The following is a 72089-nucleotide window of genomic DNA, read 5'->3' as shown; positions in this document are numbered from 1 at the left end:
TATAAACATCCATCATAAGATACAAAGATAGTATGAAAGGAAATGTAGATAAGGAAACTCCAGCCATGGTAGCAATGGATAGATCTCGATGGTAAGAGTAAAAAGCACTACCACCCAATCACATGGAATATAAATGGCCCACTCCCACCACACTGAGGAGATAGTCTCAAATCCCAAATAGGATAACAAACCAAAAATCAAAAGTACTCACTAAGTCTAGGAAATCCTAAAAGTAATCTAACTCAAAGGTTCCAAGATAAGTCGTCATCTAATCCCAGAGGCACACAAAGACACATAGGAAACCTACTATGTAAGCGAGTAGGTGTCATTGCATGAATCACACTAGAGTTACCTTGGCAATCTCTTAAGACCCCAACCCCCTAATGATCCCTATGCAGCCACTAGTATCCTCTCGTACTGACAAGGCATACTACGGATGTAAGGTCGCAACCAAGCATTCTCTCTACTCCCATCCTAGTTTGTACTAGCACTCAAGGCATGGGCGAGAACATGAAACGATTCTTATTAGGTTCATTTTATTCTCATTTAGTGTAGTCTTTTCACTTATTAAACAACTTACAATGGATTACCCTTGGAACCTCTTAGGATTTCGACCCCCATTGCAAGCCACTTCCCAACATTACATATATATAACCTACCCTAGGCTCATGAAATCACAAATCAAAGAATCATATAAAATCACCTTAGTCCTATACAAGTGACTGGAAAGCATCTCAAAAATACTGATAAAAAACTCAAAATGGTTAAGTTAGGTTTATCATAAACATACACCTTAGCTTTACACAAGAAGATTGGAAAGCAATAACAAATAGTAAATACATCCCATCATAGAGCATACTAATCACATTACCATGGTTGGGTTTAGAAAGATCCAAAAAAAATCATCATATCATCACAATCACAGAACCCCCAAGCCTCTAGTAACATCCTAAAATTAGTCAAAGCTAGATCAAACCCAAAAACCCCAAAACATAGACGTCAAATAGAAAACATAATAGTCTCATAGTTTGGTTTGATTTGGAAAACTTTTTGTTGAGTTAAATATAAGATTTTGTTTTCGTTTCAATATATATTCCAAGTAAATAAGTCTCAAAGTTCAGCCTTACAGTTAACCCATTCTTATTTTTAAATAATTTGTGCAATTACCCCTATTCGATACAAGTACATTTTTCCAAAATAATCAAAGGTAATTATTTATTTAAATTATTAAAACAATACATATCGATTTTCAAATAAAATAATTTACAATTTTATTAAAATTAATATTCTTAATAATAGTTTTTTAATAAAATTTAAATCTTCATGGAATAACTTCATTATTGATTAAACTTAATTAAAATTAAAATTAATTAGATTAATTAATGAGTTTATAAAATAACTATATTAATATTTTATTAATTACTTATTAAATTAATAAATAGTAATAAAATTAATTAATTAATTATAAATAATAATTAAAATTTAATATTATTAATTTTTAATTAAAAAATAATATTTAAAAAAAATAACAATAAAATAATATATAAAAAATGACGGCATATATTTTAAAGGCCCGTCGGCCTTAAACCCTATGGTGACATGTATAATGTTGTCGCAAACTGCTAGCAATACTACTACTACTGTGAGTAGCAGTGTACCTATTGTCATAGATTTTAATGTTTGCGCCAATAGTACGAGGGAGGTAAGAAGGGAAAAAGGGGAGGTGGTAGGTGAAACAACACCACCCCCCCCCCCCCCCCCCCCCCCCCCCAATATATTATTAATTAATTAATTTTAAATTGTGTTTTGTTTAAATAATATAGAATTTAATTCAAGCAAAACCCCTCTCCAATTAAACTTTTTAATATATATTTTTTTTGTAAACAATTTTCATTTTAATATGATAAGAGAAATATAGACAACCATTTGAATTTTCAATCTAGAGTTTTCATTTTCAATTCAAACCCTTCCCAAATTAGATTCTAATTTCTTTAATTTATTGAAAGAGGGTTATATAGATCTTTTGATTTTCCCAATAAACAGAAGATTTAATATTCATACTAGGAATGCATATTACTAAAAACATTCATCACAAGAATTCTTTAGAAAAACATTCAACAAACACGATAAAGACGAGAAAGAAAGAGCATAATAAGTTTAGCGAATAATCATGAGCATCTACCTAGACACTTATGCTAATTGCTATGCCCAAGAAGATTGTAGAGAAATTCCTCCCCCTAGAACCTTCTTCTTTCCAAAAATTCCTTCCTCCTCCAAAATTCGCGGTCCCTTCCCAAAACTTCCCAAAATTTCGGTCCCTTGAAAATGAACCCTCAATTGGTAATAAGGAGTTCTCTCCTAAAATCAGGGCACTAACTATGTGTTCACCTGAGAAGACTCCTTGCTCACCAGAATTTTACTCTTATTAACTTTTCTTTATCTTTTCTTTATCTTTTCCATGCATGTTAATTGAATTATAAAATAACTTTATTTAATTTCACTTGACTTCTATTTTCAATTAATTTTTTAAATTTTAATCTCATGCGATCATAAAACTTTTAATAAATTAATTTCTTTTTCACTTATTAATTTATTTTCAAACCTTAAATTGATAAAATATTTATTAACTTAAACAATAATACTATTTAGCATTTATTTAAAAGTGAGCTCTAAATATATTATTATTAAATTAAATAAATATTATCACGTTCTAAATTTATTCTTATAACTTCCATCTTCAAATTTAATTCTTTTTTTATTTAATTAATTTCCAAATTAATTATATATAATTAAATATTAAAATATCATAATAATTTTCCATTAAATTTAATCTTTTAATTAGACTTAATTAATAGAAAATTTCACCAAAGACTCATAAAACAACATACAAAATCAAACTAAAGGGTTATAATCATGAATTAACGTCATTCGACGCATTCAAAAGGTAATTGACTCAGATACTTGTCCTAATTTTCTAGGAAAAATGGCTTAAAGGTTTAGAATTTGGACTTAAGAATTTATCTCCCCTCTCTTACCATTGAGATAATGTGATAGGGTATGCTCATCCGAAAAATTCAAGGAAGTCGATACTCGATACCTACAACCTGCATAAAATCCATGCATGTACAAACATAATATTCTAAGCTAAACAGGCAATGGCATGCAGTATGGGGAGTATCCATAAGAAGACACATAATCCATCTAACTAATCATCATCAATAACTATAAATCATTGAATAATCATCATGCATACATGAAGTATAGAGTACCAAGTAATCTCATAATATATCAACTGAATCTAAAATAATATATGATAATCTAAAATAATACTACTAGTAATCAAGCATAAAACTAGCCTAAAAGAGTTCGACAAAAATAACAAAATGCAAATTGGGGGCAAGCACTACATGACACCACCATTCATCAAAACAAATTTCCTAAGAATAACAATTGTTGACACACTTCTATGATTCATTATATCCAATATTGCTCAAGAATGAGGTCTTGAATGGTGGCTCATAGCTCTCTTTTCATGAAGTTCAAAGGTTTGTAATGGAGGCCTTCAATTTGACCTAGTTTGTGCCCGTGCAAGTACACTATAAAACAAGAGATTCAAAGATCAAAATATACATGCAAATGAAGATGCAAGCTAATCTAATTGATAACAATGCAAAGCAATGCAAGAAAGGAAATCTAATCTATGAAAGGAAATAACAATGCAAGATTAATCTCTAAAAGCAAATATGGGTCTAAGCTAATATGAAAATGCAAGGATAGATCATGATGATGGAAGTCGTGGATGCATGAGAGAAGAAGACAAGAAGATAGAAGTTCTTCACAAAAAATTTTAATGCTCAAACTCCTCCAATAAATCACTCTCGAAACCTGTAGCATAACAATAACATAATCGTGGATGTCAAAAATGAGGAGAGGGATCTTCCTTATAAAGAATAATGGACGATTAAGATTAAGAGGCAATAAGATTTAATCAAGGGTGGAGAAAGAATGATCCGTGTGAGAAAAAATTCCACCAATGAGAAAAGAGGAGGAAATTAAATGGATTCCCACTTAGAAATATGTGCATTTAAGTGTAGAGGAAAAAAGAATTTATTTAATTTCCTTTTTCAAGTGGGATTTTATTTAATTAAAAGGGGGCAAGCTCTTTTAATTGAATATGAAATATTTAATTAAATTAAAAAATGAAATATTTAATTAAATTAAAAGAGGGGTTTTCTCTTAATTAATTAAATGTGGATTAATTATTGAATTAAAATAGAGGTTTTCTTTTAATTAAATAAGAGTTATGATAAAATTATCAAACCCTACAAAATGTTGAAATAATTGAATTAATTACAATTTGATCAATGAAATTGATTTGAATTGATTTAATAAAATATTGCAATGCATTGATTTATGAAATCTAATAAATTGAATGATAGGGGCCCATAGTCTACGCGACCATGGGTTGATATTCAAGTGGCTACTACATCTAAATGTACAAGTACATTTTTCTTTGTGTTTCATCCTAGTCGTAAATACATTACTTTATTTGAGCCTTTGTATGTGGTGATGACAAAGTTGATTAATGCTAACATTCTAAAAATCCCTCATATCAAACCAATGTCTAAGTCATTTCATCAAAATGCTTTTTGTCAATACCATTGTCAACTTGGTCATAATACTCAAAAGTGTTATGATTTGAAGAATGCTTCAAGCACCCCTCCATATGAGTGTCCATGATAATATAGTAGCTAACATATCAAGTTTTATAAAGATAACATGCCACTCACAATAGTCTCAATGATATCCACATTTTAATTATTTCGAATGAATGACACTTCATTGTAAATTATGTGGAGTATGCAGTCACAAACTATATTGCTTTTCTAGCTCTCTTAATTCACAATATAATACTTTGTCATTATTTTGTGTTGTTCTTACATTTGCTAGATTATAAGATACTAATTTAAGCTAATAACCTTATCCTTCTTCCTTGGTTGAAAAGACATGCATTTAATCTTAGTTTTATTAAAGAATGAGAATATATCCTCCATGATAGAATTAGTTTAATAAGGATCTAAAAATAGTTTATGTAGAAATGTGTGTCCTTTGTTTAAATGGTAGCTTAAAGAGGAAGAATAGAAATTAGTTTAAAATATTATATATATATATATATATATATATATATATATATATATATATATATATATATATATATTTATATATTTATAAATTATTTTATTTTCTATTAAAAAAATTACACGTGTAGTGGAATAGTTTTGAACTTGTAAAGAGGGTATTAATTCCTTGAATTTAAAATTGTAAGTTTATGTTTTTTTCTTAATCAGTTTTTTAATTCTTTGTAAGGAAGTTAATATTTGGAGATTTAATTTATTAACAATGTATTTATCCTTTTTTAATTATGTTTAATATTATGATATTTCGTAGTGATAAATGTGAATTGTAACTACTAGAATATTTTAACTAAAATTAAAATGAATAATTAATATAATTTTACTATCTTGGTGAATATGGACAAATTTTAGAGAAAAAGATTTGAATTTGGTTAATATTGTTATTATTTAATGTTTATAGTTTCTTTTATTATCAAATAATTAATTAAATAATGTCACTTCTTACACGTTAATGCAATTGCATGTTTGATGAGAGTGTCTCTCTTCTTAGCATTCCTTTATGTGAAGTCCTTGATGTTTGAGTTTCAGGAAAGGTTGCTTTTTATCTAGAGGCGAGGAGGTTATTTGTTTACATACATGATACTCAAATCTTTTGTTGATACTAAAAATTTTATATTTTACCAAAGGTCATCTTCCATGATAAATTATTTAATTCTCATTGTCTACTTCAGTTGGATGATGGAAAGGTGTTCCCATTTTCAATACAATGGAATGCATAAATATAGAGGCAAGCTCAATAAAACAAAGGTCTTTGTAGAAAATGACACATACCCTACACTTTGTTTGGTAGTAGAAACACATTTTTCACAAATAGTATAGATAGTCCATATACCTTTTTTTTGTTTCCACATTCTACATAAAGTTTGATCATGCTACACGTTTACAATAATTGCACTTTATTTTTGAAACATGGTTTCTTTTTCTTTAGAATTATCCTACTAAATGGAGATGCTATTTTGAATTCCTTGGCCTATTAATCCTCCCAGACTACTAAAATCCAAAGTGCTTGATAAAACAATGTATACTTCCATTACTCACTTATCATCACTCGAATCCTATGTTTCTCTTTGCTCTCTAAAAACTTTTTTGTAGGATGTCTAAACAATATCTCAATCAACCTAGTGCCCAACATAGTTTGGATTTGAAAGCTTTGAAAAATCTTGAAATCCTTCTAGATAGATGCACCTTCTCTCAATAGAAGGCTTGTTGGGCACATAGCTAGAGTATGCGTACCCCCCAAAATTGGTTGTTGAATGAAGAAACAAAGCGACCCACATGATGATTGTTAATGCTTTCTCAAGATCTGCCTCTAGTCACCTCTAAAAAGTGCATCATTCTAGTAGATGGACACATATTTCCCAACCCATTTATGTGTTCTAGACCATAGATCTAATCCATCCTACATCTACAACTTAAGGGTAAGGGTAGTCTTAGATCAAAAGCCTTATCTTGTGGGGCATTGATTTATCTTCCACTCTTATTCCCTTGTTTTATCCCAGATTTTGTGGATTCTTTTGTGCTTACACTTGTAGAATCTAGTCTAGTTGATAAGAGCATTAGCATTTTATTCATGTATGAGGTAGAAAAGTGATTCTCTATTTCCATTGAAGTCATAGCCAAGAAGTCAACCATTGCAATTATGTGAGATCAATAAGGGATGCTCTACAAGCCTAAACCATCCTAGTTAGTGTAATATAGTCTTCATATTAATGCATCATACACCCAGGATCAACCTAGTCCATAATGTCCATCATGGGGTTACCATGCACCACTCACTTGTGGACTCAAAAAGATTATCAATCTCTCTCTATATAGTAATTATATAGAAGCCATGGTTTGGTATTAACATTTACCTGATACACATTGTTATATAAATCTTGTTTTTAGTGTTTATAATTAGAACACAACATAAGAATCTGTAGTACTTGATTCAAGTTTGTGAAATTATATATATCACCATCAACTTCTAGCTCTGTTACTGGTGTTATTGGTGCTACTATGTGTACTAATGCCACCGTTATGCTACACCTAGCTCTGTTATTGGATATTCTTGTACTGGGTGTTGATCTAGATAATAAAACTAGGCTTTCTTTGTAGCCTATTACTTTTTGTGTTCCTCCACAAGTTATGCTACATATGGTGTTAGTGGTAATGGTTAGTAAGCTACTGTTAGTGCTAGATATCTACTTATTGTGCTATGGGTATGGATATATGTAAACCCCAAAATTACTATTCTCAAGGTTGGTGTCTAGAGTTTCACTATATTTTATGTGCTTTTAACTGCACGACTCCTTGAAAGTGAGAGAAATATAATTCAAGGATAACTCAATACAATGCTCAAGTAGAATTTGTTTTCAATAATTATTTGGCTTGACTCTTTCTGACAAATTTTGTTTTTATAAATGATCTGGCTTTGTTCTTCTTGATAGGAATATTGTAATTTACATTTCTCTAATTGAATATAGCAATATACCATGTCACCGAGTTTAACAAAATATATCACCATGTAATTCACCTTTTATGGTGGCTTGTTGATACATTTCCAAAATTGTTTCTAGATGAAAAGGGACATCAATGACCTCATACAACTATTGGTTATACCCTTGCACCTATTCTCAATACTAATGCTAGTTTTAAATTTAAGAATGCCTAGATACAATAAGACTTATGAATTTAAAAAAAGACTATTTTTTAACTTTCCCAATATTTTAGTTGATGTTATCATAAAAACCTTCTCTATTTCACAAATTCTAAATCATAAACTAAAACCTAAATCTTATTCTTTTTTAAAATCCAAATTGACAACAAAATTTGCCTATCCTTCAAATCCCAAAAGCCCCAAAAAAGAAGAAGCAAAAATTGAAAATAAAGAGAAAAGCGAAAACCAAAAAGTTATTTTTCCTTACTAGATTGCAATTGGTTCCATTATAAAACAAGGGGCACAAGCGCCAAAGTTCCTGCCTTCATGATTTTATGGTTGATTGAAGTAGGTTTTGGTTAAAATATAATGTATTTAGTTTAATAAAATAACAAATAAATAGTAATGACAAATAGAATATTATAGTGGTAAGCTAAATTAAATTACAGAGTATAGTCAGTATATTATTAAATTATATAACTGCAATGATATATATTAATTAAAATAGTAAAAGAATATATAAATAAATATTATAGTATCATGGTAAATTAAAATTAGATGACATCGTAAAGAACATTTATGAGACCAAAGATATTTATGAACTAATTATATATAAGATATAGATAAAATTATATAATTTTTTAAAAAAAGAGTTAAATTGATTAATTTTAATGATGAAATTATTTGATATATCTTGTTTAAGTGATAAATTCATCTAATTGAAGAAGGTGGACAATATTCTTAAGCTTAAATCTAATGCATAAAAATAAATAAACATAAATTAATTTAAAAATAACATTTATGCTTTTAAAAAACCAAACACACTTATCATACATAAAGTTGATAATATACAAAGTTAAACAATTTGAACTTTATTAAAATTGATACAAAATTAGTATTATGTATTTTAAAGTATAAATTAAAAATATAAATATAATAAAAATTATATATAAAAATAAAAAATAAACAATAAATCTATTAAAAGCATTGGTTTAGATATGTCAAAATAAAAGAAACTAAATTCTAATTTAAACTTATATATAAATTAAAATTAAAATTAAAATGAAATTAAGTTATATAAAAAATAATTTTTGGAAATTGACAATTTAAAAGAGTTAAAATGTCTATATTTGATTGAAATACCTATACTTGATTAAAATATCTATATTTAATAGCATTTTGCAAATTAAAAAAATAAACATCAATTAAAAGTGATTGTGTTTTTTAAAAAAAGTTTGTCCACTAGTCACAAATGTGGAAAAGGTAAAATTGAAATTAATGCATTCATGAGGTGTTAGGAAAATGATTATTTTTTAATAAAATTTATCCACTTGTCACAAGAAAAGAAAAGATAAAGTTGCAATTAATGCTTGCATTAATAAAGGTGTTGGAAAAAATAGTTGTATTTTTGTTGAAGAAAATTAAATTTTTCATTGCCTTTTCCTCATGAGCCAATAAGGTTTTCAAAAAATTGTATTTTTCAATTCCAAAAAATCATGCAAATTACAAAACCTTTTGCAAACATTGCTATATGAATGAAATCTAAAATACGATTGATGCAGCTATTAATACAATGGACTAAGAGAAAGCATAAGTTACCTGCCGTAGGCAAGAACTAATACAACAATGGGCGTACAAATCAGAAGGAAAATGGGCTCAAAAATCCATTCTCAATGATGAAGAAGATTAGAGTTTTTTTGTTCGTATTCTCCGGATGAATTCCACATCGACAGATGTAAACGAGGGAAAATATTTGTTGACCACGTATTTGCTAGATCCACACTTACAGAGCCATGTGGATTCTGATAAGCTCATGAATCATTCAATCAAGTCAATTTTCAATATGCTTTTCCATAAAATTTCAGTTCGTCTGTACTGAAAATCTCTGAAAGGTGGCATCTTCATTTGCAGAGCATGACATTCGATGGAACTAGGGTTTTGGATCTTATCGATTATTTCTGATTCCAAATTTTAAGTGGAAAGTTTTCAATATATGGAATAATTTAAATTTGTAGCCGTTTAGCTACTTGTGATATTGCTATTAGATTTCAACGAGTCAAGCTCATGATCTATGTTTCAATGAATAGTTGGTTTACATGAAATCTCTCATGAGAATGAATGGAACACTTAGCATATGCTGGATCTAAGTAATGCTCATATGAATAAATGAAGCTAGATTTTTCCACTACCAACAGTGAGTGCGGTAAAAGAAATAAGGTGAGAACTTTGGTTCATTTGGCACGATTAGAGTCACAACTACAGTTATGAGATATCAAGATAGAATTTAAATGTTCTACTCGAAGATATATATAACTTAGTTTTTAAAAAAGATTTTGTGTGGATGATTATTTCATGTGAATAGTTTATTAGGTTCCTAAAAGTGTAAATGAATGTATGTATGTTTTTAATAATGTGTACCAGGTTAAAATACATAGAGCTTGGCTAAAAGAAATAAGATGGTCTATTTGAGTGGTTAATTTTTTTTTGAGAGAGATTGGTTCTCTTAGGATCACTCTTTTATTGTTAAGGTTTTGAGAATTTAGGCTTCTATTCATACTAATCTATTTAAAAGAGGTTTTTAGCCTTTAAAAGAAGATTTTTTGTAAGTGTTGACCTTACATGTATCTAGTAGGAAGCGTTGAAAATGTAAATGGATTAAGAATGATTGAAGTTAGGATGTAGGGGAAGATGACAACCATTTGGAATGGTAGGTTAAATGTACCTCCTTCAGGGTTGTCCATACTATTGACTACTTTTATATTTTACACCTTTCTTGTAATGTCATACCTCGAGATCCTATATTATCTTTCAATTGTAGTATGAGTTATCAATGTAAACCTAGGTTTTTCTCCATCATGACCTCTATATATTTCATTTTTTTTGCGATGTTACACTTTGAGATCCTAGTCTCATTAATTGAGAATGAATATCAATATACCTTCCTTACGTTTGTTTGGACTATAACCTCCCTAGTATTCTACAATCTTTCTTGTGATATCATACCTTAAGACCCCCCACATGTTCTGCTTCAAATAGGCTTCAAGTTATCCCATTCAAATGACAATTTTTATCTTTTCAAAGAAAATTTTGTGTGGATGATCATCTCATTTGTATCAAGTACAAAGACTCAAAAGATAAATATATTTGAGATTGTTGATGTTAGAATGTAGATGAAGAGGGCAACTATTTGGAATGGTAGGTTAATGTACCTTCTCTAGCTTTGTTTACATTATGATATTTCATACATTTATCTTTATTATGATGTCACACCTTGAGATATTATTATCTCTTTCAATTGTAGGATGAATTACAAATGTGTTAGCAATATGGCTAGGTAAGATGAGTTAGGGTTTCCATTTATGGCAACATATATCTTAGGATGAGATGAAAGAACATACTGTTGAAGATTCTATAGTCATAGATAGAAAATTCTCTAAGTGTTAGATAGTTTCATTAGCAGTGCAAAGATTATTTTTCATATAGCGAAGGCTACAGAAATATTTGGCATGTGCAAAGTTAAGGGAAGGTATATCAGAGTGTTGTGATGATGTACCTAAGTGCGCAAATCAGTCTAGAAAATATGGACAAAATTACAGACCAAATACTAGTAAAGGCAGTATGCACAACAAAACAGATTACAACAAAACAAAGTAATAAAGTTTTAAGGAATAATTTCAATTACGAAATAATTACTTATTTATGTAGGGATGAAATCCTAGATGTTTACCCTAAGTTAGCATAACATGTGATTGCATCAAGCCGACTACACAAGAATTTTGTGAAAGAAAAGAGTATAAGTAAAGATTTATTTCATACGAAGTAAAATGATGTGTGATATATGTGATATATGTGAATGAAAAGTATATGATGAGTATGCGAACTATGTATATGGCATGAAAACTTATATGAGAGATTTGTGATGCGAATTTTGATGTCAGATTAGGCTATGTGAAGTACAACAATCAACTATAAAGAGGTTTTTGTATCTATCTCTTTTGTATAAAGGCACTATATTGTATAATTTCATATTAGGGTAGTGTGCTCTTCTTGCATATAGTTGTAATTATAATACAAACTAGTAAAAGGTTGAAACAACTTCCAACAAGGTTGAGGCTTTTAATAGGGCCTAGTCCTCTAATAAGGACCAAAACACTATATGTAATTCATAGACTCCTAACAGGGTCAATATCCTTAACACAGTTTCTTTTGTTTAGTGGATCATTCTATGGGTGCCATCCCCACCAGGGTTTTCCCTTGGCTAGGGTTTCCCTAGCTAACAAATAATGTTGTTATGAGTTCTCTTTGTGTATGGTTTTATTTGCTATTCAACATTGTTGGTTTACTTTCATATGCATGTTGTAAAGTAATTAATAATATCCATTTGTGGGAAAAAGTTTGTAGAATACTAATCCCCCCCCTCTCAGTATTATCTATTTCTAATAGAATGTACCTCCTTTAGGATTATCTACACTTTGACCTCTATATTTTTCATCTTCTATGAGATGTCATATCTTGAGACCTTAAATTTTATTTCAATTGTAGTGTGGATTATTAATCTACCTCCCTTACATTTGTCTACACTATGAACTTAATATTTTCATCTCTATTGTGATGTCATACTTTGAGACCTCATATTCCCTTTCAATTGTAGCATGGATTATGAATCCACCCCCCTAAGGTTTTTTTTAACATACCTTGACATGCCATATTCATTTTAAATTTTATTAAATGGATTATAAATATACCTCCTTTACATTTTCCTACACTATGACCTCCTTGGTATTCTTTACTCTTTCTTTTTATGTAATATCTTGAGATCCTATATTCTCTTTCAAGCCTTGTGTGGAACTATATGGTTGTACCTTGTCTAGGTTTTTTTGTACCATAAACTCCATATTCTTCTTCTTTTGTGTGATGTTCTATATTGATATTCCTACACCATCTTTCAATTGTAATATGGAGTTATACAGACTCAATATTTTTCTTAAGAAGATTTTTAAAGTATACAATTCTTCATTGTGAAATTCATCAATGAAAAATCATTTCCTACATTTTAAAGATATTCTTGGGAATCAATGTATTCATCTACACACCATATTTTGGTCCAAGAATTATAGTGGAATTGCATTATTATATAAACCATTTCACCAACTTTGTTCAAATACAATCTCATGGGTTGTTGAAGAGAATCTTACATTGACTATTCTTTGGTGCTTTAAATTACTTTCCTTCATACTCATCCTCAAATGAAATTTCAAATATCCAAGCCTTCATTTATAGGTCTGGAGTACAAATGTTTTACTCTCTTGATGGCATCTTGTTTAATGGTTATATCAATGCTTGCATTGGTTAAATGTCATGATGACTATGTGCACCAAGATAGTGCACAAAAAGGAGGTAAAACTGACTAGTTTTTTTTTCCTTAAATAAAATAAACATGAACTTAGTGAGTAATTTTGGATTCATAGAGAATGTTAAACATTTCTTGCACAAAAAAGTATTTCATAACATAGTTTTAGTGTCCATGCCTCAATTTTTTATATTTGTGTTTCATATTTTGAGTATTATATATTCTTTTTAATTTTTAAAAAGTATTTCATCAACGACTTTTCAATTTGGATTCATCTTGAAAATCACATCACTAAGCATGTGTCACATAGCTTACACCAAAAAAATTTAAAATACCATTTTTTCCAATAAGTAATGAATGACGTGTCGGACAATATTATATACTTGCTTCACATTCATAAGTAGGTCTAAATCTATAAAGAAAAATGAGACCATATGTGTAATAAACTATAAAGACATTATCCTCCCCCCACCAACAATAATGTTCTCATGGGTAAAAGCATAGATCTGTGTCACCGTTTGTGATACAAAAACCTGTTTTGGTCAAATCTCATTTCTCTATCAAAACTCAATTTTTAAAAAAAACTAAAAATACCCTTTTATTGATTTCAGATTCAATATCATCATTATATAAATTTTTGAGTGTTTTGATTAGTTATAATATGCTATAATCTAAAAATATTATAAGTCGATATTTCAACATTTCAGAAGATGCTCTCTCAAAAAATGAAAAAAAATAGTAAATCATATCAAAAAAATTAAAAATATATATTTATCACTAGAGGAGAGAATCCTCTTCATGAATATGTAATTTTTTTCCAAGAAGGTATAGATTTGATAGGGAAGTTTTGACGGGAGGAAAAAATTGTTGGATTCTGACAAGGTCGAACTTGAGTACTTATAACAAAGAAAATATACATCAAAAATAATTATTTCTTTTTTTGTGCACTAGCTATACATGTCATCTATAAAATATTTTTAAATCATAACAAAAAAAGATGATTTGCACATACTTGTTTGATGGGAACTACATCCTATATTTTTTACAGTTAAAAAAGGGACTTCAAAATAAAATAAAATGAATAAATTCTTAGTCAAAAAAATAATAAAAATTATAGGCATAAAATTCATACAATTCTACACATTTCATCAGTTTACATCATCTTCATATTGTAAATGCAAATACCATTTTTTTTGTAATTAATGTTGAACTGTCACATTCTGATATCACTTTTCTTTATAAAAAGGTGACACAAGTTTGTGCTTTTACCCTCATGTTTTACACCATCTTGGTGCATACTCTTCTAGATTTGACATCAACTAAGATCCTATTATGTTAATGACTTTAGTAGTTACTTATAATGTTCTAGACATGATATTTTACTAGATACTTTAATAAATTGAACTAGAAAATTTTCTTCATGTGTGATGAAATTGATTAGCTTGGGTAAGTCACATGGATTGGAAATCCTTATTAGCACAAGTCAAATGTTTTTATATATTTGATTCATGTTCATCTCTTTTATTAATGACATTTTAGTTTTTAATAACATGTTTTGCTAATAGAAATCTTATGTCATTATTGATTTTTGACCTTCAAGATTTATCCTTGCCCCATCTTTTTTACTATTCTATCTCATGTTTTATGCTATCACTTTGTTTTCCTAGTTATGATTCTAACATTTCTAAACACGAAAAAACTACCTTTATACATTGTCATCACCAATTTGATAAAAATACCCTATGATCCTTAAAACTAGATTGCTTTTAGCCTATGATATCCATATCACAATTGAGTGTTTTATCTTCTTTAAACATGCCATTTTTTTCTCAAACTTATAGGTCCCTTTCTTCAGCCCAACCATTTCAATCATAAACTTTGCATTGTTCATTTTCTTTAGTAATGATTGGTTTGGTGCCAAATATAGGAAGACCCATGATCTAACAAACGTTGATTAGTATGGTAAGTGGTACAATAATTTTTTATATTAAAATAATAATAATAATAATGAATTAATCCAAAAAGAGTCTCATTATGCTACAAAACTCATACAAGAAAAAAGAATAAAACATAATTATTACAAACCATATGAAAGCTAATCCACAACCAAAGAGACCCAAGCTTCTATTAGACTTAAGAAAGATTCTACACCATCAAAATCACTTATCTCATTGATAGTAAATAGATGACACAACATTAATGAAAAAAAGAAACATACCATCCTTAATATCATGTGCCAAATGCATTAAAAATAAAAATTATTATGAACCATAAATAAGGATATACAAAATAATTGTATACTCAATCTCAAGAAAATTTAGTTATAACTAATTCCTCTTACATGCATTGCACACATTAAACCTCTCTAACATGTCATACATGTTCTCAAATTTTCACAACATCAAATTGATCATATTAATGAATATAATTTACAAGACTTGGGATTAGCAAGCCGATTAGGTTACAAGAATTAGGATCAGCAAGGTGATTAAACCACCTAATCATAATATTCTTCCATTTGATATGTACCTTTAAAAGGTAGAAAGTGCAACTAAAGATAAGTCAAGGGAACTTCAAATAAAAATTGGCTCCAACAATGGATATATGAAAACCAATCATCATGATAATTAGGAGTCAATCCATGTGGTCCAAAATATGAGCATACACATATATAACCCCAATGAAGTCAATTGGTACAAGTTATATGAAACATCATTCCACACCACCATTTTATACAATTTTGGTAGAAGAAATATTCGTATTCTTTGATCAAGAGACTGACTAACTAGATTTTGAAACTTATGATGTAAATATATTTCACAACACAGGAGGTACTTATAAAATTAAGTAACCATTATAAAATGTCATTAACAATACCAACTCTACCCAAAAAAGGTATTGTACTATATGAACCCAATATTGACACAACCTAGTTCCTTTCAAGGGACGTCAAAATGAAAAATCTAAACTATTCCAAATAGAATTAACTAGTCAATTAGGAAAGGTTATGACATCACAAAATATTTAGAAATTACAAGTACCACATCTACATGAATACGATGTCAATGGTGTGAGGTACCAAGGTAATTAGGTACACCTCTCTTTTAATTGATTATTAAAATATTTGGTTAATAAATAAACAATTTCCTTGTAGACTCATGAGCTTATGGAAATGTGATGCTTCATTCTATATTGTAAAGTTTTTGTATTATCCTTGTCAAGAAAAATAGGAAGGTGATACAACTTGATAAAACTGAGGCATACATGGTTGAGAAACTAAATTTTATACATTTGACTTAGTGAAAACCCCTTCGTTGCACAACATTTTAACATTCATGTTGTTAACATTCTAAAAATTTATAGTACACTTTTAAGAAAAAAGTGGTCAAAAGTATACATCACCACTAATTTGTTATGCATTTGGCTTGTCTAAAAAGTGAGAAATCAAAATATAAGTAGATAGAGAACCTAGGCCAAATAATATGATGATATATATGGAAAACCACAAAAAAATTGTCTACTATCATGTGTATGATATTAGAAGATTGACAACCATTTCTAATCCAAAGAAAACATGGAATCATAACTCTTGTCTAGAACATAGAGCTATTTTTTTGTACATAGAGATTATTAAGAGTAAAATGATTAACAGTTCAAGGGGATTCTAATCTTGTAGTTAAGAAATCGAGGATTCAATATACATGTCATGATGAAAGGTTGGACTCCTATATAAAATGGCTATGGAGGCTAATTTGGGACTATGAGAAATTTAATATTGATCTCATGCCTCTAAAAAGGGACTAAATCCCAAATTCCTTGGTGTAGACACCTAAAAATCCTTTAGAAAATAAAATATTTTTATTTTCTGAAAAAGGTCTCTGATGACATCATCATTTATTAATTAATTATTTAATTAATTTTTTATGCCATTAAATCCCTTTATCTTAATTAAAAATATTTAATTAGAGCATCACTCCCAAAAATGTTTAAATCTTATTTAAACATTATTTCCTTATTAATTAATTAATTAATTAATTAATTGAAACTAAACCAATCCAATCGTTTGCATCCTTGCAACATCAAGGGTTTAGATGCATTCATGCAAAGTTAGGAACACTTCATTTTTGGAAATTTAAAAAGAACTTCAAGTTTCCATTTCAAAAGGTTCAAAATCAACACTAAGTGCACACTAAAATCTAAATCAAACTCAAAGCATCAATCAAGGATAAAATGAACCCCATTTGCAACTATTTTAAAGTTTTTTTTTAAAAATCTCATGAAAACTAAGAGTCCTAAATGGTTGCCAAAATTGTCCTAAAAGCTTTGTTATTTGTTCCAAACAAATGTCTTGTTGCAAAATCTTGAATGTTTCCTAGGTTTTTCATGCATCAAAACAATCTAGGAATATCATTTTTTTAGGCTTAAAACATGCAAACTAGAACACAAAATCTTGAATGAAAACCAAAGTCCAAAAATTTATTTTCACTTTTGAGTTCAAAACAATCTTGAATGATCTAAGGTTAAAACAAAGCACTTCAAAGTTCTTAAAAAAACACGCAAAATCTCAAATCTTGAATGCTCAAAGGAAAAAACTTGAATGTTTAATCACTTGTCTTTGAATGCATGTTGCTAAAATCACTCTTGAGTGCCATGGATTAAAATCAAGTTTTTTTTATTTTATGAATGCATGATTAAAACAAAAAATCCAATCTTGAATGCCATAGATCAAATAATCATCTTTTGGGGCTTAAAAAGAATCCACATTTTAGAAACTTTCTAAGTTATAAAAAAAAATAAAGACACTTTGAGTAAATTTGTTGTTCAACTCACCCTCTTTAATCACCCATCATTCTAACCATTGGTTGCAATATCAGCACCATATATGGGGATGGGTCTACCTAAGAAGGTGTTAAGTGCTCCACAAAAATCAAATTCCACTCACTTGAGTTTTTATTAGTTTTTCTAAGATAGAAAATTTCTTGAATGCACATTAGTCCTTCTAACACTTCATTTGGGCATAAAAATTGAACAAATCTAGACGTGGAGAGCCTCCGGGTGCGCACTTGAAATCGAGATTTACACACATCATTGTTTTGGGCTTAAAACAAACTCACACTCAATATTGAATGTCTTAAAGAAAATCAATCGATACTTGACGTGGAGGGCCTCCGAGCGCTCGAGTTTACTTTTTGTTGACCCTAAATCTTCTTGGTGTATTCATTCTTCAATCACTTCTCTTTTTATGGCGCATTTCAAATTGGAATTGAACCTTTCCATCTTAAATCACATGTGTTTTCAAAAGGTCTAGATTAGAAAACTTAAAGCATCAGTTGGAAAAGAACTCTGTCTTTTAGCCCAAGATCATCCAAGTCTTCTCTCCCCTTGTCGTCTTTCGAGGCCATCTTCAGTGCATAAGTTTAGGATCCAAAATCTTGTCTTAGCTTTTAGGAGGCCTACTTGGGGATTTCATCACCCATTTAGATGACCTCAACTCCAGTGTTTCGGCGGAGTATAAAGATCGAGAGGTGAATCCAAAGACACCTCTCTTGGGATCAATATTTTGTCACTCGGGCTAAGCCTCAAGGAACTTTATACCCTTAAGAAGTGAAAGAGGAGAAGTGGGTTACCACTCCTCTCAGTTGTGTGACATTTTTTTGGTTTCATCTACGGATTTGGGCCTCACGTACCATGGGTATATTGAGGACTCCCTAGCTAAACCAACTGTCAGCCTTGTAGACAACCATCTAGGATGTTAATGTGTTTGAAGTGATTGATTGAAACATTTGTAGAATATACACACTCCACAGCGCAGTTATTGTATTCTGAAAATCAAAACTTCTATCTAGTTGTTCCTATCTATTGCTTGATCTTTTACTTGTTGAATGAATGTTTACCAAACTCGGTCAATCCTAGCTTAGGGCACACTTAGTGTAGTCATTGTCTGTTTCAGAAGTTGAACAAAGTTGAAGCAAAACAACCACGATCTCTCAAAGCCAAATAGATTTGTAACGCCCCGCCAAGGGATCCAAAAGAATTAACCTAAAGTTTCACTAAGGTTGCTAAACATTTTTTTTTTTTTTAAAGTAAGAAAGTATGACATACACATCAAACAAATAGTAGCGGAAGCAATAACATGTAATCATCGACAAACATACATTGCAAGTTACATTTCTTAAAGATCCCATGACGTTGAGTCACGTTTAAATTTAATTAATTCTAAGTTTAACAACTATCACATACATAGAAAAGAATAATCAGAAACTCCAATGTCCATAATATACATTTGTTCCGAATGCTCCTTGGCAAATTAATTTGGAATGCTCATTCATCCACTGTACATGTCACAGGGTATGAAAGGCTTAAAAGAATATACATATGTAAAGATCAAGATACAACATCCTCAAATCCATGATACAAAGTACAGTAAAAATATATGAAACTATTCACTATACATGATACATCCATACATCCATAATGATAAAACATCTATCATAAAATCTATCCATCCATCATACTAATCCAAGAACATAGTGTAGGTAAATGCCAATCACGAAATCTCTAGCCACGGTGATCACGGAACGGATCTCAATGGTAAGAGTAAAAGCACTACCACCCGACCGCGTGGAACCTAAATGGTCCACTCCCACCGCGCTGAGGAGATAGTCTCAAGTCCCAAATAGGATAACAAAACCTATAATCATAAATACTCTCTAAGTCCAGGAAATCCTATAAGTATGCTAACTCAAGGGTTCCTAAAAAGATCGACATCTATATCCCAGAGGTACCACAAGACACGTAGGAAAACTAATATGCAAGCGAGAAAGTGTCATCGCAAAAGTCATGTAGAAGTTACCCGAGCAATCCCTTAGGAATCCCGGGTCCCTACTGATCCTGCGGCCACTAGTATCCTCTCGTACTGACGAGACATACTATGGAATGCAAGGTCGTAACCAAGCGTCCTCTCTACCCCATCCTAGTCTGTACTAGCACTCATGGCATGGGAGAGAACATACAATTATCTTGTTAGGTTCATTTTCTCTCATTTAGTGTAAATGTTTTCACTTATTAAAAATGACTTACAATGGGTTTCTCAAGGCAGCCTCTTAGGACTCCGACCCCCATTGCAAGCCACTTCCCGACTCTACACATAGATAACCTACCCTAGCTCATGAACTCATAAATCAAAGAATCATAATAAAACCATCTCAGTCCTATACGAGCAACTGAAAATATCATAAAAAGATAATCCACAAAATATATCTGTTCTTCATGAGCAACAGATAACATCAAATAGTAATCATGTAATCACGACAGTTCTCTATCAGCAACTGAAGGCATCAATAATAAGTCACAAAATCCAATGGTTCTCTAATGAGCAACCAGAAAGTAATACAAGTATAACTGATCGAGACTCAGAAATGGTTATCAAATATAACTGATCGAGACTCAAAAATGGTTAAGTTAGGTATTCTCAATTACATACATCTCAGCTTCACACAAGGAAACTGGAAAGCAATCACAAACAGTAAACACAATCATGTCATAGAGCACTTCATCACATTACCATGGTCAGGTTAAGAAAGATCGAGACCAAATCATCAAGACATCACATTCACAAACCCCGAGCCTCTGGTAACAACCTGAACTGGTCAACGCTAAACCAACCCCAAAACATTCAAAGTACAAAGACAACATCAAAGTCTCAGAGATTGGATCTGAAAGTATATTATTTAAGTTAAGGTAAGGTTTGTGTTTTAGTTTAATGTCGAATTCAAGTAACAAAATTTTCACAACTACCCTTTTCGAATAACCCATTTCTATAATAACTTTCATTAAATCAATATCCAAATTTATAATTTAGTCAAATAAAATTCATTATTAATTAACTTAATTAAACTAATTTTAATTAAATTAATCAATATTCATTAGATCTAATTACTTATTTTAATCCAACTAATAATTGTTAATTTATTAATATTTAAACAAAATTATTAATAAATTAAAATTTACAACTATAACTATGCAATTAATATTTATTTATTAAATATTTAAAAAGTTTAATCTATTATAAAAATTGAATATATTAAAATTTTATTATTTAAAAATTTTTAAATAAATAAAATTCATTTTTTAATAATTTAAAAAAGCGAAACCAACCAACGTTTATAGCCCGTCGGCTTTGGCCGCAGGCCTGCGGTCGCAGGGCCTGCGACGGCAGGTACTCTGTACCTGTCGTCGCAGTACCTGCGACGTAGGTACTGTCGGCCTGCCGACAGTGGGGGCGGGTACGGGGTAATTCCCTCCCCCCCACTATATTATATTAATATATATATTTTTTTTATATATATATTTTTTTAAATTTGATTTTATTTTATTCTAAAACAATAAAATAAGTTTTATTTTAACAAAATTAATTTTGTTTAATCTTTTTTTTTTATAAAAACAGTTTCTTCCAAAGGATAAATATGTAAAATATAAATATATATATTTATATATATATATTTATTTATTTTATTTATTTATCTAGAACTTTTCAATTTCATTAAAACAAAACCCTTATCAAATTAGATCTTAATTTCTAAATCAAGAAAACAATGGTTCTAATTAATTCATCCAGTCTCCATGGATACAGAAATTATTGACGAATAATTAATAACTTCACAATATTGAAAGCTTAAAACTTTCATCACAGAGAATTCAGATCTACAAACCCCAGACACGAAGAAGGCAGGAAGGGATAATTTGCATATTTAATAGATAAAAAACAAACACAAGACCCTACCTGATCCTGATGCTATTATGCAATCTCCAGGAACTGTATGCGAATTCGCTCCTCTCAATAACCTTCCCCTTCAAGACTTTCTTCGTATCAGCCTTCTGAAATTTGCTTCCAAAAATTGTCTTCCCCAAAAATTCTCGTCCAAATTCGTATATCACAAAAATGAACCCCCAAAGTTGTGATAAGCAAATTCTCCTCAATTCGGGGCACTAATTGTGCGTTTACCCGAGAAGACTCTTTGCACAACTCAGTTAACTCAAATTAACTTTTATTATCTTTTCTAATTCTTTTGCATTCAACTTTCATGCACATTAAGTTGAATTATTAAATAACTTTATTTAAAAATTCACTTGACTTCAATTCTTAATTAATTTATTACTTTAAATCTTATGTGCACTTTTAAGAAATTAAAATAACATTATTAATTTTTATAATTTAATCTTTTAATTTAATTCTTATATTTAACTCATGTTTAGATCATGCGATCTAGAATTCTTAATAAATTAATATCTTTCAACTTTTAATTTATTTTAGAACTTAATTGATAACATATTTAATTAATTTAAATAACAATAATATTTAGCATTTATTTAAAAATGAACTCCAAATATATTATTATTAAATTAAATAAATATTATCCTGTTCTAAATATATCTTGAACTTTAATTTCCAACTTTAATTCTTTTATTTAATTAATTAATTAATTAATTAAATATAAAGATATCATAATAATTCCTTATTAAATTAAATCATTAATTAGTCTTTTTTAATTAGACTTAATTAATAGAAAATACACCAAGGACTCATAAAGCAACATACGAAAACCCATCATAGAAAAATACATACCAAATCAAACAAAAGGGTTATAATCACCAAATTACATCATTTGATGCATTCGGAGGGTACTTAACTCAGATACTTGTCCTAATTATCAATTAGGACAATTGGCTAGAGGGTTTAGGATTTGGACTTAAGAGTTTATCTCCCCTCTCTTACCATTGAGACAGTGCGATAGGGTACGCTCATCCTGACAATTCAGGGAAGTCGATACCCGGTACCTGCAACCTGCATAAAATCCACGCATGTACAAACACAATATTCTAAGCTAAACAGGCAATGGTAGGAAGTGGTGCATCGTGTAGATCCCGACTAGCAGGTGACTACGACTCCCTTCCTTAACCATATCAGAAACACCATACATAAATAAAACAACACGCACACCATACACATGCAGTATGGGGTAAGTATCCATAAGAAACACATGGAATAATGAACCATCTAACTAATCATCATCGATAACTGAAACCATTGAATAATCATCATACATGCATGAAATATAGAGTACCAAGTAATTTCATCATATAATAAACTGAGTGTAATCATCATCTGATAATCTCTAAAATAATAATACTACTCATCAAACATAAATTGGCCTAAAAGAGTTTGGCAATCATATCATAAATGTAGCTCGAAAAATATAAACTAGGGGCAGGCACTACATCCACCCCCCCTAGACTTAGGCTTACTCCTGGAAGCCTATAAACAAATAGGGATATAAATCCCGTAATCTAGATGCATCCTCCCATGTCGCTGAAGAGTCATCAGTAGGGTCCCATTGGACCCTTACCTGCTCTATGGTTCGACCCCTGAGGGTCAACTCCCGCTGCTCCAGAATACGTATTGGCTCCAAAGCCAGCTGCCCGTCCTCTACCTGTAATGCATTCCAATCAAGAATATGTACAACATCAGGAATATACTGTCTAAGTACTGAAACATGGAAAACATCGTGAATGCGAGCAAGGCTGGGCGGTAAAGCAAGACGATAGGCAACTGAACCAATCCTCTCAAGAATATCGAATGGTCCTACAAAGCGAGGTGCTAGCTTCGAGCCCTTTCCATAACGGATCGGACTCTTCTGCGAACGCACTCTCAAGAAAACCTTCTCTCCAACAGCAAACTGCTTAGCTGACCTATGAGCATCCGCATACTTCTTCTGCCTGTCCTGTGCCGTTGTCAAGTGCTCTCGGATACGCACCACCTGTTGCTCCATGTCACGAAGCATCTCTGGGCCCAATAGGATGCGATCCTCAAGGCTATCCCAACTCAAAGGTGTACGACAAGGGCATCCATATAAGGCTTGGAAAGGTGCCATGCCAATAGAACTGTGATACCCGTTGTTGTAAGCAAACTCCACTAGGTAGAGATAGTCCTCCCAATGAGTCTGCCTATCCATCACGTACATCCTCAACATATCCTCGAGAACCTGATTCACTCTCTCTGTCTGCCCATCTGTCTCTGGGTGATATGCTGAACTGAAGTTCAACTGCACTCCAAGATCATGCTGTAGTGATGTCCAAAATGTGGAAGTGAAAACATGATCCCTATCCGAAATGATCTTTCAGGGAATACCATGTAGTCTCACAATGTCACGCATGAAGACATTAGCTACTGAAGCTGCAGTGTAGGAAGACCTGATTGGTGCAAAATGTGCCACCTTGGTCAACCGATCAACGGTGACCATGATAGCATCATGACGACAAAGAGTCATAGGTAATCCTACTATGAAATCCATAGAGATGATGTCCCACTTCCATGAAGGAACGAGATTCGGTTGCAAGAGCCCTGCCGGATGCTGGTGTTCTGCCTTGACTCTTTGACACTCAAGACTTCTAGCCACAAAATCAGCAATGTCGCGCTCCATCCCGGACCAATAGAATAAACGTCGCAAATCTGCATGCATCTTCTTGACGCCTGGATGTGCCGAGTAAGGTGCACGATGGGCCTCTGATAGGATCATATGTGAAGCTCATCCAGTAGCGGCACATAGATCCTTCCTGAAAGTCTTAAAAGGCCATCTAACTCTAGGACATAGCCTGAAAACTTACCCTCCAAGGGTCTCCCTGAATTGATCTCACTGCACACCTCCAGATACCATGAATCAGTGGGGAGTGCCTAAAGTATCTGACATCTCAAATCGACACTAAGAGTCATAGATGATATCACATGTTTCCTGCGACTCAAAGCATCAGCTACGACATTCTCCTTCCCCTGGATATACTTCACCTCAAAGTCATACTCGCACAAAAACTCCATCCAACGCCTTTGCCTAGCATTCAGATTAGGCTGCGTGAATATGTACTGAAGACTACGATGATCGCTATGTAGTTCAAATCTGTGTCCCAACAAGAAATGTCTCCATCTCACTAAGGCATGAACTACTGCTGCTAACTCAAGGTCATGTGTAGGATAATTCAACTCATGATCCTTAAGTTTGCGTGACTCATATGCAATCACTCGACCATTCTGCATTAGAACTGCTCCAATACCCTCAAGGGAAGCATCTGTACACACCATGAACTCACCTTCTGGATCAGGTACTGCTAAGATCGGTGCACTGGTCAGAAGCTCTTTGAGTTTCTTAAATGCTTCTACACACTTTTCTGTCCAAAGAAACTTCTTTCCTTTCCTTTGAAGGGAGGTAATAGGGTGTGCTATTCTGGAGAAGTTTTGAACAAATCTGCGATAATACCCAGCTAGACCCATGAAACTACGAATCTCCGACACAGTAGTGGGTGTAGGCCAATCTACTATTGCCTGGATCTTCGAAGGGTCTACAGAGATACCTTCGCCTGAAATAACGTGTCCCAAATACTGTATCTCTGATTGAAAGAAATCACACTTTGCCGCATTGGCATAAAGTTGATTATCTCTCAAGCACTGCAAAACTAAACTCAAATGTTCCTCATGTTCCTTTTGGGACTTAGAATATATCAGAATATCATCGAGGAACACAAGAACAAATCTATCAAGATAGGAACGGAACACCCCATTCATTAAGCACATGAAAACTAATGGAGCGTTCGTCAGCCCAAAGGGTACCACTGTGAACTCATAATGCCCGTAGCGAGTTCGGAAGGTGGTCTTATGAATATCAGCCTCCTTGATGCGAAGTTGATGGTATCCTGACTTAAGATCAATCTTAGAGAACACTGTAGCTCCCTTGATCTGATCAAATAAATCATCAATCCTAGGTAAAGGATACCTGTTCTTTATTGTCACCTTATTCAGCTGTCTATAATCAATGCAAAGGCGCAAAGAACCATCCTTCTTCTTCACAAAGAGCACTAGAGCTCCCCATGGTGATACACTAGGTCGAATACTACCCTTGGCCAAAAGTTCCTCTAACTGCAAACACAACTCACTTAGCTCTTGAGTGGTCATACGGTAAGGAGCTCTAGAGATAGGTTCCGCTCCTCGAGTGAGCTCAATGCTAAAATCAATGTCTCTCTTCGGAGGCATGCCTAGAATCTCACTCGGAAAGACATCAATATACTCCTGTAAAATAGGGTGATCTAGGGTCTTCCTCGTAGATTCTTCCTCATCAAGCTCATTTACCGTAACGGCAAATACCTGACACCCCTTACGAAAGCTTCGCTTAAGTTGCATAGCAGAGATCATCCGTAGGGATATAGGCCTCGGTATCCCCACAATCTCAACATCCTTCCCTTGGTCATCCTGACACATAATGGTCTTCTTTCTGCAGTCAATACTAGCCCTATGAGAGCCAAGCCAATCCATACCTAAGACCACATCGTAGGAGCCAAGAGGAATAACTCAAAAATTGACTGAAGTCTCGAACCCTCCTATGCTAAGTCCACACTTATGAACTACCGAATCTGTGGAAACTTTAGTACCTGAGGCTAGTTCCATTTGCCAACCATGATCTTGCTTAACCGACTCCAGCTTACACTTATCAACTAGAGATGGAGAAATGAAAGAATCTGTAGCACCTGAATCAAATAATACAGAGAGAGGTGTACCTCGGATAGCTCCTGTAGTCTCAACTACTGTCCCCTGATGGTCTGCCTGACGGTGATCCACCGCTGCAAATACTCTATGAGATCCACCTGTATTTCCGACTGTAGGCTCAGATGCCGCAGGCCTGGGTCCTGAATACTGAGATGCTCGCTGTGGGCAGTATGCTGCAATATGACCAATTTGTCCACACGAATAACATCCTGTGCCTCTGCCAGATCCTCTCCCTATAGGTGGTGCATTCGACCGTTGGTGGCTACCCCTGCTAGCAAAAGACTGGTTGCTCTGTGCAGGCCGAGATTGCTGATTCTGTCTATTACGTTGAGCATTGCGATTGATCCTAGAGTTGGATCCACCGCCACCACTCTGTGCTTGAGGGTAAAATCCCTTATGCTACTGAGGCTGCTGCTGAGAATGCTGCTGAGAATACTGATTCCTCCTAGGGAAGGGAGGCTTCCTGATTCCACCGGAATTGTGGTTGCCCTTAGATCCTGCTATAGTAGGCGCTCCCACAAATCCGCCTTGCCCAAAGTTGACACTCTGCTCTACTAGGATAGCTCGATGTACCGCATCCTTGAGGGTCTTAGGCTCAAATACCTTAACACCCCCAATAAAACGGTTGTTCAAGCCTCGAATGAAATGTTGTGCCAACTGTGCTGGGTTGTCACTGAATCCCGAAAAAAGGCATGAGCTCATAGAACTTGCGCTCATACTCTACAACGGTCATAGTGAACTGTCTCAGGTTATGGAACTCATCTGCTCTATGCTGCTTCCATTCCTCTGGTAGGAATCGCTCATGAAAACTCTCCAAGAAAATCTCCCAAGTGACACTACCCATGTCAATGCCCAACTTCTTCTCCTCAATAGTCCACCAGGTGGCTCCAAATAACTCTAGATTGGTAATGGCAAACCTCGCTTTGACATTACTGTCAAAGTCCTGCATAGCAAAAATCCTGTCAAGGGCAATAAGCCACTGCTCAGCTACATACCCAGAACCTTGCCCATTAAAGGGCTTGATCTTGGACCTCTGAAGATCCTTCATCTGAGAAGATACTATGAATCTATGTCGATCCTTCTGAGGACTCCTAGATCTGCGTCTATGCTCGTGTCCAACCTGGTGTGCTCTATCCTGCTCAAGAACAGGAGGTAAGCGATCAATAAGGGTTCGCATCATTTGCCTCAGATCAACCTCCTCAGAGTCGGCATGTCCCTCATCGTGGTTCTCTTCCTGATGCTCACTGACATGCTCTTCCCTATTCTCTTCCTGAATGGGGCTCTCATGGATAGACTCATGAACACTAACATCTCTGCCTCGTCCACGACCTCTGCCACGGCCAAGGCTACGGCCCCTAACGGAAGATCTCATCCCAGATACCATCCTACAATAATATCCAAGACACAAGATGCTAAAATAACCATGAAACATACTACTGAAATACATAGATAAAAGACACATGTTTTGCAAACAAGATATTTTCAGTTTTCAGTTTACCTATAATTTCAGTTTAAGTATGATTTCAGTTTTGAAGTTTTAAGTGTTGAAGTATGAATAAAATAGGTAACTAATAGTTTATATACTGTTTCAGTTCAACTAGCTTCAAGTTTTAGTTTAAGGTTTGCATTTTTATTCAACTAGTTAACACTAGTGGCGTTCCAATATACCCAGAGCTCCCAATGTAGAAACTTGGGCTTTGATACCAGATGTAACGCCCCGCCAAGGGATCCAAAAGAATTAACCTAAAGTTTCACTAAGGTTGCTAAACATTTTTTTTTTTTTTAAAGTAAGAAAGTATGACATACACATCAAACAAATAGTAGCGGAAGCAATAACATGTAATCATCGACAAACATACATTGCAAGTTACATTTCTTAAAGATCCCATGACGTTGAGTCACGTTTAAATTTAATTAATTCTAAGTCTAACAACTATCACATACATAGAAAAGAATAATCAAAAACTCCAATGTCCATAATATACATTTGTTCCGAATGCTCCTTGGCAAATTAATTTGGAATGCTCATTCATCCACTGTACATGTCACAGGGTATGAAAGGCTTAAAAGAATATACATATGTAAAGATCAAGATACAACATCCTCAAATCCATGATACAAAGTACAGTAAAAATATATGAAACTATTCACTATACATGATACATCCATACATCCATAATGATAAAACATCTATCATAAAATCTATCCATCCATCATACTAATCCAAGAACATAGTGTAGGTAAATGCCAATCACGAAATCTCTAGCCACGGTGATCACGGAACGGATCTCAATGGTAAGAGTAAAAGCACTACCACCCGACCGCGTGGAACCTAAATGGTCCACTCCCACCGCGCTGAGGAGATAGTCTCAAGTCCCAAATAGGATAACAAAACCTATAATCATAAATACTCTCTAAGTCCAGGAAATCCTATAAGTATGCTAACTCAAGGGTTCCTAAAAAGATCGACATCTATATCCCAGAGGTACCACAAGACACGTAGGAAAACTAATATGCAAGCGAGAAAGTGTCATCGCAAAAGTCATGTAGAAGTTACCCGAGCAATCCCTTAGGAATCCCGGGTCCCTACTGATCCTGCGGCCAATAGTATCCTCTCGTACTGACGAGACATACTATGGAATGCAAGGTCGTAACCAAGCGTCCTCTCTACCCCATCCTAGTCTGTACTAGCACTCATGGCATGGGAGAGAACATACAATTATCTTGTTAGGTTCATTTTCTCTCATTTAGTGTAAATGTTTTCACTTATTAAAAACGACTTACAATGGGTTTCTCAAGGCAGCCTCTTAGGGCTCCGACCCCCATTGCAAGCCACTTCCCGACTCTACACATAGATAACCTACCCTAGCTCATGAACTCATAAATCAAAGAATCATAATAAAACCATCTCAGTCCTATACGAGCAACTGAAAATATCATAAAAAGATAATCCACAAAATATATCAGTTCTTCATGAGCAACAGATAACATCAAATAGTAATCATGTAATCACGACAGTTCTCTATCAGCAACTGAAGGCATCAATAATAAGTCACAAAATCCAATGGTTCTCTAATGAGCAACCAGAAAGTAATACAAGTATAACTGATCGAGACTCAGAAATGGTTATCAAATATAACTGATCGAGACTCAAAAATGGTTAAGTTAGGTATTCTCAATTACATACATCTCAGCTTCACACAAGGAAACTGGAAAGCAATCACAAACAGTAAACACAATCATGTCATAGAGCACTTCATCACATTACCATGGTCAGGTTAAGAAAGATCGAGACCAAATCATCAAGACATCACATTCACAAACCCCGAGCCTCTGGTAACAACCTGAACTGGTCAACGCTAAACCAACCCCAAAACATTCAAAGTACAAAGACAACATCAAAGTCTCAGAGATTGGATCTGAAAGTATATTATTTAAGTTAAGGTAAGGTTTGTGTTTTAGTTTAATGTCGAATTCAAGTAACAAAATTTTCACAACTACCCTTTTCGAATAACCCATTTCTATAATAACTTTCATTAAATCAATATCCAAATTTATAATTTAGTCAAATAAAATTCATTATTAATTAACTTAATTAAACTAATTTTAATTAAATTAATCAATATTCATTAGATCTAATTACTTATTTTAATCCAACTAATAATTGTTAATTTATTAATATTTAAACAAAATTATTAATAAATTAAAATTTACAACTATAACTATGCAATTAATATTTATTTATTAAATATTTAAAAAGTTTAATCTATTATAAAAATTGAATATATTAAAATTTTATTATTTAAACATTTTTAAATAAATAAAATTCATTTTTTAATAATTTAAAAAAAAAAATTTAAAAAAAATTAAAAAAATAAAAAAAAGCGAAACCAACCAATGTTTATAGCCCGTCGGCTTTGGCCGCAGGCCTGCGGTCGCAGGGCTTGGGGCGGCAGGTACTCTGTACCTGTCGTCGCAGTACCTGCGACGCAGGTACTGTCGGCCTGCCGACAGTGGGGGCGGGTACGGGGTAATTCCCTCCCCCCCACTATATTATATTAATATATATATTTTTTTTTATATATATATTTTTTTTAAATTTGATTTTATTTTATTCTAAAACAATAAAATAAGTTTTATTTTAACAAAATTAATTTTGTTTAATCTTTTTTTTTTATAAAAACAATTTCTTCCAAAGGATAAATATGTAAAATATAAATATATATATTTATATATATATATATTTATTTATTTTATTTATTTATCTAGAACTTTTCAATTTCATTAAAACAAAACCCTTATCAAATTAGATCTTAATTTCTAAATCAAGAAAACAATGGTTCTAATTAATTCATCCAGTCTCCATGGATACAGAAATTATTGACGAATAATTAATAACTTCACAATATTGAAAGCTTAAAACTTTCATCACAGAGAATTCAGATCTACAAACCCCAGACACGAAGAAGGCAGGAAGGGATAATTTGCATATTTAATAGATAAAAAACAAACACAAGACCCTACCTGATCCTGATGCTATTATGCAATCTCCAGGAACTGTATGCGAATTCGCTCCTCTCAATAACCTTCCCCTTCAAGACTTTCTTCGTATCAGCCTTCTGAAATTTGCTTCCAAAAATTGTCTTCCCCAAAAATTCTCGTCCAAATTCGTATATCACAAAAATGAACCCCCAAAGTTGTGATAAGCAAATTCTCCTCAATTCGGGGCACTAATTGTGCGTTTACCCGAGAAGACTCTTTGCACAACTCAGTTAACTCAAATTAACTTTTATTATCTTTTCTAATTCTTTTGCATTCAACTTTCATGCACATTAAGTTGAATTATTAAATAACTTTATTTAAAAATTCACTTGACTTCAATTCTTAATTAATTTATTACTTTAAATCTTATGTGCACTTTTAAGAAATTAAAATAACATTATTAATTTTTATAATTTAATCTTTTAATTTAATTCTTATATTTAACTCATGTTTAGATCATGCGATCTAGAATTCTTAATAAATTAATATCTTTCAACTTTTAATTTATTTTAGAACTTAATTGATAACATATTTAATTAATTTAAATAACAATAATATTTAGCATTTATTTAAAAATGAACTCCAAATATATTATTATTAAATTAAATAAATATTATCCTGTTCTAAATATATCTTGAACTTTAATTTCCAACTTTAATTCTTTTATTTAATTAATTAATTAATTAATTAAATATAAAGATATCATAATAATTCCTTATTAAATTAAATCATTAATTAGTCTTTTTTAATTAGACTTAATTAATAGAAAATACACCAAGGACTCATAAAGCAACATACGAAAACCCATCATAGAAAAATACATACCAAATCAAACAAAAGGGTTATAATCACCAAATTACATCATTTGATGCATTCGGAGGGTACTTAACTCAGATACTTGTCCTAATTATCAATTAGGACAATTGGCTAGAGGGTTTAGGATTTGGACTTAAGAGTTTATCTCCCCTCTCTTACCATTGAGACAGTGCGATAGGGTACGCTCATCCTGACAATTCAGGGAAGTCGATACCCGGTACCTACAACCTGCATAAAATTCACGCATGTACAAACACAATATTCTAAGCTAAACAGACAATGGTAGGAAGTGGTGCATCGTGTAGATCCCGACTAGCAGGTGACTACGACTCCCTTCCTTAACCATATCAGAAACACCATACATAAATAAAACAACACGCACACCATACACATGCAGTATGGGGTAAGTATCCATAAGAAACACATGGAATAATGAACCATCTAACTAATCATCATCGATAACTGAAACCATTGAATAATCATCATACATGCATGAAATATAGAGTACCAAGTAATTTCATCATATAATAAACTGAGTGTAATCATCATCTGATAATCTCTAAAATAATAATACTACTCATCAAACATAAATTGGCCTAAAAGAGTTTGGCAATCATATCATAAATGTAGCTCGAAAAATATAAACTAGGGGCAGGCACTACAAGATTCAGGAATTTATGTCAGAACAACCCAAACCCAAATAGAAGTTTCACAAAGCCAAACTCAAGCCACCTTAGGTATACCAAGAAATTTCATCCAAGAGAAAGGAAGTAACACCAAGCCCTTGAATTACCAAACTCCACAAAGCAGAAGACAAAGCTGTCGACGAAGCCCTTCAAGACATCTGATTAGATCGCACTATCAGATTTAGCAAACATCTAAGAGTTAACCCTGCTTATGTCTTACCAACTAGGCATGATTTCTATGATTAGGCCCCCTTGTTTCTCCACATCTTCTTGCATAAGTTTCACTTTAGAGTCATCTTTGTAGGAAAGCCAGCCATTCTAGGTTATCGCTTTAAGCATTTTAGCCAATCCATCTCATCTAGTTCCTTGCCTTAGAACCAAACCATCTAGCCAGCAATCAAATAGTTCACATCCAAGAGTTCAAAATTGTTGGCACATTGCCAGAACTTTCTTTTCCTATCATCTTGCAAATCCACTTGTCTCACCAAGGTTATCCCTCTGATAAAGATTTGTCTAGGGTAATCTAGCCTTGTCACTTGTCATCCCTCATCACCTTGAGCTAAAGGTTGGGATCCACAAGTGGTCAATCTCATGTTTTTCCTAAGGGATCATCAGTCTATCCTTAAGTTGACACAATCACCACCAAACTTGCACATAGGAAAGTAGACCTTTCATGCTTTGGCAACATATCTTTGAAGTTAGAATCCCCAACCCAGTCTTCCTTAGGTTTTTCATATAGCTTTGCCCCAGCCTAGGACATCATTTGCATAGAAAAGCCTCCCCCTTTGCATCCATCAACATTGTTGCACCTCATCCCTAGGAACATTTTCATGCCACCTGTCACTCACTTAGCCAAGAAGAAGAAGGAAACAATGGAGCCGTATCATTTGGATCAGACAGCTTCGCTCCCCTTGAGCACTCAACCATCCTTCAAACCAAAGAATGCTATACCATCACCTACTGACATTGAAGCTTTCATGAACCAACCAGGAAATGCAGTATTGATGAATGCCATTATAGACAAGAACAAAGAAACAAACATGGAAAAATTTCAGAGGGACAACCTAGGAGCCTTCGATTTTGGAAGACCTCCTCCCTTATTAGATCCTTCTCACCCTCTATTTGGGAAACTACCACCACCCATAAGCTCTTACGATCCAAATCATCCTTTGTATATTCCAAAAGAAGAGCCTCAACCCACCTCATATGATCCAACAGACCCAAACATACCAGCCTCCGCTCAAGTTGAAATCTCCATTCCGCAAGCCAATCCAGCTACCACCACTCCACCATTGGTCCATACCACTCCATCCTAAACCCCCTTTTCCCAAAACACCTTATCATTCACTACCTTCACTATTGTTGCTGCTACTCTCCAACCCAGCCTTCCAAATCCACCCATCTCCCAAATCAGTGCTAGCATCTTTGGCCAACCTCAGCAATATACAACCGGGATGTCACCCATGGGACCAAGTAATCAACCTTTCATCACCCCCAGCTTGTTTACCTCAGCTCAGAGCACAATTCCATCATTTCCACTAGGTCCTTGGAGCTCAGTGCCATCAGCCACAAATCCACAAGCTACTGCCCTCACTCTACAAAGCTATCAAACCCCACAAGCTACTACCAATGTTCTACCAAGCTCTCAAGTGATCCAAGCTCCTACCACAACTCTACCAAGTTTTCAAATCCAACCACCAAGCTATCAAAGCCCATCAGTTCCATTTCCAAGCTTTCAATTCCCACCACCTCCACCACCAACTAATCCATTACCTCCTATTACTAACTATTTTTCTATGCCACTTCTAGGAGGAAATCCACCACCACCAACCACCAATTACTTGGCCTCTTATGCCATGCAGATACCCTCCCAAATGGGGGCACAACCCACATATATTGGTCAAACTCCTCAAATCCAAAGTCAAGTTCCACAAGCTCCCCAATCCTTTCCCCAAGCTTCACAACCATCTTATACCTTACCTCCACAAAGCAATCCATTTATCCCATAGCCATCTTATGTTCCTCAATCCCAACCTCAAATCCAATATCAACAGTAAGCCTCACAACATATGTAGCAATATGTGCCACCTCCACCTCAGCAACCCATCATCCACCATTCAATTGCCCAAGCCATGTACAATCCCTACCAGCCCATATCTCAAAGCCATCCATATTCAATTGCACCATTCAGTGCATATATCCCTCAGAGTGCTCCTATAGTGGAGGCATCACAACCATCACCCATTAATTCAGAATGGGAAGCCATGAAGATAGCTTTTAAGAACATCCAGGACAGAAATGACCCAAAAACCTTCAAGTTTGAGAATGTGTGTCCTTACCCATTTGACAGAGCCATTACCATGACACCATTTCCCAAACACTTTGAGATACCCAAGTTTGACAAATTTAGAGGAAAAGGAGACCCTGTCACACATATCAAAGAATTTTACATGCACTACCAAGAAGTGGCATATAATGACATCTTCCTTTTGTGCCTCTTCCCCAAAATTTTGTCCGAACCAGCTCTTGAATGGTTTTATAGAATCCCATATGGAACAATCAAAAACTTTGCTGAATTGTCTAAGGCATTTGTAGCCCAATATGCCCATCTTGTTGAGACATAATTATCAGTGGTTGATCTTGTCCACACCAAGCAAAAAGGTGGAGAAAGTCTTGGTGAATATCTACAAAGATGGCAAACCCATACCACCCGCATATCTTGCACCCTGCCAGAGTGCCATTTGGTGAAAATATTTATTGATAATTCCCATCCCAAATTAGCTCACCACATGACCATGAACTGTTTACAGACCTACAAAGATATCAAAGAAAAATGAATGATCCTTAAGCAAGGACTCATTAAAGATGGTGTGGTCAAGATTTACAAGGAAGCCAGCCAAAATCGAACACATTCAAATGACAAGTCTAGGTATTGGAACAAAAACAAGCATGTTGCAATAGATGGGGTCACTCACACCAGACATGTGAATATTGTTGGTCCTTCCCAAAATTAGTCCAACCCACCTTATCAACCAAACAATCAACAAGCTATCAAAAACCAATAGCAGAATCAACAAAGCTTTCAAAGCCACAATCCAAAGCCCAACTTTCAAGGGTTTAACAATCAAGCTAATCCCATCAATGTAGCTGCAGGACCAAAGCCCAAGTTCCAACCTGCACCTCAAAAATATACTCCCCTTGGTGAGCCATATGATGTCATTTTTGAGAAATTAGTCAAGGAAAACCTCATCAAATTTCCTCCTACACAGCAAATCGACCCAGGCCAATCCAAAGCTGCATGGTATATAGACAATGAGTATTGCAAGTTTCATAGGGTGAAAGGGCACACCACCCTTAGATGCATGAAGCTGAAAGATTATGTGCAGGACCTCATTGATCGGAAAGAAATCACAGTTGGAGAACAAACCTCTCCCAATGCAGGCTTGTAGATCTATCAAAATGCTTTTCCTCCTCACAACAACCAAAATCCTGGAAAAGCACCCATCCAAACCAACAACAACACCAACAACCGCCATCCAAACCAACAGCATGCAAAGAACAATTACCACACTTCATCCTACATAGACTATGGTAGCCTCATAGGTTGTATATCTAAGAAAGAGCCTTCTATCAATGTTATCAATATCCAAGGCCTAAACAATGAGTGTGCAGTCACCACTCGAAGAGCGCAATTGAACATCGCAGCCCCATTAGTCCCATCAGCACTATCAACCCCAACAACATTATCAACTCCATCAAAAAGCCAGTACAATATCTTGGAACACCTTGGGAACATGCCAATCCAAATCTCCATTTTAGACCTTCTTCGCACTAGTCCTATGTACAAAGACATCCTTGATAGTGCTCTCATAGAATCTCATGTCCCTTCGGATATCAATGTGATTGATTTTTTTAATCTTATTGGACACCTTTCATCCTCATGTGCCTTATCATTCAAGCCCACTGACATACCCATGGTCGAGCCAGATCACACCCTTCCACTTTGCATAGCCATTATGGTATCCAATTTGACCGTAAAAAGAGTAATGATAGATAATGGATTAGCCTTGAATATTTGCACCCTAAAATTCATAAAACAAGCTGGGTATACTGAGGCAGATATCATCAATGAGGTTATCACCATTAAAGCTTATGATAATCTAGAGAGAACCACAGAGGGAACAGTTTTGCTACCCATCAAGGTTGGGTTGGTCATCTAGGAAACAATTTTCCATGTTGTTGATCTAAACCTACCATTTAACATCTTCCTTGGACGCCCATGGATCCATGCCATGAAGGCTGTTTCATCCGCATATCATCAGTGCCTCAAATTTTTGCATCAGGGCACTGAAGTGACCATCCATGCCGATCCAGAACCCTTTGCTTATTGCAATTTAGTTGAAGCCTCATATACAAACCATTTCCCTAGCATCAAAATCGGTTAATCCATTGCCAGTTCATCCAACACCTGTAATGACCCAGAAACCATCCTCGCCTCCACCCTATCTACCCTAAAGATCAACAACAAAGGTTGTGGAGGGTATATCCTATCTGATGCATTTGCAGTTGGTGAATTGCCACTTGATCCACACACCCATGGATGACCCACATATCATAGAGGCAAGGAGACTCCACCTCCTCGATACACAAAGCTTGGCCCAACAACCTTTGTATCCCTGAGAATCCCTCTTCATGAGGAGCTCACTCTGGATATAAACAATTGGTTACATAAGGATGCACCTCCAAGAAATCAAGCACACCTTGATCACTTTAGCCAGAAGTATCACCAAGCACATAAGCTCATCACTGAAAAATGGAACTATCAAGGTGGTGGTCTAGGACTAGAGGAAAGAGGCATGCAGCTTCCCATCGAAGCACACAAAAGGGAAAAGAAGTTAGGTCTAGGCTTTGGCATACACACAACTGGGGGCACCAATATGAACGGTCATGCTTTTTTGAACATCCACCATGACCTTGTAGAAATCGAAGACATTCTGGAGGAAGTTGAAAAGAGACCCTACGATGATATCCCAGACCAAATCTCCCTGGGAGACTCTGTTCTCCAAGAACTATCCATCCATTTCATCGACCTACCACTCGCTCACCCTGAACTCATAGATTGGGACCAACCAAGTGTAATACACATTGATGAGTTCACATTATAGGAAGCACTTCTAAGATTCATGGGAGCCGAAACTCCTCACAAGAAAAAAAAGCTAGATTCTACCTATATCTATAAGCTATATCCCAAGGGGTATTTTGGAGAAAATCCCCAACCTAGTTCCAATACACCCAAAATTGGAACTAAGGAAAATCTAAGACTAGCTAAGGTAGCGAAGAGAGCCCCTCAGCAAGAAAATCAAGACTTACAAGCAGAACATGAGGATTTAGCATTATCTCCTCAAGATAATCGACCAGAGGTGTCTTCTATTCTAATTGAGGATACTAGAGAAGTCAACATTGATTCTTTAAAGATCCCAAAACTTGTTCACATTGCTGCATCTCTATCGCAAGACCAAGCTAACCTTCTCTTTGAGGTCTTAAGAGAGAACATCAGCCGATTTGCATGATCATATCAGGACATGCCAGGACTTGATCCAAAGCTTGTAGTTCATCATCTTGCAATCAATCCAAAGATCAGGCTCGTCAGACAAAAGCTTAGAAAAATGCACCCCAAGGTGGCATTACTAGTTAAAGTTGAATTAGAAAGAATGTTAGCTACTAAGGTTATCTGACCTGTCGACTACTCAAAGTCGATCTCCAACATGGTCCCTGTCACTAAGCCTTCTGGTGACATTAGAATCTACACTGATTTTAGAGATCTTAACAAAGCTTGTCCAAAAGATGATTTTCCCTTACCCAACATAGATATGATTGTAGACCTTACAGCTAGACATGAAATTTTGTCCCTCATGGATGGATTTTCTGGGTATAATCAAATCAAGATTGTAGAAGAGGATCAACATAAGAAAACATTCACTACCCCTTGGGGAACCTTATGATACAACATGTTGCCTTTTGGCTTAAAGAATGCTAGGGCTACCTATTAAAGAGCTATGACAGCCATTTTCCATGATCTTATCCATAGCATTTTGGAGGATTATGTGGATGATATCTTGGTTAAATCTCACACCTTCATGGATCATCTTGCTAACCTGGAGAAAGTATTTGATAGGTTAGCCAAATATCATCTCATGTTGAATCCCAAGAAATGTGTCTTTGGGGTCACATCTGGCAAGCTTCTAGGCTTTATAGTTTCTAAACAAGGTACAGAGATCGACCCCAAGAAGGTCAATGCTATCTTAGACATGCCTCCTCCCCAGACACTATGACAACTTCATACTCTTCATGGAAAGCTTCAATCTATTTGGTGCTTCATCTCCCAGCTTGCAGATAAGTGTACGCCATTTGCACATCTACTAAAGAAAGATGAGAACTTCAAGTGGGATTCTTTATGTCAACGCAGCTTCGATCAGCTGAAGTAGTATCTCGCCAATCGCCCTATCTTGGTTCCACCAGTTCCTGGTCATCCCTTCATCTTGTACATATTAGTAATGCCTATTGCTCTAGGGGCACTTCTAGCATAGCACGATAACTACGACAGAGAAAGAGCCATCTACTAAATCAGTAGAACCCTAGTTGGTTATGAACTCAATTACACTCCTATGGAAAAAGCTTGTTTTGTAGTTATTTTCTCAACTCAAAAGCTTTGCCACTACATGCTAAGTCATATTGTCCAGCTAGTATCTAAAATTGATCCTCTCAAGTATATGCTCTCTAGAACGGCACTTATAGGCCGTTTGGCCAAATGGGTTATGCTCCTTAGCGAATTTGACACCTAGTATGTGGATAGAAAGGCAATCAAAAGGCAAGCTATAGCAGATCACCTAGCTAATGCACCTCTAGTAGATACATATCTTTTGATCACAGAATTTTTAGATGAACATATCTATCTAATTGAAGAATAGGCCCCATGGAAACTTTATTTTGATGGCTCATACACATCTCATGGATCAGGGGCAAGAATATTGTTGGTCACACCTCAAGGAGATTACATTCCAAAAGCTTTTAAGCTACAATTCCCTAGCACCAACAATATAGCTGAATATGAGGCTCTCATAGCTGCAAAATGGAATATCACTAAGTTACAAATCTTTGCTGATTCTCATCTCATCATCAAGCAAGTCCTAAATGAATATCAAACCAAAGATGAAAAGCTATTACCCTACAAAGAGCTAGTTGATCAACTAACCCAATATTTTACAAAGCTTCAGTTTACACAAGTGCCTCGAATGTAGAACAAAGTAGTAGATGTTATGGCTACTATTGGCTCACTCTTGGAAATTCCCCAAGCAACTACACAATATGATTTTTTAGTCAAGCAGCTCCTTACACCCACCTATGCGAATGAGGATTCAAATCGTGTTTGCATCTTGGTTGGTCCTCAATCCCCTTGGTACCATGAAATCCATGCTTACCTTAAAGATGGTATCATATCCCCTCACCTCAGATGAACCCAATGCCATAACCTCATTCGAAAATCATCCCACTATGTCATCATATCCAATACCCTATATCGTCTGGGTTATCACGATACTCTCTCTAGGTGTTTAGACCAAAACAAGGCAGTGATGGCATTAAAAGAAGTACACTCCAAACTTTGTGGTGCCCACACAAGTGGTATTGTCCTAGGGAAACAAATCCTTAGAGCAGTCTACTATTGGCCTACCATCAAAGAAGACTCCTATGACTTTGTCAAAAAATGTCTCCCATGTCAGCAGCACGCCAATCTTGTGCATGATGCAGCACAAGATCTACAGCTTATTGCACCACCTTGGCCATTTTCATGTTGGGGCCTTGATCTAGTTGGAACTATCACACCTCTCTCATCTGATGGACATAAATGGATAATAATAGCTACAGACTATTTCACCAAATGGGTGGAAGCAGTCCCCCTAGTCTCAGCTATAGGAATTCAGGTCTCCAAGTTCATCTTGTACCACATTGTTTGCCGCTTCAGCATCCCATCCACCATCTTCACCGACCACAGAGGTAACTTTGAAAATCTCAACATGGAAGAATTATGCACTTCCCTCCACATCCATCACCACTTTTCTAGCCCATATTCCCCACTAGGTAATGGCCAGGCAGAGGCAACTAACAAAACCCTCCTCAAAATCCTAAAGAAAGTTGTCAATGATTTTGGCCACGATTGGCACCTACAAATAAATCCAGCCCTATGGGCCTATCAAACCTCCTTTCGTACATCCACAGGAACAACTCCATACTCCCTAGTCTATGGTGCCGAAGTGGTACTACCCATAGAGGTTGAACTTCCCTCCTTGCGCATATCTTTGTGAGGGAAAATATCGGATGAAGAATACAGAGTAGCTCGGCTCACCCAGCTAGATCTCCTAGACAAGAAGTGACAACATGCCTATGATCACCTCATAGTCTATCAATCTTGTCTCAAAAGGAACTTCAATAAGAAGGTGCTTCCCTGACACTTTCAGTTGGGCAACATGGTCCTCAAAGAAAATATGAAAGTCCAAGCCAATCGAGAAAAGAAAGGCAAGTTTGAACCTACATGGCTTGGTCCTTATGTTGTCACTACCTCCTTTGGCTCTTGAGCCTATCAGCTATCTACACTGGAAGGAGAACTCTTGAATGATCCTACTAACATCATTCATCTCAAGAAGTTCTATGCTTGAAGATCCTTGGTATACCTAGCTTTTGAAAAATTCAAAAAAAATAGTAAAGATAAATAAGCGTCCAATGGTGAAAATTTGGCAATTCAAGTGCCTTGGATAGGTACCTTGGTGAAAACCTAGTAATTCAGGTGCCTTGTGTACTAAGACTAATCCATTATCTATCACTATCCTATCCCTCATCCATCCACTCACCATCCCAGAAAACACCTAGTTGTTCCCTTGGTGTTCCAACCAAATATCCAAAATCTAATGAAGCTTGTAAATACCTCTTGTACAACTTGTAAATCTTGAACCTCAGCTTGTAAATCTTGTACCAAAGCTTGTATCATACCTTGTAAATCTTGTATTATCCTTTTTATCATAGCTTGTATATCCAAATCTTGTCCAAAACTTGTACCATATTCCAGCTTGTAAATAATCTTGTATCCTAGTTTGTATCCTATCACATGCACAAAAAGAATCCCATTTTCCTTAAGCTTTTCAAAAAACTATCAAATTATCCAACTATCCATCCAACACACTCTAAAAAATTTCCATCTCACAAAACCCAAACATGAACAACCTTGTACATTTGTAACACATCTTGGTCTGTCAGCTTGTACATCCTCCTTAGCTTAGTACCATTGTATCTATCCAGCTTTCGTATTAGTTCATCCTTGATCAGCATCTTGCACACATCGCACAACCCTTGGTTAGCTATTCCAAATGCATCCTTTAGCTAGATCTCTTGTCACCAAAGTGTTATCCTTCTTAGTTCAGCTTGCCAAGTGCATCACTCATCCAAATCCACCAGCTTAGGTGCTCTCTGATAGATCCTTGCAGGATATAGCTTTCCTCATATCTGATCTTGATCTATTAGTACCTCGTCCTACCCATCTCGTTGGCAAACAATTCTCTTTTGAATTTTTGCTTTCTTTTGATTTGGAATCTTCCCTTTTGGGTCTCGAAGTATCTTTTCCAAGAAATCTTTTGTTCCCTCCTCAAGGTTTCCATGATCTTCCATATCATGGTAAGCTACGAATGTGGCACTCTGAGTGTACGGTTTTGATAAGTCTTTCATTTGTTTCTTTTTTGCTTGTGGGTTACCTAGTGTCGGTTCCATGATGTTTCCTCTGGGTTTCATGTGTGATGCTGGGGCAATCCTTGTGTGTTTGTTTCGAGTCAGTCCATCAATCCTATGGATGGTTGGTGACACGGCCTTGATGTTCTTGGTAACCTTGAAAATTAACCAACAGTCCTATAGCAAATCTAGTGCTCAACTACATGGTGGTACTTCTCTTTGACGTATCCCCCTTCTCAAAAAGCTTCAATGGAATACCTTCATCTCCATTATTCCCCATCCATATCCAGCATCTGTCTCTCCTACCCCAGCTTATGCATCAGTATCTCTTGGAATTAATCATCACTCCTATCTTTAGGGATCCATAATCCTAGTCTTAGGATCCACCAATCAAATCAATCCACCAAGCCTCATCTTTTGAGATCCACAATCCTAGTCCTAGGGATCTCTGAAACCCATCTCTTGCCAATCTAGCTCTTTGAAACCCTGTTGCATCAGCTTTATCATCCCATCATCCATCTCCCTATCTTGGATTCCTTTTTATAGTGCTCTGCTCCTTCATCCTCCCCCCAATCCTAAATGTCTTAAGCTTATTTACTCTTGTGCCTCTGATTTTCCCCTTTATCATTCTCCCATAGTGAGAGTTTGAGCTAACTAAACCTCTTCTCTTAAGCCACTCTTTTTCCTCCCACCTGCCAAGATTCTTGTACTTTTCAAGAAGCTATCGAGCCTCGCTTTCTCTCCATGCCGCCTTCTTGAGGGGGCATCTCGCAGTCCATTCTCTCCTCTTTTGCTCTAGCCTTGGGCATCTTATTTTCTTATCTTTGATGCCATGCCACTTGCGACATCACATCAAAGAGGGGAAAAATGTAGACACCTAAAAATCTTTTAGAAAATAAAATATTTTTATTTTCTGAAAAAAGTCCCTAATGACATCATCATTTATTAATTAATTATGTAATTAATTAATTAATTAATTTTTTATGCCATTAAATCCCTTTATCTTAATTAAAAATATTTAATTAAGGAATCCCTCCCAAAAAAATTTAAATCTTATTTAAACATTTTTTCCTTATTAATTAATTAATTAATTAATTGACCAAAAATCCCAAAATAAATTATTATTTTTTTTTTTTCCCAAAACTTGGCCAATTTCCTTAAGACCACTAACCTCTTCCAAAATCTTCTAATCCTTCTTTAATTTTGATTAAAGGCTAATCCCATCATTTCCTATCCCTAATCCCAACTCAAAATATTTAATTAAGATTAAATATTAATCCTCATGTTTATTAAAAATGTTTTAATAAATATCTCCTCAACCCAAACCCTTGAAATAAATAAAACTTTATTTATTTTCTAAAAACTTTGTTTATCCTCATCCTAGGAAGTTCTAGACTCTTCTAGAAAGTCTTCATCCTCATCCAAAGCCTAGACTCTTCTAGAAGATGTCAATCCTTATCTTTAATCCTAATCCTAATCCCCTCCTAACCTTGTCACATTCCCTAAACATGGGTTAAGACTTACTAACCCAAGCCAAAGTTAACAAATATCTCCTCCTTCACCCACCCTCATTTATTGCCATCCACTTGCCTATCCCTAAGCTAATCCTAAACCGTCCTAATCCATCCTCTAATCATTTCCACAATCCTAAGCAAGCTTAAAACCTTCCTAATCCAACCCAAGTCGAAATTCCTCACCCTCCAACATAAATGACCCTCAAATATCTCTTACACTCTCCTTCAATGATCTTACAAAGCACTTATGAAGGGTCTTTATGAAGATATTATCCCTTGAGCCTCCTTTGTTGACTCATCCTTGCCCTTTCCTCCATCCTCTCGCCCTGTGACATGTGTCACTCCCTGATTGGCTGTAAGGAAGCACATTCCATGTGCTCTCCTCTCATTCAATCTGAGCCCTCCATAAACTTTTTCCTTTCCTTCCATCTTAGCCCTCCATCTCTCAAGCCTCTTGCCTATAAATTGGATCCTTCCCCTTTGCAAAAATAACACAATCTAGAAAGTAAAGCCATAATGCCATTTTGAGAAGCCATTTTTACATCAAATCCATTCACCAAAATCTATCAAAAATCCTCCATTGAAGCCCATTTGAGCATTTGAGCATACATACATAATCACGCCATCTTAGCTATTAGACAGACCTCTAAATCAAGTGATCATCCTCATTGAGAGAGCCTATCCATGGCTCATATTCTCATTTGAGGACTTCACTTTGTCTTTCATGAAGTTATGTTAAATTAGTATGCAAATGCTTTTTGATTGTTTTAATTTAGTGTTTCTAACATACTAAAGTAGCATATACACTTGGTAGTGCGTATAAGTAGCTTAGAGATAATAGAAGAATCTAAGCTAAGGTGATTCCCAATTGAGTTGGTATCCGTACCAACCATGTCCAATAGAAATCTGAAACTTTTAAGTGTTTTTAAAAGATGAAAACCACATTCTCCCTTTCATAGCTAACAAAAATCACTTTAAAGGGAAAATTATTGATGTAACAATATCGATCATTTTGAAGAAGAAAATGAAGATTGAGAGGGAGTAGTTAATAAAACACTATTATAAAAGGGATGGTGGACATATTCCATAATTTATATTGTATCCACATAATTTCATACTCACTTAGAACTCACTTTAGTGTTTCTAGCCTAGCATGCTCAATCATGCTTAATTCTTCTTGCACTAGTTAAAAAAAATTCATTTCCTCTACATTTTAGACCATTAACTTCATATTTTTGAGAGGTCAAGGATTGACTAGGGAAACCTTTCCCTAGGATATGGCCACTTGGATCGCCCTTTAAATGGGGCCCAAATTCAAATACTCAATAATCATCTTAAAGGAGTGAAAAACTTCTTCTATGTTGGTAGGTTTGAAATTATAAACATAATTTTTAGGTAAAGGTATAAAGCAAGCTTATCTCACCTTATTAGTACTTGTCATGGGCTATCTACTATTGTAAGAAGTTTTTTTTATTGTTAACTAATGGTTGAAAAAAAAAATGATGTAATTACAATTTATTATTTTTGCAATTTTATAATAAATTTCATATATTTATAGTATAAATGAAAAAAAAAGAAATTATAAAAAATATTTATTAGTAACATGATTGGTTTAAGTTGGCTTAGATCTTATTTACAAAATTATTAGGATGTAACAATTTTACTTACACTTGACATTATTCTTGCCACTTTTTAAGGGACCTGTGGTAAGGCTTTTTGTGTGTCATTTCATTTTTTTTGCCTCCATAAGATCATTTTGTTTCTTTTTCACCAAATTTAAAATTGTAATTCTTTTTTCTTCTCGGTCATGCAATTATAATCCTTAAACATAATAAATTATAAAGGTCATTTGCGCAGTTTTTATTTTTTTTTCAAATTTAAAATGTTTTGATATAAATAGTTTAATTTTTTGTATATTCTTATTTTTTTTACAAAATTTCTTTTGTTTATGAAAATTAATTTATAAATAATATTGATGTATCATGCATTTAGTTACCAATTTAATGAGTTGATATGCCAATTAATTATTGGTAATTTTATTTTCTAAATTTTTATACTATTTTATTAAATTCATTATTGATATCATTTAATTTTTTATCATAATAATTTTTTGTCCAAAAATTTAAATTGTATCCTAACATATAAATAATTCAATCAACATCATACTTAAGTTGTAATCATACCATAAGTTCATAGGTTGATGGTTGATTTTTTTTAGGATATTTATTTACATATCTCATATTACTTTATTAAAAAACATACATTATGATTAGATTATGTATAATAATAATGATAATTTTTTTATTAAAGTAAATTATTTTAATAAATTTAAGGAAGAAAATTATAAAAAATATTTAGTCTTCACTATATTTTAATTACATGTCATTAAAATTTAACTTAGTTTTATAGGTTTATGAGTTGAATCCTAGATTTATTATTATTATTTGTTGAAATTAATTATTATTATTAGTATTATGTGTTAAGTTCTAGTAGACTCGAACCCAAGACCTCCCACATGAGAGGTTCACAAGTTATTGTTGCATTATAGACTCTTGCCCTATAATTATTTAAAATTAAAATAGTTAATAAACTTAAATTATAATTCAAGTTAATTATAAATTAGATTCTCTAATTATTTTTAAATTACAAATAAAATAATACTTATTATTATTGGTCTTACCATAGGTTAGTATACTAGGGGAGTGGAGGTGAATTAGTATACTCACTAGTTCAAACTTTTTTTGCTCCTATCACACTTTACACTTGTCTATGGGTTTGTGCTGGCCATAACTCAACCAATCAAAATTAAGCAAAAATGAAGAATATGAAAACAACAACACATAACACTATTTATCTAGTAGAAACCTAGCTAAGGTAAAATCTATGGTGTGTGGTGTGTGAGTGAATCCTCACAAAGCTTGCACTCTCTTGAAGTGCACCCAATCAAGAGCTTATCTTTGTTAGAAGATTACAAAGATACAATTAGGTTAGGTGCCACTTAGTTTAGGGATTTTGATAAGACTTTCTAAGTTCTTGTCTTGTTAGGAGCATCTTGGTTAAAGGACTTTAGAACACAAGTTAATGTGTCACCTTGTTAGGAGATTTGTAGAAAGAACCTATTAGAGTCCATCCTCAACAAAATTTACTATTGCAAAGATTAGTAAACAACAGGGAATGATCTAACAAATATCTACTAAACTTAGCTTGAAATAGATCCTTCTTCAACTCCCTTGACCTATCTAGAACTATGCTCTTCCTTCTCTTGCAAGCTTTGCAACTTTAGACCTCAATCATTTGTGTGCTTGAATCTCCTTGCTCTTGCACAAGATAAACCTTGTGTTGTTAAGGCTTACTCACTTCTCTTCAACATGATAACTCTTTGATGGTGACTTCTCTCTTATGAATCTCCTTCACACCTTTAAATTCCACTTGTCTCGGCTCTTCTGGCTCTCTAGCTAATCACTTGATAATCTAACCTTTTCTCTTTCAACTTCCTTTTATACTTTCTTCTAGCTTCAATTGGAAGCCCTGATCTGTGATTTCAAAATTTGAATTCTCACCTCTAGTACTAGTTCGACTATATGTTGTAGTAGTGTTTCACCCTTAACATATGTAGCATGTTTGTACATGAGTCATGGGTATCACGAGTCCTCGACAACCTTATTTTGTTGGAAAAAAATTGAATTCTCTCAACTATTCTTCAATATGTTAACCCATTACCATTAAGTGCAATGATGAGTGCATTCCTACCCTCTTCATGACTTGGAAACCATGGGTTTCTTTCTCCATGCTTACCTTGCTGACTTGTCCACACCATGTTGTATGACCACTGGTCAATCTTCTTTCCTATTTTCTTGGCATCCTTCTACTCACATATACTTCACTTAGCATACTTATTCTAATTTAATCACCTATTTTGTCACCTTTGTTGGGCCTATAGTTCTTGTCTTTGCTAGTTATTGTTGTGAACTAGAGTCACACATCAATGTGCATTGCTAGTCATTATTCTCTATTGGTCTTAGATCATTTGTGTGCCTTTACATCAATGGAAACACCTTTTACAACTAAATCTACCATTCTATCTAAATGGGTTCAAGATGGTTATGGAAACAATCTCCCCCTTTGGCATTGATAGAAACACTTAGGAATTTTATCACTCATTGTTTGGTGCCTTTCCTTCACTTGTTGAACTTCTTTCAACATCTCCCTATAATATAGTGCATCCACATTTTTTGATCATTTTTCATCTCCTCTCATATAATTCCTTGTGTTCTTCTCTTCTCACACTTTCTCTATTTATCTCATTTTGTTTTTGTGCTCCCCCTATTGTTTTTCTTCTTCTCCTCCTCTCAACTTCCCCTCCTTTGGCACTAATGCCAAAGGTGACCATCTTCTCTTTCAGTCTCTCAACTTCTCCCCCTATGGAGTAATCCCTTGTTCTCATCAATCCACTATTAGATTTCTTTGATCCTTGATCATGGATTGATGCCAACCTATCTACTCTTAGTTAGGGATGGATAGGGGTAGGAGCCCTAACTTTTCTCTTAGATACTCAAAAGTATAATTTTGAAGAGGCTTTGTAAAGATATCAGTCAGTTTCTCCTTGGTTGGTACATATTATAACCTAATATATTTTCTTTTACTTTCTCCCTCAGAAAATGGCGCTTGATAGATATGTGCTTTGTCTTTGAGTTCATCAATGGATTTTTAGATATGTTGACTACAATAGTATTATCATAGTTGATAACTATTGATTCCTCCATTTTCTCTTGATTTCCTTCAATCATTTTTTTATCCAAACAATTTGAGTGATAAAAATATATTCTTCTTCAATTGTTGACTATGAAAAGCATTTATTCTTCTTATTGGTCCATGCAACCAATCTTCCTCCAAGAAAGAATGCACCACTAGTTGTGCTCTTTTTGTCATTTGTGTTCCCCACATAGTCAGTATTAGTGAAGACACTAAGCTAAAAGTTACCCTTGCAAGGATACCAAAGGCAATATTCTATAGTACCCATTAGATACATGAAGATCCTCTTCACATCTACCATGTATGATTATTTTGAGTTGGAAAAGAATCTGGTTACTAATTCAAACATTTGTGTTGTGTATGGTCAAGGGTGCACTACATGCTGCAGTTTTCCAATCATAGATCGATAAAGTGTCTCATTCACTTCAAGTCCTTCATCCTCCTTTGAGATCTTGCAAGTGATCACCACTAGTGTGGCTACCAATTTTTCTTCCTCAATACCAAATATCTTTAGTATTTCCTTCACATATTTTTTTTTTCCCAATGAAGATCCCCTCTTTTAGTTGGGATAAGTTGCTTGAAGTATGATGAAGAACTTGATTTCTTTGATCATGGCTTCAAAAAACTCAACACTTATCTTTTCTTCTCCTTTAAAGATGATATCATCCAAAAATATCTCTACACTCAATAGACTTATTTTTGTTTCTTGCTTCATGTATAGATTACAATTGTCACTAGTTCTTATAAACCCACTCTTTATCAAGTATGAGTGTAGTATCCCATACCATGCTCTTGGTGCCTATTTTAGTCCATACAAGGGTTTTATAATATACATACTTGGTTTTTCCCTTGTCCATTTTCAAACCCCTCAAGTTGCTCAATATACACCTCCTCTTCTAGAACTCCATTCAGGAATGTAGGCTTTATGTCCATCTGATACACTTTGAAGTTCTTGTAGGTTGAAAATGCTAGGAGTATTCTAACTACTTTCAACCTATCCACTAGTGTAAAGGTTTCTTCATAGTCTATGCCTTTCTCTTGTGCATAGCCATTGTAGACAAGTCTAGCCTTATTTATGACCACCTCTCCATCTTCATTCATCTTGTTTAAGAAAACCCATTTTTTTCTCCAATGTTGTTCTTGTCTTTTTCTCAAGTGACCATGGTCCATGTATCCTTTTTCACTATTTTATTCCTCTATGGCCTTTCTCGAGTCTTCATCTTCTAGAGCTTCCTTTGTAGCTTTGGGCTCTAAGTGTGAGAGTAGACACATTGTCTCTCTCACTTTTCTCCTAGTTATCACTCCAACATCCATGTCTCCAATGATTTGGTCTATGCACTGCCTCCTCACATAGTTTTATATCACTAGTTACCCTTTGAGTACTTCTTCTCTTTGTTCTTCATGTTAAGCTTCATCTACTTAAGCCAGTACAAGCTCTTGTACAAGTTCCTCCTCTATTGGTACTCTCTCCACTATATCACATAGTAGATGTATTCAAACTACTTGTAGCCTTCTAGCTATTTCTTGCTATCTTACCCTTTTTTGTCTAAGAATTAATCCACCTTTACATTGGTAGATTCCACAATCTTCTTTGATTGAAGGTTTAGACACCAACATGCTCTTCTTTTGGTAGATTATCCTAGAAAGATACCCTCATCACTCATAGGCTCAAACTTTCCTTGGTATTGATCCCTCTTTATGTCACATTTTCTTTTGAATACTTTGAAGTAACTGATGGATGGTGTGTAACTAAACCATAGTTCATAGGGAGTTTTCTTTGTCCCCTTCTTCACTTGTACCATGTTCAAGATGTTCACAACTATCTTTACAACATCTCTCCAGTAGATCTATTTGACATTATGTTGGATCATCAGTGTTCTAACAGAATCTATGATGGTTATGTTTCTTCTCTCTACAACATTGTTCTATTGAGGTGTCCTAGGAGCTGACATTTGTCTTCTCATTCCATGCTCCTCATAGTAAATTTCAAATTCTTGTGAGGTGAACTCGCCTCCCCAATCTAATCTCAAGCACTTCAATGCTCTACTAGTTTCCCTTTCCACTTTTTCTTTGTAAACTTTAAACATGTCGAAGGCTTCTGACTTTTCTTTCAAGTAGAAAATCGCTACTATATTTTACATCAATTTCTAACAACTGTTCATCATTTCAACTAATAAAATTTTGTCAGAAGCTAAATGAAACATGTAATTAGTAAATGAGCTTTAAACTTTTTGATGGGACTAATTGATGTTGGGTGTCTAAAACCATTTTTATTGAAAGACTATGGATAAGTCTAAGCCATTAGATTAACTTGATCAACAAATGACAAAAAGCCTCATTGTTTGGGGTATGAAATCCTTGTCAAAATATTTTTTGGATGACTTCTGTGTTCCAACTCCTTGTAGTTAAAGTTGCGATGATGATGTCACCAAGAGTAGGGCATCATTGTTGGAATACATGTCAAAGATTATGATGCAAGAGCATCTTGGGTTTATGAGAAATCTTGCATCAACCAAAAATATTTTCTTCTTAGTCTTTTCTATTTTAATAAGGACTAGTAGATAGGGTGGTTTCTATTTCTAAGAGATTACTATTTTTAGTAAGTTTCTCATACAAGCTCAAAATGTTCTCATTTTCTACATGAAGGTTTATTTTAGAATTACAAGCCTACCATAAAAATCTCATTGCTCCAGCTTAAGTATCAGAGACATTATTGTGGATTTTTCGTGGAAAAATCTTCAAGCTCATTGTTGGAGGCCTTAGAGTGCCCAGATGAGGTCCAAAAACTCAATGGAAGGATGCTTGCACTATTCCATGCCTGTAGATCAGGAGCTGGTGTTTCTAAAAAGTGGTTATAATAGCCAATCAAAGCAATGGTTCAAAAGTTATTGCCTTCGAAAGTTGAGCTACTCCAAATTTCTAAAATAATTGTCAACGATGTATTTGGCTGACTCCATATGTTTTGTTAGGGTCTGTCAGCCCTAGGTATTAAGTTTCAATGTCTAGAACCTTCTCAAGTGCCATTAAATTGCCTATTTAAGAGAGGCTCGAACTTTGTTTAGAAAAACTCTAGGTGGTAGTTCATCAGTTAGTCTTGAAGATTACTTTAACAAAGGCATCCATGTGGGTTAGCATATTGTACTTGTAAATTTTGTAATTCTACATTTTTGGTGCAAATAAGAAGTCCATTTTTTTCTCACATTTTTTGTATTTCTTTGTTTCTGGTATGGTTTATGGTATTAAGGGGAGCACCCTTCATCAAGTGGTATTAGAGCTAGAGTTCTTGAGTGTGTGGAAAAATGACCGACTGTGAGGTAGTTCACACTAGGACCATGGTTTGGGCTGAGCGTGTAGATAGATCATTGATTGTGAGGCAGTTTGCACTAGGGTTTCAACGAAAGTGCAAACATGCCTCCATGAAGAGAGCATGGAAAAAGAGCTATAGGTGTTACACCTGAGGGTTTTTGAGCCCTCCAAAGAAAACTGCAAGAATTGGAAGAGAAAATTCTCTAAGGAATAAATCGTCCCATAAGGGATGAAAGCAAGGATGAGGACAAAGTAGAATAAAATGTCAAACTAGAGGTAGTTCTAAACCTAGAGGAAGAGAGGCTTTTTAGGGCCATCTCCAAGATTCAAAAAAGACCTAAGTTTAAGGTTCCCACATTTTTGAGAAATCTTAACTCGGATATGGAGTACTTTGAATCAATGAACTAGAGGAGTACTTTGAATATGAAGATATTGATGATCCTGATAGGGTCAAGTTTGTGAAGGAAAAACTAAAGGGACATGCAAAGATATGGTGGTAGGAGGTTCAGTTGGAGCAAAATAGAAAGAGAAAGGACAAAATCACTAGATGGGATCAAATGATAACTAAACTAAATTGAAAATTCATTCCTATAGATTATGAGCTTGATCTATTGAAAAAAATGTAAGGGTTGAAACAAGGGAAAAATCTGTTCAAGAGTTTACTGAATATTTCTACCGAGTTCTCACTACAACTGGCCATGTGGAAGCTAATAAGGAGAAAGTCACCCTTTATCTTAATGGGTTAAGGCCAAGCATTCAGGATGACTTGAGTCTGGTTTGAATGAAAAATAATGAGGAGGCATACTAGTTTTTCCTAAGAGTTAAGGAAAAACTAAGCAAGAAATTTGACAATAAGAATAGCGAAAAAGATTGCAGTGGAAGATATGGTGAACAATATTATGGAGACCATAATGATGATTAGAAGAACAAGGATGAGGCTAGAAGTAGCAATCAGAACTAGAGGGAAAAAAATTCCATTCATTTCCATGATGAAAACAATAGAGATAAGAGAGGAAGAGGTAGAGGACAAGGATCTGGAAGAGGATGCTTCCGTGTGAAATGTTTTCACTTTGGAGAAGAATGACATAGAGAATTTGAATGTTCCCAGTGCCAAGGAAGGATAGATCAAAGAATAGATGGCTAAGCTAGAGTTTCGCATCTTGATGAAGATGCCAGATCATCACATTTTGAAGAAATTGAAAGAGGAGAAGTCCTAATTAATAGAAGAGTCTTGCTAAGTGGTGAGAATGAAAGAAGGAGCTTGTTTCATACAAGTTGTAGATGTGAAAATAAGTGTTGTGATGTGATCATTGATGGTGGAAGTACTAACAATTGGTTGTTAGAAATGATGGTTACAAAGTTGAAGCTAAAGAGGCAGAAAAACTGACATATATACCATATTTCTTGGGTGTCAGATGACCCCAAGGTCATGGTCAATGAGCAGTGCTCAGTGAAGTTCAAGATTGGAAGCTACCAAGATGACATACTATGTGATATCATACCTATGGAAATATGTCATATGTTGTTGGGTAGGCTGTGGTAGTTTGATAGGCATGATGTACATGATGGGCAAGAAAATACTTACACTCTGACCAAGGATGGAGTGAAACATAAGTTGATGTCGTTGAAGGAGAAAGAAGAAAAGGTATGTAGTGTTGCTAGAATATGTTTTGTTGATGGAAAAGAGTTTCTCAAAGGTTTGAAGTGTGCACACATTTATTTTTCTATAATTCTAAAAGATAGTAAAGAAGTAGAGGAGGTACCTGTAGAAGTTGTAGATATGTTGGGAAAGTTTTCTAATATTGTATCAGATAATGTACCTAATGGATTTTCCCCAATGAGGAAGATTATTCATCAAATGGATTTGGTTCTAGGAGCCAATTTTCCAAACAAGGCAACACACAGAATGACACTAGTAGAAAGTGAAGAGTTGAACAGGCAAGTTCATGAGTTGTTGCAGAAGGGGTTGATGCAAGAGTTTCTGAGTCCATGTGTTGTACCAATCATATTAGCACCAAAGAAGAATGGATAATGGAGGATGTGCTTAGATTCATGTACTATTATCAAGATCACAATCAAGTAGAGATTTCCATTGCCAAGGATGGATGATATTATGGATTGTTTGAGTGGAGCTAAGTATTTCACAAAGATGGATCTGAAGAGTGGGTAACATTAGATTCATATATGATAAGATGAAGAGTGGAAGACTACTTTCAAGACAAAAAGGACTATACAAGTTGTTAGTCATGCCTTTTGGGCTAACCAATGCACCAAGCACTTTCATGTGGCTCATGAATAAGGTACTGAAGGAGTTTCTGGGTAAGTTTATCATTGTTTACCTAGATGATATTTTTATCTTTAGTAAGACATTAGAGGAGCATTTGATCCATATTTTCAAGGTGTTTGATAAGTTGAGGGAAGAAAAGTTTCTGATAAACTTGAAGAACTGCAGTTTTTGAAGGAGGAGTTGGTGTACCTAGGAATTGTAATCTCAATAGAAGGTCTAAAAATGGAAATAGAGAAAGTGAAGGCTATCCTTGAATGGCCTACTCAAAGAAGTATCATAGAGGTAAAATCTTTTCATAGACTGGCTAGTTTTCACAGAAAGTATATAAGAGGTTTTAGTAGTATTTGTGGACCCCTGATTGAAACAATGAGAGGGGATAGGAAAGAATTTAAGTGGACTATAGTAGTAGATAAGAGTTTTAATATTTTGAAATAGAATGTTATTGAGCAACTTGTTTAGCACTTCCTAATTTTAACTAAGGTGTTTCAAGTAGACTATGATGCTAGTGGTACTACATATGAGCTATTTTGAGCCAAGAAGGTAGACCTATTACTTGTTTTAGTGAGAATTTGAGTGATGCAAAAAAGAAAATAATTTGTTTATGATTAAGAATTTTATGCTATAGTTAAAGCATTGAAGAAGTGGAGACACTATATTGCTCCTAAGGAGTTTTTTTTGTATACTGATCGTCAAGCTTTGCAATATTTAAATAGTCAAGAAAAATTAAACCAAAGACATTTAAAGTGGGTTGAGTTTTTGTGGAGGTCTATACTTGTTTTGAAATATAAGAGTGGGAAGTCTAATAGAGTTGCAAATGATCTTAGTAGAAGACAACATTTGTTGATAGAAATGAAAATAGAGGTAGTTGGGTTCAAGGAACTCAGTACTTTGTATTTAGATTATCATGATTTTGGTGAAGTGTGAAAGGCTTGTACATAACATGTTACACTTGACAGGACAAAGAGGTTGGATTTCATGATCGAAGATAGTATGTTGTTCAAAGGAAGCCAATTGTGCATTCCCAAAAGTTTAATGAGAGAATCTCATCAAGGAGAAGCATAGTGGAGGATTGGTTGGACATTTTGGAAGAGATAAAACCATAGCTTTGGTTGTTGAGAATTATTACTAGCCACAATTGTAGCAAGATGTGAAGAAGTTCATACAAAGTTGTAGAGTATGTTAGAAGGCGAAAGGAGTGAAGTAGAATCAAGGGTTGTATCAGCCATTACCTATACTAGAGAAGTTGTGGGAGGATGTCAACATGGATTTTGTTCTTGGATTTCCAAGGAGGAAATGCAAGCATGATTCTATTTTTGCAGTGGTTGATAAGTTTTCAAGGATGGAACATTTTATTCCTTGCAAGAAGTCTAGTGATGTTGTTCATGTGACAGAGTTATTTTTCAAAGAAGTGGTGAGACTACATGGTCTGCCAAAGAGTACAGTTTCAAATCAAGATACCAAATTTGTTGGGTATTTTTGGCATACATTATGGAAGAAGTTAAAGACAAATTTGAAGTTGAGTTCATTACATCACCCATAGACTAATGGTCAGAAAAAAGTTGTGAAATGCAGTTTGGGAAACTTCCTAAGATGTTTGGTTAAAGACAAGCCAAAATGATGGGATCTAATTTTACCATAGATAAAATTTGCATATAATAATTCTATCAACAAGAGTACTAGTAAATCACCATTCCAGATTGTATATGGGAGTAGTCCCATAAATAATTATAAATTGAGGTAGTTGGATAAAGGAGAGATAAGTAGTATTAAAGCAGAAGAATTTGTTGAACATTTAAAGAACAACCATGAGGAGGTGCAGAAGCACATCATAAAGATGAATACATAGTATAAGGCTAAGGCAGATTTGAAAAGGGGGTAAAAGGGATTTCAAATTGGAGATGAAGTCATGGTTCATTTGAGGAAGGAACATTTTCTAGTGGGTACATATAATAAGTTGAAGATGAAGAAGTTTGGACCATGCAAGAGAGTGAAAATGTATGATTCCAGAAATGCTTATGAAGTGGAGTTGCTTGCTAAATTGAATATTTCACCAGTATTTAATATTTTAGATTTGAAAAAGTATGATGAAGGAGGTGATATAGATAAAGTTGCAGAAGCACATTGGAGTATTCCAGTAGCTAGTTTGGCTACAAAGGAGATTGAGGAGATATTTGATAGTCATTTTAGCAAAAGTACAAGGAATAGAAATTATGAGGAATACCTAGTCAAATGGAAAGGGAGGCCAATAGAGGATTCACCATGGCTAGCAAGGGAGGAGGTTAACTATCTTGGTTTTCCTCTGCACACTTGAGCTATGATGGAGTCACTTCTCAAATTACCCCTGTTGCCTGATGCAGGAGCATCCTAGGTGTGAGGGCAATCTTGCATCACCCAAAAATATTTTTACTTTTAGTCTTTTCTATTTTAATAAGGACTAGTAGATAGGGTGGTTACTATTTTTGGGACCTTACTATTTTTGGTAAGTTTATCATACAAGCTTGTAATGTTATCATTTTCTACATAAAGGTTCATTTTGGAGTTATAAGCCTACAATAAAATTCTCATTACTCTGACTTAAGGACCAGAGAAGTTATTGCGGATTTTTGGTGGAAATTTTTGTTGAAAAATCTTTAGGCTCACTGTTGGAGGACTTAGATTGCCTGGGTGAGGTCTGAAAACTCAATGGAAGGGCACTTACACTATTGCTCACCTCTAGATAAAAAGCTGGCATTTCTAAAAAGTTGTTATAATAGCCAATTGGAGCAATAGTTCGAGAGTTATGGCCTTCCAAAGTTGGGCTACCCAAAATCTATAAAATAATTGTCAAAAATGTATTTGGTTCAGTCTATATGTATTATTAGGGTCTATCGGCCTTAGGTATTAAGTTTCAATGTCTAGAACCTTCTCAGGTGACATAAAAATGCCTATTTAAGAAAGGCTTGAGCATTGTCTTGGATAGCTCTAGGTGGTAGTTCATAGCTTAGTCTTGTAAATTACTATAATGAAGGTGCCCAAATATTGTACTTATGAATTCTATAAATCCTCATTTGTGGAAAAAATAAGAAGTCCATATTTGTTCTCACATTTGTTGTTGTTTCTTTCTTTATGTTATGTGTTTATGGTATTAAGGGAAGCACCCTTCATCACTATGTGAAGTAATAGATAACATATTAGAAATGATGTCAATAATGGATAGGAAAGGATTACAACCATTGCTAACTATTTTATGGTGAAATATTCCATCTGTTTTAAAGACCTGTGATGAAATTAGTGATCAATGCTTTCTAAATTGCATGTAGTGAAAATAGTTTTTCCAGTGAAGTTGATATCTAAGACCTTTCATGTAAATAGATACTTTGAACTCTAAGATAAATAAGGATATCAATGGAGCAATTTTTTTTTAGACCCACGGTGATTGTAGATTACTTATTCTCATCGTGCAAAAGGCAGACGAAAGATGATTCAAAAGAAAGAGGGAATTAATGCAGGATAAAATAAAGGGAGTGATCTTTCTGACCTCCTTCAACATAAAAGTTGAGAAGGAACTTACGTTAAGAGGCAAAGGTCACACAAGAAATAATACTACCATCAAGGATGATCCTAAACATGCCATAAAGTAACTATTCTTAGTGCTCCTAAACTAGTTGCTCAAGCCCAAAACACAGGGGACAAGATGAAGTGGAATGCTTGTTTGTGTTTTGCCCATTGTTTGGGTCAGTGCTAGTGTAATCAATACAATACATTGAGGCATCCAAAATGAAGAGGTGATAGATTACTACACATCGCCAATGGGAAATGCAACAATAGGAGGGCATGAAGCTTTGACCCATAAAATTTGGATTAATCAGGTGCAAGGAGATAAGTGAAGTGTTGAGGTTTGGAAGGCATTACTTGTGCATGCAATAGCCTTACTACTGTTATAGGATGCAATTACATGTGGTAGAATGGAACCAGATGGCAGAGTATGCTTTCTATCTAGATGATGGGATGAGAAAAAAATTTGAATGCTAGGAAATATTGGTGGTAGTGATAATAGAGAATTCGTTAGAGAAATCCTCTTTATTTGTTGTGGAAAGTATTGTGAAGCATGTTTTCATTGAATGTTCTTGGTGCCTAGCTAAATATTACCCATGAGGAAGAAGCTTTCCAAATGATTAATCCCTCATGCATTGCGCTTGGGGTCTTTTGATATTTTTTATACACGAGTACACTATAGTTAAGTATCTTAAATATACAAAAAAATTTAATATGAAAGGCTCACATGGTGGGCCCATGGACAGCTAGCAGAGGACAAACATAGATTTTGATCAATGTGCCCAATGAGATAGATGGTGACATGGTGAATTCTGGAGGTCCTTATGAGTTTAGAGATGCAAAAGTTTGGAGATGCAAAGCTATGCTTAGCGTGAGTCAAGAGGAGGAAAGATGCATAGTTATGAACTCACAAAATCCTCATATGTTCAAGAGTCTTAGAATATGGAGTTCCAAAGTTACAATAGGCATATGGTCAAAAGGCTAAAAGGAAAAGTTACAAAGATACAAACACTTTGTCAGTTTGGGAGGCCAAAATCCCAATGTTTCAAACTTATGCTCAAGGAGATGTGGGTCCTACTTGGTGAAGTTGGCCAATGAGGATGTGCCATGTGGCACCCAAGTGGCAAGTGGTCCCATGCGTAATTGGAGGAATAGGTAAAAATAGAAAAATCTAAAATATTAAAATAGAAAACTGAGTGTGAGATTGAAAGAGCTGAAAATTTGATTATATTGTATAGTTTTAACTATATGAATTTTAAATTTTTTTAAACATTTAAAATTCTCTGATCATGGCCAAGGGCCAAATTTTTCAAACAAGCACCAGAGGCTTCATTTTTGTCCAAAAAATGGAGTATCATATACTATCAAAAAGGGGAGAAGATGATTTTTTTGAATCTGCAATTAGAATATGTGTAGGTCTTCAATGGTGAAAGACATGGGCAGATTTGTACAATTAGTGGCATTCTCAGCAAAAAAGGTGTTTTTCATGATGGAGTTTCAAAATCAATTGGAAAGAAAATAGAGAAGTTTGTAGGTTCCAATTTGTGGGGAAAATGTTCCTAAGTGTTATTTTACCTTGAAAACCATATAGCATGGGTCTTGGCCTAATTTTTACTGGTAGTTTTGTGACTTCTTGCAAATCAATTATGTTCTTCATCATTTTGAAGATATTTTGATCATATTGTAGAGGTATAATGAGGAGGTTTGATTTTTAGTTGAAGAAAGAGAGAAGAGAGAGGCTTTATAGCAACATGGGATGAAGATTCAAGTGGACATGTGTCACTTCCAGATGAGATCTAGATTCTTCTGTCTCTCTCTCTCTCTCTCTCTTTCTCATTTTAGGGGTTGGTTCTAGTTTATTGGAAGGTTTTCCATTAATGTGATACCACCTAGGTTGTTGATGGTTGGTTATTTTCTAGACTATTGAGTAGAGCTCTAGCTACGATCCCATCATTCATGCCCATCATTTCTCTCTTGCATGAACAATAGTTAACAAAATTATAGAGATAGTTCTAGTCTATTGAGTTGTTTCATGAGTTAATTTCATGCATCGTCATGTATTTGTTTCAAGAAGATAAATAAAAAGTAGCAATGAGTTTATCTTTAATCTTATTCTTATCTCTTATTTATGTTGTCTATAATTTTATGTGGTTTGTGAACAAATAGCACAAATCCAATTGCAATCTGTTTTAGGTTATATGTTTTAGTATGTTTTTCTTACGATTCAAGGAGTCATGTAAATGCTTGATTTATCATAATGGGGTTGCATATTTCATGAAGGGATTGGTCGAGTATGAGATTCGGTCTTGATGTAGATGTCTAATTCACAAAGTGATAGGATAGATTTGCAGTCTTGGTATATGAGATATATCATTGATATCCAAGGATGTATGTTTGTGGTTTATGGAATTTCCCAATAGATAAGGCATTGATCAACTACACGATCTATATGATTTGTTGCTCATATCTTGATTATGTTGAAATCAATCAATATTAAATTAATATGGCACAATAGACTTGGGTACATGAGTGAGAAAGGTATGAAATTACTTCATTCAAAGAGATTTTTTCCAGGTTTGAAATGTGTCAATATTTATTTTTGTGAAAGTTGTGTTTATGGAAAATAAAAGAGTGATTTTTGTGAAGAATGGGAAGAAAAAGAAAAGTGAGAGATTAGAGCTTGTGTATATAGATGTATGGGGACTAGCTCAATTATCTTCCCTTGGTTCCTCTCATTATCATGTTACATTTATTGATGACTCAACTAGACAAGTGTGGGATTATTTCCTTAAATAGAAATCTGATGTATTTCAAACTTTTCAGAAATGGAAATGCTTGGTTGAAAATGAGAGTGGTAAGAAATTAAAATGTCTCATATTTGATAATGGTGGTGAGTATTGCAGTCATGAATTTGAAGATTATTGCTCCGCTAATGGTATTTGTAAACAAAAAGTTATTCCAAGGACTTGACAGGAAAATCAAGTGGTTGAACGCATGAATAGGACAATAATGGAGTGTGCAAGGAGCATGAGGTTACATGTAGGGTTGTCATTAAACATGTGGGTAGAGCCTATCAATACTACTATATATTTGATAAATAGAAGTCCCTCTACTCCTTTGGGTTATGGTATTCTAGAGGAAGCATGGATTGGAAAGAAGGTGTTATTATTTTATCAAAACCTTTGGTTGTGAAGCATTTGCACATATAGATTCTGAAAATAGAACCAAACTAGAAGCTAATTAAAAAAAATGTATATGTACTGGATATAGAATTGATGAATTTAATTATAGGCTTTAGGATTTTGAAAATCATAAAACTATAAGAAGCAGGGATGACAAATTCAATGAGAAAGTGTTGTACAAAGATTTGTTGTAGCAACATGAGAAGAAAGAAGATGATTATGTAGTGTTGGGTGATACTCCAAAAGATTATGTTCTAAAAATTCCTCATGATCTACAACTACCACATCAGCAAATATCACACACCTAATGAATGTTAGATGGTCAACAAGGCTATAAGTAGACCTCCAGAAAGATTTTCTCCCTCCTTGTACCCTATTTTACTAATAGATGCTGGTGAACCTGAAAGTTATGATGAAGTTGTGTAGGTGGATACTAAGATTTAGTCAGAGTCTGCAATGGTAGATGAAATGGACTCCTTGCTAAAAAATAAGACTTGGGATTTATGCAAGTTAACTGCAAGTAAATGAGATTTATAGAATAAATGGGTTTATAGGTTGAAAGAAGAGGATGGAGGTAAGAAAATGTTTAAAGCTAGGTTAGTTGTAAAAGTATTTACACACAAAAAGAAATTGATTTTGATGATATATTCTCTCCTATTGTAAAAATGACTTCTATTCGCATTGTTTTATGTATTGTGGCTACTAAGGGTTTGTATTTGGAGCAGCTTGATATTAAAAAAACTTTCATTCGTGGTGATTTGGATGAAGAGATATAAATAGCATAGCTACAGGGATTTGAGATCAAAGGTAAGGAGAACTTAATGTGTCAATTGAAGAAAATTTTATATGGCTTGAAGCAAGCACCTCGGCAATGGTATATGAAATTTGACAATTTTATGCATGAGCATGGATACAATAGGTGTCATTCAAATCATTTTGTTTATTTTAAAGGATTGAAGATGATAACTACATTATTTTATGTTCATATGTTGATGATATGCTTGTAGTTGGGTCTAACATGGATGACATTAAGTGGTTGAAATGCCAATCAATACATTCATTTTCTATGAAGGATTTGGGGGTAGAAAAAAAAATCTTTGGTATGAAAATTTATAGAGATAGGAAGAATAAAAAATTGACTTTATCTCAGATTGATTATGTTTCAAAGGTGTTGCAATGTTTCTCTATGGAGAATGCTAAAGCTATCAACACACCATTACTTGGTCATTTGAAGTTGACTAAAGATATGTCATAAGAAAAGGAGGATAAGATGTCCAATGTACCTTATGCTTCAGCTATAGGAAGGTTGATGTATGTTATGGTATGTACAAGGCTAGATATTGAGCATGCAGTGGGATTCATTAGCAGGTTAATGAGTCATCCAGGGCATGAGCATTGGAATGCAGTTGAATAGATTATCCTATTTGAGAGGAACATCCAATAAGTGTTTTACATTTTTGGGGCTCTAGTACTAATTTACAAGGATATGTCAACTTATATTTGGTAGGGGATATTGATACCAGGTGAAGTACTATAGGTTATGTATTTACTATTTATGGGGCAATAGTGAGTTGGGTTTCTAGGTTACAAAAGGTGAATGATTTATCCACTACAGATGCAGATTATGTTTCTGCTATAGAGGCATCTGAGGAGATCTTTGGGCTTCAGTTTATCTTGGAAGAATTGGGACATCCTCAGAAGAATAATCATGTGTTTACAGATAGTCAGAGTGTCATTCATCTTGCAAAGAATTATGCTCTACATTCAAAGACAAGACACATATAGTTGTGGTACCATTTCATTCGATCACTTTTAGATGTTGGATAGTTAAATCCAAAAAAGATACATACAAATGACAATTTATCGGATGATATGTTTATAAAGGTAGTGACAAGGGAGAAGTTGAACTCTTCTTTAGCTTTGGTTAGTCTTCTAGACTGAACAAAATAAAAGAACAATAGAAATCAAGGTGGCTTGATCTAGTGGAGCCTCATGGAGTAGCAACATAGCTATAGGATCAGTCTTCAAGTGGGAGAGTGTGGAGCCTAATCAGCCCCCAAGTGGGAGATTGTTAGTTTGTAGTGATTGATCAGGGAAGTACTGTACATACTCCATAAAAATTTTTGAGCTATTTTATTTGAATTTTTGGGCCAACATGTTATAACTAATTTTAACCCTAACATGCCAAAAATACTTATATAAAAGGGCTCAAGATGTTGGTCTTAGATGGTTTTGGCATTTGAGTGCCAATACACTTAACCACTTTCTACATTGAAGTCGATTACACTATGTATGTCGAGCCATAGTATCAGCTGAGTTAGATTTTTAATAGGTGCCAAGTGACTTCAGGTGCTTAGCAGTATATAGGTGTTGAGTGATATATAGGTGCCGAGTCATACTTGATGTCGAGCAAGTCAAAATGCTTCATGTGCCGAGTGAGCCAGAATCATATATGTGCCAAGCGAGACAGAGTGTAATATGTACCAAGCAATCCAAGATAGTATATGTGCCAAGAACCAGTAGTCCAGTATGTGTCGAGTAACACAGAATCAACATATGAGTTTGTGCCCTCATAAACTCAGATGTAAACCATTTTTGGAGCCGATATAGAAGGATTTTGAAAGAGAAAAAGGATAAGGATGAATCTTTTACATTCCCTATACAATCTACATGCAGCCAATTAGAAAAATGGAGAAGGCATGTAACTAATGAGAAAAATGCAAGGAATGAGCAGGAACTTAAAGATTCAATATGGATCATAGATCCATACCTAACTCTATGTCTTCACAATCTTTAAAAGGAGGTTGAAAACCCCATTGTGTGTGTGGATGAGAATAGTGTATGGGGAGATTATAGGAAAATTCAGTGTGAAGTGAGTAAGACTTAGAGGAATAGAGCAGCAATTATACATCCAGCTGATCAAAACAACACAAGGGATAAGAACAAAGATCAGATCAAGCAAGGGTCACATCAGAGAGAATAGATCAAGTGCCTAAATCTAGCAATTAAAGATTGCATACTGTTAGGTTCATTGTTCTAATACTTTCTTGCCATCGTATTAGAAGTTGAAAATCCTATATTGATAGGTTAGCTTAACATCTAGGTAGGAGAACCTTTAGAGAAGGTGATTGAAAATCCTATTGTATTAGGTGTGTTTAACAGCCTATTGCAAATCCTTTAATAGGGTGACACTTCATGTAAAGTGTTTGTATATCCTCTAATCAGATCACTATTGATATAGTGTAAAGCCTTTAATAGGGCAGGCCTTTCACAAGTAAGACCATTAGAAGTGGACAAACGCTTATTGCTACAGTGATTTTTGTGGGTGTCATCTCCACCCCAGTTTTACCTTCTTATTCCTGGAGGGTTTATGGGTTACCAAATCTGGTGTTATGTGTTATTGCATGTGTTTAATTTATGGTTATTTGATGTATTTACATGCATGCAATTTACTTTTTAGTTCTATGTTTTAAAGGATTGAAAAAGGTTAAAAGTGTGGCACTTTTGATTCACACACACCCCCCCCCCCCCTCATAAGTACTCTTCCCATTTTTGACATTGCAACATAGGGTTAGGGATTTTCATAAGGTTTGATGCAAAAATTTCTTCTTATGGTGGTATTGAGTTGTAAGGGATTACATATTGTAATCAGTTTATAATCACTAGATTGTAATAATATTAGACTTGTTTGGTGGACATAGCATAGGAATTGGGTGAACCACATTAAATCTTAGTGTCTTGTGTTCTCTTCTATGCAATTTATTATTTTATGATATTATTTAAGTTTGCACATAATTGTTATTTTTGTCTATGGTATATCCTAACAAATATATCATGCATTACAAGTTACCTCTTTCCAACAAGTAATACATCTAAAGTGCAAGGAGGGAATTGAAAAGCTAGGTCCAAAGGCACTCCTAACTTTCCAACCACCTTGCTAAGTAAACACAACAGAAGGAAACACACATAGAATAGAACCAAAGAGAGGGAGAACAAAAAAAATTTATTGATTCATCAAGTTATTGGCATACATGTCTAGCTATAAGGCCTTCTAGGTTATACCCAGATACAAAATATAACTTCAAGATCTACAATCCAACTTCAAATTCACAATTCCACAAACATATGCTCTGAACTCTCTAAGTCCTCTCTTAAATTAAACCAAATACATCTACTTATACTTGCCAAAATGGCTTACACAAGATTCTATATCATTACATAATAGAAAGGCTTACCTCGAAATAGTCTACACTCATCCCAAGACAAGATTTTATCATTAAAATTCATGATCCAAATTAAATACATAATTTGGCTCATACTAAGAACCAATCATAGAAAAAATTGGTCAAAGAAGAACCCAAGAAATAGAAAATAACAAGTTCACTCGGTGCATGAAGGAACACTCAGTTAACACAGAACAACTCGATTAACACTACAAGAACTCGGTAAACACTGAACAACTCAGTTAACACTAAAGTAACTCAGTCAACACTTGAATAGTTTGGTTAACACTAAAGGAACTCGGTTGACACTAAACAACTTGGTTAATAGTGAAGGAATTCGGTTAACATTTTACATCTTGATTAACATTGAAGGAACTTGGTTGACACTACTAGAAAGAACAAAAGAGCAGGATTACAAGGCAACCTAGGATGCTCTCGCATCAGACAACTAGGGTTGAAATAAATGATTCTCCTAAATCATGCAAGTGTCACAACCTCGACTAAATCCAACTTAGATTGAATTGGTCTATTCTTCCACTTCACCAGGTACTAATAGTAATATTTTCCTCTTGTACTTTTGCCAACTCTCTTATCCAATACATGTTTAACACCTTCAATATACTTCTTGGGATAATTATCTAATACAAAAAATTTATCATTTGACTCATGATACTTATACAAATAAGAAACATTGAATGTAGGAGATATATCAATGTCATTAGGTAACTCAACTTCATAAGCATTACCACTGTCAAACTTCCTCAAGATCTTACAAGGTCTAAACTTCTTCATTTTGAACTTACTGAATGTTCCAATAGGAAATCTTCATTTCTTCAAATGAACAAAAACCTCATCACCAACTTCAAAAACATGATGTTTTCTAGAATTATTAGTATTCTCTTTATACTTCAGTTTACTTTATTCCAACTTCAACTTCACTTCCTCATGTAAGGACTTCATAAAATTTGCTTCTCCTTCAACACTTCTCTTCTTCTTGTCTGCAACATCCCTCAAATTTGATATTCCTCTAGGTTGCATTCCAGTAACAATCTCAAAAGGTGTTTTCCATGTACTCCTACTCATAGAACTATTATATGCAAACCCAGCTTGTGCTAATACCAGCTCCCAATTACTCAGCTTATCTCCAAATAAACATCTCAACAAATTATCCAAGCTTCTATTCAAAACTTCTATGTATCCATCTATCCATGGATGGAATGTAGAACTAAACCTCAATTCAATATCCATCTTCTTCCATGAACTCCTCCAAAAATAACCAATAAACTTATTGTCTCTATCTGAAATAATACTTTTTGGTTAATCCATACAATCTAGCAATCGCTTTGCAGAAAATCTTAGCAACATGCACAACATATGATATCTTCTTACATGGTATGAAATGTGTCATTTTGGAAAATCTATCCACAAAAAAAATATAAAATCATACCATCTTGTTGTCTTAGGTAATCCAAGAACAAAATCCATACTGATGTCACTCCAAGATTTCTCAGGAACAGAAATAGGTGTATACAAACTAGTATTGTGACTTACTCTTTTTTAACTTGACAAATTCTACAACTACTTACAAACCTCTGAACATCCTTATACATATGTGGCCAATAATTCTTATCCTTTAGCAAACTCAATGTCTTATCAATTCCAAAATGTCTAGCTAATCCACCATAATGTTTTTCCTTAATCAATAACTCTCGTAGAACTTCATGGTATACACAATAGGAATCCTTTAAAAAATATACCTTCTTGAATGGAATGCTCATCATACTTACTCATTTGATTTGATAGATTTGGTTCTTTGCACTCTCTCCATGCCTCAAAAGAATCAAGTTAGTGTCATACAACTTCTTCATTTCATCAAAATCAAGAACTTCAATCTTCATCTCGGTCAACAAAGAACATCTTCAAAACCTTCTTTTTCCTTTAATCCAAAACTAATAATGTATTCTACTCAATGCATCAACAAATAAGTTGATAACTCCACTCTTATGCTTGATCACAAATGTGAAACTCTGCAAGTACTCAACCAACTTCATATATCTCTAATTTAACTTATGTTGGCTTCCCAAATACTATAAAACATTATGATTAGTATATAGCACAAACTCCTTAGGAATCAAACAATGTCTCCACTTATTCAAGGCTTGAACAATTGTATAAAACTCTTGATCATAGACATAATACTTCCTTTTAGCATCATTCAAATTCTCATGAAAGAAAGCAATGGGTTTACCTTCTTGACTCAATAAAACTTTTATTGCATTGTCACTTGCATCATATTCAACTTGAAATACCTTGTTGAAATCAAGAAAAGCCTATACAGATAACTTAGCAACCTTTTGTTTCAAAGTCTCAATACTCTTATCAGCTCCATGTGTCCACTTAAAATCCCTTTTATCTCCTCTCATTGTCTCATTCATAGCATTACAAATAAAACTAAAATTATTTATAAACTTCCAGTAGAAACTACCCCAACAATGAAATGATCTTACCTCACCCACATTCTTAGGTGCAGGTCATTCTAAAATTTCTTTAACCTTATCAGGATCCATTATCAAACCATTAGCTAAAATCACAAATCCCAAATACACAATCTCCTCTTGCATAAAAGAACACTTTTTCAAGTTAATCATCAACTTCTCCTCTTTCAATATCTGCAATACTTGTCTAGCATGCTCAAGATTTTCTTCCTTTTTCTTACTAAATATTAGAATATCATCCAAATAAACAATCATGGACTTACCCAAAATCTCTTGAGAACTTCATTCATTAACCTCATGAAAGTACTACGTGCATTAGTCAAACCAAAAGGCATTACCAACCATTCATATAAATCATCTTTTTTCTTGAAAGAAGTCCTCCATTCATCACCTTTTCTTATTATGATATGATGATAACCACTCTTTAAATAAATCTTGGTAAAATACTTTTCTCCACTCAAACAATCCATTGTATCATCCATCCTTGGCATAGGAAACCTATATTTCATTGTGATCTTGTTAATAGCTCTAGCATCAAAACACATTCTCCAGTCTCCATTCTTCTTAGTTTCTAATAAAATAGGTACAATACATGGAATCAAAAATTCTCTAATCAATCCTTTCTACAATATTAGAGATCAAAGATCAGCCACTGGTTCATCCTAAAGCTATAGATCAAAGATCGGCCACTGGTTCATCCTAACAAGTGTATCAATTAAATCCTTAAACAAGGTAGACTTAACAGTCTTATACTAAATCTCCTAACTGAGTGCATACTTCATTGTATGTTTTGTAAATCATTTCACAAGGTGGACCTCACATTCATATCCTAATAGGGAAGATCATCAAAAGTGATCAATTGTAAGCCTTAACAGGTTAACTTTATATTGCAATACTAAAGCTTGTGGGTATCATCCCCACCCTAGTTTTACTTTCTATTTGGAAGGTTTTTGGGATACCATGTATTGTGTCAAATTGCTATGAATGTTTATTTGCTTTCATTCTTTCATGCATGCAATTAGATCATAAGATTATATGAAGGATTAACTAGTGAAACAAGATTAAGTCTTATTGGTTCCTAATTCACCCCTCCCCTCTCAGTAACCATGCATACCTCATATTTCCAATAATTGGTATCAGAGCATTGTGGTTCTCATTGAATAATTTTAACAACTTGAGCAAAGATCAGAGGAAATGGAGGTATACAGGCTATATAAGGTTATGGATCTTGAATTGGCCATTGAGAAAGTGAAGAAAGAAAAGGAGAAACTCTTTGAATCATTGAAAAGAAGAAAAGATCTTGCAGTACAAATGAATGACAATCTCTATACTAAAAAAAGCATTAAAGATATATATCCTGAAAGAAATTTAGATGAAGCCTATGAAGCAATCAAAGAACTATTAGAAAATAATTTCAATCTTCAAGAAGAAGTTAGAAAGCTAAAAAGAGAACAAGAAATTCAATCAGTTAGATTATGTGAAGTTATGGAAAAAAAGACAGGGCCAAAGAAGAGATAATAGAAAAGAACAATGAAATTATATATCTATCTCTTCAACAAACAAAATTCCTTGATCAACTCACTAATACAAATGAAGACCTCATGAATCCAAGATCAAAAAATGAATGACTATAGAATGATCTAAACACGAAAAAGATAATCAATGAAAGGGTGATGAAATCTCAAGAAAGCATGAATCAATTGAATGAACAAAGTCAGTATAGACACAAAGGCAAAGCTAGAATAGGATACACATAAGAAGGTGAATCATCCAAACGAGGAGCTCAAAAGAATCAAAGACCTACTTGCAATTATTGTGGTAAGATAGGTCATACATCAAACAAATGTTCGAGTAGTGGTAAAGCAAAATTCAATGGAAAATGCTACAAATGCAATAAGCATGGTCATAGAGCAAGTGAATGCAAATAGAAACCTAAGTTTGAAGGTAAATGTCACAATTGCAAAAAACAACACAAATATTTTGAATGCAAAACCAAGCAATTGAATCCAAGAGAATGGATTATGAAAGAAATATTTGGATGGGACTAAAACACATGGTATAGATGCCACTATTGTGGTGAATTTGGGTACATTGAAGAAAACTATGTGAAACATCACATGAGGAAAAGAGATACCACTAAAAGATGTTTCATTTGTTCAAAACTTGGACATCTTACCAAGAACTCTATGAATAGAGGAAGAATTGAAGATGAAACAAAAGCCAAGGCTAATAATATCAAAAAGTAGATGAAGTAGCAAGACATATCAAAATCTCTTGAGACTGCAAGCCCAAGTCATGAAGTAGATCTAACTCAAGAGTTGGGTAACTCAAGCATTTTAACTTGAATCCCTATGGGAATAACTGGAACTAAGATTTTGAAGTAGACATCCCTCATTAGTTCCAACTTGCAAGAAGAAGAGATCCATATCAAGACGCACAAGAATCACCAAGTGGTTGTGGAAATTCAAGACCTTGCCAAGCTAGGTCAGGTCGCAAGACCCTACTGAATAAGGTCATGCTATAGTAGAGTATTAAATGTGGACACCAAGTTGTTGAAGACTCTATTGAGTCATAATGATTCTACCAAGCATTAAAGGATAAAATCAAGTGGAAGATAGCATGTACCAAGCAAGTAAACATACCAAGCATTAAGGGTGATTGTAAAGAGAAAATTTGTTAAAAGGGGGAAATTGAAGGCATTGTTTCACCATAAACTTCTAGAGATATTAGTGTAGAATGATTTCACAACCCCTAAGCAAATTGAGCTTTTATTATTGAAGAATTTTTGAAGTTATCAGAAACCCTACCAAGCATGGTGTCTTTCAATAGAAAAAACAAGAAAGGGTCTAAAATGTTGGTTTGAGGAATCAATTACAAGGCACCAAACTTCAAGTTGAGTTTGGCAATTGCAGAAGTGCTTGACCCAGTTCGTGCACAATAAAAAATTCCACCCAAGGTATTGTGTGTGCATGATATTCATTCATATTATCATTGTTCTATTCAAGAGCTAGGCACTCATGAGATAAATGAAGCATTAAATAAGTTATGTGTGAATGGCATTCTAAAACTTGAACATCAACATTTGGAAGCCAACGGCTTGACACACATATTGTTGAAATTTGATTGAAAAGATCATTATTAAAGAAGGGAGATTTTTGATAAAGAATGTTTTCAATCATTTTTTTGTCACTGATGTCAAACTTGCTATTTACTACAATGAAAATTGCTTATAAGATCCAAGTATTGTCACTTAGTTGATTGATGAAGAGGATTTAATCAATACAATGTAACAAAAGCACCTTACGAAATGTTGAGTTATGGTTTTGTAAAGAAGTATAAGGATCAATTAAGACAATGGTAAAATGATTTATTGATAATACACTTGAAGATATAGAGGTTGGCTACACTTAGAAACTCTAGAAGAGTAAGTTGTAACAAAGCTATTTGCAAAGCTTGATAAATTCATTAGTGGGTATCGAGCAAGTTAGTTCATGCCGAGAAGATTATTTATAAGTGTCAAATGAAAAATCTAATGTGTGCCAACTGAAACAAAAGGAGTTGAGCAAGTTCAGGTGCTAAGCTAGATAGAATGTAATAGGTGCCAAGCATCAGAAAGTCAATAGTGCCGAGCTACTGCATTATTTTAAAAGTCAAACATTCACCAGATCTGAGCTGACTAGTTTGTTACCTTGAAGTTTGTGAACCAGATAGAAGATAAGAATGTTGAGCTAGTGGCAAAGAATTTTAGGTTAACCATTCTTAGGCGAATATAGGTGGATTTCACATGATGTTTCTAGAAGAAACAAGATTAGGGGAAGATTCATTGTGTCTTACCTAATCCATTTGAACCCAAAAATAAGAGCAGAAAATGTATTCCAGACTTCTATTTAAGGAGTTATAAGTCAAGAAGCAAAGGGGTTGATTGGAGAGAGTATGCGGTGTCAAGGAAAAGGCATCAAGAGGGGAAAATAGAGTATAGAGACTCTGCTTCGATAGGTGACCACAGATGTGATTGCATTGGCACAAAAAGCATGGAGACTTAAGGAGATGAAGCTTGAAAGAAGGACAAGTTGTTAGAGCTACAAAGATTGCAACCTAGGAAAATTTGTGAACTAAATTGAGATCTGAAATCTGCAAGTTATGTTGTGAGTTATATCAGATCAAAAGCCCTTGTTGTTACTCTCTAACAATTGTATCAGTTAGGGAAAAA

At 34.3% G+C, this 72089-nt stretch overlaps 1 protein-coding gene across 1 annotated transcript; it reads right to left on the bottom strand.

Annotated features, from left to right (window-relative positions):
- Positions 1-23563: 23563 nt before the first annotated feature.
- Positions 23564-49953, bottom strand: LOC149543894 (uncharacterized). Its single transcript, XM_089795852.1, has 3 exons — positions 49690-49953; positions 26783-27143; positions 23564-23673 (listed from the first exon to the last, which is right to left on the bottom strand). Exons 1-3 carry the CDS (start codon positions 49951-49953, stop codon positions 23564-23566), a joined length of 735 nt encoding a protein of 244 aa, XP_089651978.1.
- Between the last annotated feature and the right edge of the window lie 22136 nt (positions 49954-72089).

This window comes from Cupressus sempervirens, chromosome 8 (genome assembly GCF_028749045.1).
Source record: "Cupressus sempervirens isolate cs-2001-9-10 chromosome 8, ASM2874904v1, whole genome shotgun sequence".
In the NCBI taxonomy this organism is placed as follows: Eukaryota; Viridiplantae; Streptophyta; class Pinopsida; order Cupressales; family Cupressaceae; genus Cupressus; species Cupressus sempervirens.
This window is presented reverse-complemented; position numbering and strand designations above follow the sequence as displayed.

Bases quoted from the DNA above. Each gene is read 5' to 3' on its own strand.
- LOC149543894 (XM_089795852.1), bottom strand. From the start codon at position 49,953: ATGAATGAAGATGGAGAGGTGGTCATAAATAAGGCTAGACTTGTCTAC. The intron at 27,144-49,689 runs GTATGTATATTA...CCTCAAGCACAG, and splicing joins ATGGACAAGGGAAAAACCAA to AGTGGTGGCGGTGGATCCAA. The intron at 23,674-26,782 runs GTACACCTCTCT...AATGCATTACAG, and splicing joins GACTACAGGAGCTATCCGAG to GTAGAGGACGGGCAGCTGGC.